The sequence below is a fragment of the Alexandromys fortis genome, unplaced genomic scaffold, assembly GCF_014885135.2.
Source record: "Alexandromys fortis isolate MF-2015 unplaced genomic scaffold, M_Fortis_MF-2015_v1.1 scaffold_5, whole genome shotgun sequence".
NCBI classification, from domain to species: domain Eukaryota; kingdom Metazoa; phylum Chordata; class Mammalia; order Rodentia; family Cricetidae; genus Alexandromys; species Alexandromys fortis.
In genome coordinates, this window is record NW_026067924.1 from 10,865,721 (window position 1) to 10,937,809 (window position 72,089).

A 72,089-nucleotide genomic window follows, 5' to 3' on the forward strand; every position below is an offset into this window, starting at 1 on the left:
ATAATACACCTCTAAACCAGTGGGACTCAACCTTCCGGTCACCATCTCTTTGAGGGTAGAACAACCCCTTCACAGGGGTCGCATGTCAGATATCCTGCCTATCAGATAATTACATTATGATTCATAACAGTAGCAAAATTACCATTACGACGTAGCAAGGAAATAATTTTATGGTTGGGCGTCACCACAACATGAGGAATTGTGCGAAAGGGTTGCAGCATTAGGAAAGCTGAGAACCACTGCTCTAGACCTTCGCCCATCCTCAAAGCCCCGCTGCACCCCGCATCCTTGCCTCCTTCAGCGACGACCTCCTGTATCATTGCAATATGACCATCCTTTTACACTTTAACCCTTCAATGTCTCCCCTTGGACTCACTCTATAAACCAGATGGGCTTGCACATCCCAGAAACCCTCCTGCCTTAGCCTCTAACTGCTAAAGTTACAGATGTGAGCCACCACGCCTGGCTTAGATGGGTCATTGCTAACAAGCGCTAAGGAGATGGCATTCTGAAAACACATCCTGCCTTACCCAAAATGAACGTTTAGGGTCAGTATCACTTCACTCTTGCTTGAATCAGCTCTTCCCATGACTCTGGAAAACCTCGGGAGCCAACAGAAACTTGACTCTTGTGGTCTGTGGTCTAATAGATTAATCTCTTGTAACCAGGTCGTTTATGACATCCAACAATGACAAGAATACGAACGGGGAAGAGGTTTGACTTTGCAAAACTGTCTGAAGCCAAAGAAGAAACAAGAAAGAGGGAAAGAAGAGGGACGGAGAGGAGGGAATGGGGGGGGGGGGAGTTCTCTTGAACGATGCTCTGTGTTTTAATGGATGTTCACGCCCTTCCTAAGCTGAGGTGAGCTGTAGCTAACCCAGGTCACAGTCTGGAGACTGTACAGATAATGACGGTGTTAGAATAAGGTCCCTTCTTCCAAAAGGCCAACCTCTTGTCCCCTTTAAAAGCAAGGTTCCAAGCCAGGCATGGTGGCACACACCTTTAATCCCAGCACTCAGGAAACAGAGGCCGGCAGATCTCTGTGAGTTCAAGGACAACCTGGACTACAAAGCGTGTTCCAGGACAGCCAAAACTACACAGAGAAACCCTATCTCAAAACAAACAAACAAACAAGCATCTTGGGCTGGGAACACCTCCTTGGCAGTTTTCAAGGCCCCGAGTTTAATTCCTGAGGCCAAAAACCACAAAATCAAAAATACTGTTCTTTGCATAGGACTTTAATTAATAATTACCAACAGTGGTATCTACTGCTATAAACAACATACCCTTACTGCACATCAAAAATCCCCCGAGAAGTAGGACAAAATCTGAAACCACGAAAAAACTTGAGTTTGAAATCAAGTTTGCAAACCCAGGAAAGTCACAGTATAAGGTGACTTTCACCCAGGGTCTTGTGTGTATACAGTAAATTGAACAGGAGTCAAATATGTCCTGCACTTCTCTCTCTGCTTCCTGAGGTGCCAGCTACGAACTCCGTAGTATGCACCACCTGTTTACTTGTGTGGGCCTCTCCTCTGCCGCTCGCTGCGCGCACACTTTGACTGTGCAGACCTTGACTTCACATCACCACACAGCCAAGTACCTGGTACTAGCAGGATTAAATAAATATTTAATGTATTTAACAACGGCTGTGGAATGTGAGCCGAGCTTCTAACGCAGGGCAAGATTTAGATAAGAACAGAACCTGGGTTTTCCACGCATAACCAAGGACTTCAGCCAGGTGACCAAAAGCTCAAGGAGACCTAAGGTCACAGATCTCAGCGTCACACCCTTCTGCTCTGTCACCCTTAGCCTGGTGCCAGATCTCCAAGGCTGGCCTTCTTACGTGCACTTTCAAAAGGAATTAAGATCTATTTTTGTGCATGTGAGTGCTTTGTCTGCATGTACATATGTATAGCACATGCATGCCCGGTGCTCTCGGAGGTCAGAAGTCAGGTTCCCCTGGAACTGGAGTTACAGATGGTTGCGGGCCACTGTATGGGTGCTGGAACCAAGCCTAGGTCCCCTGCTAGAGTGGCAGATGCTCTTAACCACTGAGCCACCTCTCCAGCCCCATGAGTTCTCTTTTAAATGGGATCACAGACCTATGTTAAACTCTTAAACTCTGGGTACTTTAACATCAGAATCATCTCCTGGATTCTTATTCTAGTCTGTCTCTTTTTCAGTAGATGATAAATTGAGAGAAAGGGGGAGGGGGAAAGGGAAAGAAGGAAGGAAGAAAGGTAGGTGGGTGGACAAGGCATTATGGCCTAAGGCTGAACTGGCCCTTGATAAAAAACACACAAAGCGTGGGGAAACACTAACCGAATGATAATGTCAGAACTCTGGTTTCCGGGAGGCTGCGTCAGCCTTGCCTTGTAATCGCGGAGGCTGCAGTTCAGTTTAGAATTAATCATGTCGCACTCCAGCCAAAACTCTCTGCAGAGAACATGAGCCCTCAGCCTCCATTCCTTATTCCCTGCAAATGGACAGGGGAATTTCTTGCCTAATTTATCCTGAGTAACTGAAGGTTAGTGTCTAGATAATCCCATGTCCACATAGACAAGTCTCATTTAAAATTGCAGGTTTAGTCTTTTGGGATATATATATATATATATATATATTATGATATATATATATATTATGATATACATATACATACCATATACTGACTCCTGTATAATTTAAATTAGATATACCACATATTTTATATATATATATAAAATTTATGTTATGCACATGCTGAGGTCAGAGGACATCTTACAGAAGTAGGTTTTCTCATCTCACCACATGGGTCCCTAGGACTGAACCCAAGTCAACAGACTTAGACTAGCCTCCAGTGCCTTTTAACCCACTGAGCCATCTCTCTGGACCTCACAGTACAGTTTCAGCAAACCTATCTACGCTGTGGAAGCTCTGAGTCATTCCCATTTCCTATACTTCATTTGAATTGCAGTGCTCTATCTGTCTGTCATTAAGAGTTTACATTTAACAGCTTCAGGAGTCCCTATTAAAAGAAAGAAAGAAAGAAAGAAAGAAAGAAAGAAAGAAAGAAAGAAAGAAAGAAAGAAAGAAAGAAAGCTGTAAGAAAGACTAAAGACGTCTATCATAGACATAACTGGGCACAGCATTCCTATTGCCCCCAAGAACAGGTAAATAGGATCATCGGATGAGCAGCAACAGTTCCTCCCCTAAGCCAGGACACAGAGGATAGCTTTGCAGACAATATACTTTTAAGTCTTACTCTCTTTGGATTTACGTATGTGTGTGTGTTATATGTATATGTGTGTATCTGTGTGTGTGCAAATTCACGCATGGATCCCCGGGGCTGGAATTACAGTGGGAGTGAGCTCCCCGATATGGGTGAAGGAAACCAAATTTAGGTTCTCTGGAAGGGAAGCAAGCACTCTCAACTGCTCGGCCATCCCTCCAACCTCAGTGATAAACTTCTTGAGGCAGGAAAGCCAGGATTGAAGACAATCAAAGGAATGTGACTGATTAGAAAGTATGAACAGGATATGAAATCTTAAGACACTAGGGAAAGGCTTCAAAGACAAACCCGCGGCCACAGCTTGGTCCTGAATTATATTAGTTATGGCGTGGGATTTTTTTTTCCCCCAGGCTGAAAAAAAGTGATTTGAGGTGTCACATGAGGGGCACTTCTTCCACCAAGTTGCTCAGACTGACCCTGCTGGGCAGGCTGACCCAAGATCTCAGAGATGCCAAGTTTTCCTTATGACTTCCCATTCATCCCATGATGATCTGAGTTCTTTTGTGGTTTGAACTAAAATCATTCATATCTGTAATGTTCTTCTCCAGATTAGTTACCAACACCCACATCCACGGCTCACAGTGGCTTTTAACTCCGGCTCCAGGGGATCCAAGACCTCTTGACCTCAGTGGGCACCTGCTCTTGTGTACATATATCCACCAGGGGCTTGCGTGTGCACGCACATACATTTTAAATTAATAAAATAAATATCTTCTAAAAACCAGAATAACTTTTACCAAAACTCTATAGGGCTTGGGGATGCAGGAGGATGCAGCCAAAAGCTTAATAACACACTAGGGCCTGCCCTCTCAATTTGCCTTAGTACTTCACCAGTCCATTTGTTTCTATACAAAAGGGGGAAATAAATAGAAATTATTTTCTATTATTGTAAATAGATTATTGTAAAATAGGAAATGCAACTACAATAGATTCTGGTAGGAACTAGAGCAGTCAATGCAAAATGAACTCATCCTATGGAAATTTCGCAACAATTAAATTTAGTTTCCAAATGAAAGATTTGGGTTTTTTTGTGCCTGCCTAATTGCCCTGCCTTCTCTGCCTGCCTGCCTGCTTGCCTGGATCCCTTACTAAGAGAAATTGACTTAACATCTGAGGCTTCTACCAAGTTCCTGATTTTCAGAGTTTTGCAGATGAACAGAAGGCAGCAGGCAGAACCTGAGGATAAGGGTGGCTCTATAGTAATGCAAAGGCCAGGTCCAACTTCACCATTGCCCAGGGACTGCAAATGGGGGGGGGGGGGGGGCAACAGGTACAGGCAGCTCTAGTGTGAAAACAAAGAAAGGAAACAGCTCTAAGAAAATGGAATTTTTTTTTTCTTTTTGCATTTTTGGGCCAGGGTTTTACTATGTAGCCCAGGCTGACTTGGTGCTCTCCACGCGGCCTAGACTGGTCTTCAACTTGAAGCTGCTAAGTCTCAAAGCCTGATACAAATGGCTGAGGTTCCATTTAAGAGAAGCAATCTTCCTGCCTCAGTCTCCCATGTATGGAAATACAAGCATGCACCACAATATCCAGCAAAGGGGGGGGGGAATAAACTGGGAAATTTTAGCAGAAATAAAATAGTAGGGAAAGCAGGAGTCTTATTCCAACATGCCCTATCCGAGTCCATTTTTATCAATAGGCATTTTACACAAGCCTGAGGCGCCAAAAGGAAGTAAGCAAGACTGCGTGCACCTCAGGAAGATTTTTTCCCCCTGTACTGGAGCAGCATCCAGACCATCCCGGACACCACAAGCTCTACCACTGAGCTGCAGCCCCGGCTGGCTTTGCAAGATTTCTTACCAGGTGACTGTTGCCAATTTTAACTGTAATGTAGCAGACAATTCCTGAACAGTTCAAAATATTTCCCCGCAACCCCTCTCCTCCCAAGAACCCGCCCGACTCATCGGCTTCTCACAGCAGAAATGAATGAAGACTGGGTAACAAAGACCCTCTTGGGCTGAGAGGCATCTCAACAAGAGACAAGAGGATCGCCCCAAGTTCTAGCGCAGCCTGGGCAAAAGATAGAGTTGGCTGCCAGTCTGAACCACAGAGTGTCAAGGAAGTCTGGGCTATAGAGCCAGGTGCTGTCTGAACATACAAGTCACCACCATATGCTATACTAGATACCTACACACCTGGTTAGTCGGGTTTTTTACTTTTTGTCGTTGTTTGGTTTTGTTTTGGGATTGGGGCATCTCACTAGGTCACCTAGAAAGTAGACAGCAACACGCAGCAATTTTCCTGCCCCAGGCTCTGGTGAACATGGATTAGAGGCGTGAGCCACCACGCCCAACTCGACCAGACTTAATTCTGAACATAGATAGGATCGCCTAAATTTAAAATCACGAAGATCTAAGTACACTGATGGGAAAGTGCTGGATTCGTGAATCACACCACTGAAGTTTCGATCACAGACCAAAACTTAACTTCAGTCCAACTTGCCTGTTTAGGTAAAAGGATAGCTTTCACACATAAAAAGCGACCAACTCGAAAAGAAGCCCTCGCACCTGTGGGCTGGGCTGAGCGGAACCCGGGAGCTTTCCTCTCCCCAGCCCGAGGATCGGGGTCGTGGGTGGGACGCTGTTACCTGGTCTAGCGGGATGCCAAGGAGCTGACTGAGCGGGTGCAGGCAGGTGGAGCCCGTGGTGCGGTTGGAGAGGCTGGCGGGCGTTTGCGCAGCCATCCTGCATCTTCGGGTGCGCTATCTGCCGGGCGCTGTACTCTGGCCACACCGAGGGCTCGCAAGGACCGCGCGGGAACCCGGCGCCAACTCCAGGGCGCGGACCTGGCGCTGCGGGCCCCCGCGCCTGGGAGGGCTGGGCCCCCCGCGCTCGGCTTCCCGCTCCGCGCCGCCCGCCGCCCATTGGCCCGCAGCCGGGGACGCCCCGGAGGAGGAGCCGGGCAGAGCAGGGCGCGGATCCCCCGGAGCCCAGCCCTGGGCGGTTGGGAGACGCCCAGCCGGCTCCCCAGCTAGTCGGACTGCGGGAGGGGGGGGGTGCGCCCCCGCCCTAGGTTACTCCAAAGTAGTCTCACCCTCCTACCAGGCAGCAGAGGTGTCCTGTGCTCTCTTTTCACGCCCCGCTCCTGCTGCCTTTACGGAAGCCAGAAGAGAGATCTTCGAGCTAGCCAACACCCACATTCTGCTCACTTCTTAAGATTCATTTATTTGCTATTTATAGGCAGAATCTCCTCTAGCCTTAGCTAGCCCTGAACTCCCAGATACTGGAATTACAGGTGCGCACCAACTATAAAACGCCACTTCAGATTCCTTTTGTTCTTGCCCCCCCTCCCTCCCTCCTTCTCTCTCTCTCTCTCTCTCTCTCTCTCTCTCTCTCTCTCTCTCTCTCTCTCTCTGTCTTCCTCTCTCTGTGTCGTCATTGTTTGTTTTTGTTTTGAACTCCTAGTCTTCCCTGTATGCATCTCCCCAGTGAGGGATAACAGGTTTCACAACACACACACAAACACAAACACACGCACACACAATGTTTATTTTACTTTACACATATGTGTGTGTCCTTCTGGAGGCCAGAAGAGATCATGGAGTTGCAGGTGACTGTAAGCCACCATGTGGGTGCTGGAACCTGAACTCAGGTCCTCTGCAGAAGGGTCTGTCAATGCTCTTAGGTCCTGAGCCATCTCCCCAGCACCCAAGGCTGATCTTTCTTTACCTTCTCTGGTCAGGCCACAGCTTCCAGGACCCTGACCCACAGGCCCTGCTTCTCGCAGGCAGACACTGGAGACTGCTAGCTTCCTAGGCTAGTCTGATCAGAAGCTGCTTCTCTCCTGTAAACTTTGTTTACTGTTTCCTAGGCACATGGTGGCAGCTCTTCACTCGCCACATCTCTGTATTGGGAAATCCTTTTCAACCCTGATACATATTTGAAAACATCAGGGAGACCCTTCTAACACCTGAGTCTCGCTGCATCTAGCCAGATATCAAACTAGCTGTTCAAATTGGAAGTTTGAGAAGCACCCAGGAATCTACTGAACAGAAAGGAAGTCAGAAATCAGAGCCCTCAGTGTGCGTGTGTGTGTGTGTGTGTGTGTGTGTGTGTGTCTTTTTAAAGATTTACTTTATTTTTTAAATTTGTGGTATGTACTCACCTGTGGAGGTCAGAAGAGAGAGAACTGGAGTTACAGGCAGTTGTGAGCAGTTCATCATGGGTGCTGGCAACTGAAGTCCAGTCCTTTAGAAGAGCAGGAAATACTCTTAACCACTGGGCTTTCCTGCCAGCCCCTACGTGCCTTTCCTTAATCCATGAAGTGCCTGGGAAATCAGGGCCTTTCTGTAGCAATGAGAAGTAATTGAACATGAAGTCCACATCATGCCTAAAGCTGTGTACCCCCATCCTCCGTGTACCTCCATCCTCCGTGTACCTCCATCCTCCGTGTACCTCCATCCTCCGTGTACCTCCAACCTCCGTGTACCTCTATCCTCCGTGTACCTCCATCCTCCGTGTACCTCCAGCCTCCGTGTACCTCTATCCTCCGTGTACCTCCATCCTCCGTGTACCTCCAGCCTCCGTGTACCTCCATCCTCCGTGTACCTCTATCCTCCGTGTACCTCCATCCTCCGTGTACCTCCAGCCTCCGTGTACCTCCAGCCTCCTTGTACCTCTATCCTCCGTGTACCTCCATCCTCTGTGTACCAACTTCAGGACTATGGCATCTAGGCTCTATTTAGAAAGTTTCAGTGGCCCCCATAGCTAGTTTTCCATCATCATGAGGATTTTCTAGCACCCTGAAGGGAGCCTTGAGTTTTCCATGGGCTGTCCCCACCTGCTCCTGCCATGGACCCAGGAAAACCCAGTCTCTGAAACAGTGGACTGTGACAATCCAGACTTGCAATGAGACGATGGAAACACGGTTGTTTTCTGAAGAAGCGCAGACTCGTGCAGTTCATTGCTGATATGGCCTTCATCCACCTAATGTGGGAATAAAATGTGAAAATAAAGAAACACCCGCATCGTAAATCTGGTCTGATGCTACACACCTGTAGTCCCAGCTACATGGAAGGCTGAAGTCTTGGGATTATGAAAGCCTGAAGTTGGTGACCAGCCTGAGCAATGTTTGGAGATTCCATTAGTATCTTTTTCAGAAACCTCGAAATGTTCACTTATACAGAGGCTTTTAGAAAAACAGAACTCCGGGCTGATGTCGAGAAAGCCAAAGAAAAAAAGAGCTTTGTGGGTCGGTGTGAAGCATCTGGAAGCTGACAGTCAAGGACCGGCTGGCAGAGAATCCAGTCAGAGAGGTCGTCAATGGCTTTAGGGAGATTTTATGAATGGGGACTCAGATTTCAAACTAAATGGATAGCCTGTCAAACACAGGCAATGACCGAGGTGGGAGGTGATGTATGATGTGAATATGTTTTATTACCATTGATTAATAAAGAAGCTGCTTCAGCCAATGGCTTAACAGAGTAAAGCCAGAAATCCAAACAAAGATGTAGAGAGAGGGTAGGCGGAGTCAGAGAGTGTGCTGCAGGAGACAGATGAATCAGAACCTTGTCAGTAAACCACAAGCCTCATGGTAAAATATAAAATAATGGAAATTGCTTAATTTAAGATATAAGAGCTAGCTAGCAATACACTTTAGCTATTGGCCAAGCAGTGTTTTAAATAATACAGCTTCTGTGTAATTATTTGGGGTCTGGGCGGTCAGGAACAAACGAGCAACTTTCCGATTACAAACGACTTCCTTCCAGAGGCATAGATTATCCTGTTGATGTTTAGCAATGTCATCCCTAGAAAGCTACAACCAACAGTAAACAGGTAGACCACAGTTTTTAGACCCATGCCCCCTGCCAAGGAGCAAAGGGTGGGGGGACGCCTCCACTATTCTACTCCCAAGCAGACTCCAGCACAGGCACATGCCTACACATACACATAGATACATGCACACACATATGTGTACACATGCATACATATAAACATAGGAATATGCATGAGACTAACAAGGCTAGATAGACTCACCAAGCATCAACTCTGGAAGATAACCAAGCCGAAGAAATACTCATCTTAAGTGAGATGAATGCTTAAGTGGGGTATTGAGATCAGATGGGGGCTGCAAGCATTTATTAAAAATGAAAAGGAAGGCATGGTGGTATACGTGCTGTCCTATCTATTGCGAAGGCTGATGCAGAGTCATCGTTGAGCCCAGAAGTTTGGAAGCAGCCTAGGATATGTCTAGAGCTTGTCTAAAGAAAGGAAAGAAACTCTTAGACAGTAATGGACAGGCCAGAAGTAGACTACTGGCTTAGTATTCTCAAGTGAATGTTTTCCATAAGAAGGTTAGGCTCCTTGAACTTCTAGAAATTGTCCTCTGGGGTGAGGGGGGCTGGAGAGGTGGCTCAGTGGTTTGGAGTACTCACACCTCTTTCTGAGGACCTGAGTTCATTGCTCAGCATCCAGGTCAGTGGTTCACAACTGACTGTCACTCCAGCTGCAGAGGATGCGACCCCTCTGGCCTTGAAGGGCACCTGCACACAAAATCATGAACAAACCCACAAGCAAACAAAAAATAAGTAGAGGGGCTATCTCCGTAAAAATGAATGTATTCTAAGGCAGTGTATCGTGATAAAAACTAAAGGCCAGGTACAAAAAGACCTGATGAAGATCATGCCCTGTGGTGAAAAGGGATATGCCCCTGTGACACCAAACTATAAGACCAACACCCAGGGGGCTAAGGCAAAAGATCATGAGTTCTAGGCCAGATGGGGCTACAAGGCAAGATCCTGTCCCACCATATCCCCTCAACCCCCACCCCACAAATAACACCCGTCACATGCTAGTTCTGCCAAGCCTGAGATGGTCAAAGAACAAGTGAATTAAGACCATCTTCTAAGTTTTCAGAGATACAAACCCCTTGTTTGAAGAAAGTGAAAACTGTCTTCATGCTATGTGTCAAGCTGAACTTGCCACTTAACGTTATATCTATACAATGACCGCATAGACTCGTGGAGTACTAGCATTGGTATGGTTTTCTTTGATTCGCCCAACGTTTCTAGGAGGGTGGGGCCCACAGTTTTATTGTTATGTCGTCTTCATTCTTATTCATTTGAATACTGAGTTACTGGAGGCTTGCAGAGGTCCCCAGCTTCATTCAGCTGGTACACAGCAAAGATACAAATAGAATTCACGATTCCATTGGATTATCCAGAGGTCTGTGTATTATACTAGGAGTCCAGCTTCAGGAAAAAGAAGAAACTGTTTGCATGGGATGCTGAGATGGAGGCTCAGCATCTGCAAACTGACCAGAGAAGAATGAGCATTGTCTCTGTGCCTTGAGTCATTTCTACTCACAAAGACATAGGGAACTTACATTTTGCAATCCACGCTCCAGTTTCTTCATGTTCCAGCTCAAATGATAGATGTGTCTTTGGCCGTATATTATTGTCTATTGGCCAAACATGTTTTCCACGCTGGAGATCAAAGATGACCATTATTTTCTATTTCCACATGTTCAGAAAATAAAGAACCTAACAAAACTGAACAGCTATCCAATGTACCACCAGAGTTAGCACATTTTTTTCCTTAAGAATACTTTGTCTGTGAAGACCTTTGAGCTGTATCAGTACCAGTTATCTCAGTGAGCTAGCTCCTCCCATCCAGAGATACTGATAAATCCAAAGACAACAGAATCTGCAATAAGAGAAAATAAACCAGTCACTAGAAATGAAAAGCCGAAAGCCAGATGCAGAGAGAAAGCCTGCTAAAAAACATTCTGTTAATTAGAAAACTCAGAACAATGTTTTAAGATAGGATTTTGTGTCTCTGAGTGGTCATCATTTAAGCCCAAATATACCATGGAAGGCAGGTATAGTGAAACCTCTCCATCCCTGAGTGGGCTGGGGAAGCTAGTGCCCTTTTTTCTGGTGTGATGACTTACAGTCATCCGCATCTCAGGCCTCAGCTTCCTCCATTACAAAGTAGGCATTAGAAATTAGCATTTTGGCCGGGCGGTGGGTGGTGCACATCTCCAATCCCAGCACTTGGGAGGCAGAGGCAGACAGATCTCCGTGAGTTCAAGGCCAGCCCAGTCTACAGAGTTCCAGGACAGGCTCCAAAGCTACATAGAAAAAGCCTGAGAAGAAAAGAAAAGATTTATCATTTTGTCCAGTACAGTAGTATAGACCTGCAATCCCAGCGTTGGGAAGGAACAGCAGCAGAATTGCCAGTGCAAGGCCAGCCTGGGCTGTGTAAGGAGATGCTGTCTAATAAAAAGGGTGTTGGGAGGAGCAGGAAGAGAAAGAAAGGGGAAAGGGGAAGGGAGCTAGGGGAAGGGGGGTGTATGTTGTTAAAGTGATTGCCTTGGAAACCCCAGGACATAAGTTCCACCCCCAGAGTCCACATGAAATAAACTGGGCATTAGGGCCTCCTGTTTGTAATCCCAATGCTGGGGACCCAGAGACAGACAGATCCCTAGAACTCACTGGTCAGCCAGTCAAGCCTAGTTAGTGAGTTCCAGCCAATGAGAGATCCTGTCTCAAAAAAGTAAAGGTAAATAGCACCTGAGAAGCAATACTCAAGGTTGTTCTCTGGTCTCCATATGCATGTATACACACACACACACACACACACACACACACACACACACACAAAATAAGAAGAACCATGATGTTTGGGATGAGAAGTGAAGGAAGTATTATGTAAAATAACAGCAAGTGTTTATTCAATATTAAACCTGCTCAGTTGTCGCTCACCCTTGGTGCACTTTTTACTGTAATTAATGTGTGTCTATGTACCACATGCATACCTGATGCCTACAAGGTCAGAAGAGGGCACTGCATTCCCTGAAACTGGAGTTACAGGTAGCTGTGAGCTACGGCATGGGTACTTGGAATCAAACCCAGGGTCTCTAGAAGAACAGTCAGTGCTCTTAACCACTGAGCCATCTCTTCAACCCTGTGGGCTTCTGTTAGCTTTAGTCTTTGAGGAAAGAGATGTTTCTCAAGTCTTCCCATACTTAAACAGAGCTAGTGACCATCACTGAGTTAGCATTAGCAAGCTAGGTACCGCTGTGAAGAAGAACTCAGCCTTCAGTCCAGGGAGATCTTGGCAACCAATAACATGCTCAGTTTGTCCTTGCACTCACTGGCTCAGGGAGGTCACTATCCTCAACAACACCTCTGATGTCTGCTGTCCTCATCTTTTCTCCCTCCATCTCCAGGTGTCCCTGCCTGCTTTCTCTTTTGGATCTTCTGCCACCTGGAGAAGCCTACAGGTTGTCACAGAGGGGCCAGGATTGGCAGGGCATTGAAGGAAATGGTCCGTTTGAAGATTAGCTCCATCTTGTCCTGTGTCTCCTATTTGGAGGCTTTTCTGCTCTTACTTCCTGTTACTGTGGGTCCCAAATTATTCCTATTTCAAAAAACTTATAAATAATAAAATATGATTACAGGTAATGCTTCGGGGTGTGGAGGTAGAAACCGGCATAGCCAGAACCTGAGGTAGACTGCAGGGTTTGGGGGGCAGGGAGTTGTTGTTGTTGTTTAAAGGAACAGTTGACACAGAGTCTCGCTATATGCCCCAGGCTGACAATGAACTCTTTGCAATCCTCCTGCCTCAGGCTCCTAAGGTATTAGGATTACAAGCGTGAACCACCACCTGTGGCTTGGATTCGGCTTCAAAAATCATCTCCACTAACATCCCTGCAGCCTAAGATGCTTGGATGCGGCATGCCCCATCCTTACTCCCTTCGCATCCCTCCAGGGGTCAGTGGTGAAGTCACTTAAGTTTCCCAGAGTCCTGCAGAATAAGCCCTTCCAACCCAGACTATATTCGTGGAGACTATTCAGAATCACCTTTGAGTCTTATATTTTACCCTATTCTTCATTCCCTACTCAGCAATCTCATTCCCCAGAGCCAGTGTCAGGACCAAGCATAGTGCTGTTGTGTGACAAATAGATGGATGTTTCCTGGCAATCAGCACAGCCAACCAGGCTCATGACTGTCTCTTCTATTGTTCAGTAAAATCCTCATGACCTAACTCTTTGTACTAAGCCTGTGGAGTGATCAGTCAGCACCTTAGACTGGCTAGCACAGGTGCTACATGTTCAGAGCAACTAAAGTTCATACATCCACCAGCTCGCTTTGGGCACCCCTAATGTACAATATCTGAATCTTTGATTTCATTTTGGATTTTTCAATCATTCGAAAATCAATCAATATCCCAACTATCTTGCTTTGTTTGTCATTGCTGTTTTTAATGGATTTTTTGATTTTGTTTTGTGACAGGGTCTATGTGTGACCCAGCCTGGCCTTTAGAACACCATCCTCCTGCCTCAACCTCCCAAAAGTGTTGGGAATACAAGCATGTATCATCCATCATGAGTGATACCAGGGGGTCCTTATTAATCTGTTTTGAAGAAGAGACTTCAAGATTGTCCGACCATAGCCTTATCTGCAAGTCTTGCTTCAGGATGCAGATCCCACAAGTCCCACTTGGAGAACTGTGCCTTCTTTATGAACACTAATGCTATATTCAGCAAACATTTGTTTTAAGAGGCTACAGCTTGATTTTTGTTGTTGTTTGGTTGATTGGTTGGTTTTGGTGGGTTTGTTTGTTTTTGAGACAAGGTCTTAGTATTGTAACCTTATCCAGCCTGGAGCCCACTGTGTAGACCAGACCAGCTTCTAATTCACAGAACTCTGCCTTTCTCTGTGTGTTGAATACTAGGATTAAAGGCTTTACAAGCTTTTGCCACTACTCAGGTCAGGGCTATGATTTGTAAAGCTCTGCTCTCTGTGCTCCAGATACACAGGAAGGAGCTCATCTACAAAATCCCTCCCCTCATGCATCCTCAAACAACCAACAAAACAGTACTAGTTACTAGACAATGATAAGTACATAGAAAACAAAAGCAGAAAGGTTCAGCAGGTAAGAGGGGGTGGTGGGTTCCACACGTCAATACAGAAACAACCCTGATCTCAGGGGAATAAGGGATTCCTCATTCCAGAGCTGAATCGAGTGATCATAGCCCAAGGAAACAGATTAACCCATACACCCCACTCTAAGGTGGTGAGCTTCTCGAAGATTGTTACAGTTTTTACAGTTGAAGAACAAGAGAGTCATTAATCAAGGCATTTTTTTTTAAAAAAAATAACTTATTTGTTTTTATTTTATGTACATTAGTATTTTGCCTGCATGTATCTCTGGGTGAGGGTGTCAGATCTTGGAGTTACAGACAGTTGTTAGCTGCCATATAGGTCCTGGGAATCGAACCTCGGTCCTCTGGAAGAGCAGTCAGTACTCTCAATCACTGAGCTCCCCCTCCAGCCCCCAGAATCAAGGCACTCTTTTTTTTATTTATTTATTTATTATGTATACAATATTCTGTCTGTATGCCTGAAGGCCAGAAGAGGGCGCCAGACCTCTTTACAGATGGTTGTGAGCCACCATGTGGTTGCCGGTAATTGAACTCAGGACCTTTGGAAGAGCAGGCAATGCTCTTAACCACTGAGCCATCTCTCCAGCCCATCAAGGCACTCTTTAATAATGGTGGTAGAACCATCAGGCAAGTAGCTAGCAGAGAAGTGAGGAAACTCTACTCTAGGCCTCAGAGGCCATCAGATGGCATTCTTAGCTTTGGGATTGATGGACGCTAGTGATCGTTAAATTCACCTGCCCCAAAAGGGTTTCACGTGACAATCATGAAGGTGTTAGATCTGATGCAGAGGCGGAGAATGAGTGACTATTAAGGACCCTAAAGTTGGCAAGACAGATTGTTCTGGAACATTTCAAACCAGCCCTTCAACTCTCCACAATGATATTTCTACCCAGCCATCCACCCTGGTAGCACCTGTAACACAGGTGGCACTTTTCTCCTTCGAGTTTCAGCTCACACATACAAGGCACTGTTTGACAGGGTAGTGACAGACAAGATGTGTAGGAAGTAAATGATTGCCCAAGCAGATTTCTCTTCTTTTTCCAGTACATGAGACAGCAGGGGATGTGGTCACATTGGTCCACCGTCAGGAGGCAGAGAAAGAGGGATGTTGTCACTCATCTGGCTTCCTCCTTTGCCCTTTCTGATTGCTGTGACAAAATCCTTGACAACAGCCACTCCAAGAAGGAAGGGTTTCTTTTGGTTTGCAGTTTGAAGTTACAGTCCATGATGGCGGGGAAGGCATGGTGGGAGGAGCTTGAGGTAACTGGTTACAAGGCACCTACAGTCAGAAAAAGAAAGAGGAACACCGGTGCTTAGTTCACTTTCCCATTAGCTTGTTTGGGGGCCCCAACCCATAGTTAGGGAGTGTTCTTCCACCTTAATTACCCAGTCTAGAAATTCCCTCACAGAAATGCCCAGAGGTGTGTCTCCTAGGTGACTCTAGATTCTGTCAGGTTGACAATAATGGTAACTCTTTCAGCTACTAAGTGAAAATACAGAGAGAGAGAGAGAGAGAGAGAGAGAGAGAGAGAGAGAGAGAGAGAGAGAGACTACAAGCTATGTGTATGGAACAGTCTAACTTGATATGACTGCTGCCATCTTGACCAAAATCTTCATCTTGCCTGGCACATGATCCTGGTGCGTGTCACACACTATATAGGTCCATGTTGCTAAGCCCTCAGCCAAGGATATTGTGCTAGCCACTGATGACTGGACTATTTGCTAATGGACCTTGAAAACGTTAAGTTTTTTAGAAAGGCTAAGCACATTCCACCTAGTTTTGGCCACCATCTGTCTCACTCAGCCTACAAACCCCTCCCCCCTGCCTTGGAGCTCTGGGACCCAGGACTTGGTTCTGTCCTTTGTAAAATCAACTTGGATGATTCCGTTTGCTATTTCTGTCTGTGGCCCTGTGACATAGACTGCCTTGGGTGGCAGGTTCTCGTACCCAAGGACCATGTCCTATTTGACTATCATTTCCTTAAATAATGCACACCAATGACGGCGGGGGAGGTAAGTGTGATCATAATGGTTCATTTCCACTGTCAACGTGACTGGGTTTGAACCACGTAGGAGACACACCTCTGGTGTGTATGTGAGTGCACTTCCAGAGAGTCTGAGGACGGCTGGTTCATCCTGAAAGTGGGTAATATCATCCCATGGGTTGGGGTCTGAAACTGAGCAAAATGGTGAAAGTAACCAAGCAGCAACATTTCTCTCTCTCTCTGCTTCCTGATGTTAGATACAGTAGGACCCGCGGCCTCGAGCTCCAGGCCTTCCCCACCGTGATGGACTCTGCCTTCAACCTGGGAGCCACAGTAAACCCTTCCTTCCTCAAGCTGCTTCTGCCAAGCGTTTTGCCACAGAAATCAGAGCAATAACTAGTAACAGACCTAGCGAGACAGCGCAGAGGGTACACATGCTTGCTCCCTAAGCCTGGCCTCCTGAGTTCAGTCCCCAGAAGCTACATAACAGACACAGCTCCATCCACAGCTTCTATGTTTTGAAGATTAGTCAACTGCTATCTTGAATAGTGAATTCTTCTGTGAAGGTACCAATCTCTTGCACTTTCCCATCTGCCCTCTTTCAGCTGACAAGTTGCCTGACATGCTGTCCTAGGTTGGTCTCCGCCATTAAGATAAGAAATTCTGACCAATAGCAACTCTGGGGACAAAAGTGTTTATTTCACCTACCATCCGTCAAGACAGGAATTCGAGCAGGGACTTACAGGAGGGCTTGCTTGCTATTCCACACAGCACTACCTCTGTAAAGGACCAAGGAACTCACTTCACAGCCAAAGAATCACATTGGCAACCAGCTTACCCTCACAGACCGGCTTACCCTCAACTCTCCTACACAGTCCAGGGCCACTTGTCCAGGGAATAGTGCTACACATGCCCACAAGCCAAGCTAACTTAGGCAGGTCCTCTCAGATGACTCTAGACCGTGTCAAGTTGATAGTTTAAGCTAACCAGGACTCGCAAGAATCAGACTCGTTCTGTCCTTACAAATGGAATCCTAGGATAGACTCTCATGGCCATGGGTAGGGTGACCCCTGAACCCCTCTAACTTGTGCCATGTACTCCTCTGTCGGGCTGGAGATGGAATTGGATCCTTTCAGACCCAAATAGGGAGAGGGGCAGTAAAAAAGGGGGCTCTGTAATCAAAAGATGGGGAAATGAATTGTAGGCTTCCAATAAGGACAGACATCTACTCCAGCTCTGAATCTTGTGTGCATTAATCCCTCTTCTGATTCTGCTAATGTCTCCAGCAGCCGCCTCTCTGGTTTCGGCTACATTAGCTCCTCTCTGAGTTAATTTACTCACTGTAGCATGAAGAGGAGGTGAGATAATGACCACAGCTATTTCCACTCCTAACTCCTTCATTCTGTTCTCTACATCTTCAGTGAGTGGAGAAAGGGGGGGGGGCTTGGAAGCATAGCCACCACAGAAAGCAGGGATAGAATTACAATGCCTATGGCTGTAAAGTTTCTCAAACACACCAGCTCCCCCAAGAACCCCTAAGTTAAATTCTAGCAGTCACTCCTGAATAGCTATGATCAATTAGTGGGCAAGGGTCTTTTGAATGGAAGGACTCTCAGAAAGTACCAGAAGGAAAAAAAAAAACCTGATGTAATAATTACAGTTGACCCCACAAGGGTAAAAGAAGATGATGACGTCAGAGATGGATTTAATTATTGGCTCTTTGTAACTCAGTTTTTACACATTTTATTCCATTTCTTTGTGTGTATAAGTTTGTGTGTGTGTGTGTGTTTGCAGGCACATGTGCTACCATGCCCTCATGAAGGAAGGAAGGTAAATTGTGGGACTTAGGTCTCTTGTCCACTGTGTGGATCCTAGGATCGAACCCAGGTCTTCTGGTTTACAGGGAGCCATTACCCGCCAAGCCATCTTACTGGCCCATAATTCAGATTTTTATAAAGATACTCACTGATCAAATAAGACCAAGAAAATCAAGTGCATGTGCGTGTATGTGCATTTATATGCGTGTGTACATGTGTTGTCATGTCAAGTGTGAAATGTACCCCCGTGGGTTAATGTATTTCAACGCTTCGTTTCCAGCTGGTGGGGCCGTTTACAGTGATAGTGGAACTCCTGGCGTGGGAAGTATGGCTGACAGAGGAGAGGTACCAGGGACCTTTAAAGGCGACAGCTGAGCCTGCTTTCAGCCCAAGCCCTCTCTGCTTCCCATCTACCACCATGTGACTCGCTGCTTCATGCCCCCGCTGCCATGAACAGAGTTTCTGCAGCCACCATGCCTTCGCCAGCCCAAGTCAAAACGAATCTCTCTTCTCAAGCTGCTTCTGTTGGACATTTCATCATGATAATGGGAGAAGTAGCTAGCACTGTCTGTACGATACATGAGGAAGTCCTCAACTTAGTTCTCTGAGTCCATACCATGAGACACAACATGGTGGATAAGAAAGGAAAACAGGGCATTGGCCCAGGTGAGGGACATCTCCGCTTTCACTGCTTGCAGACTGCAGAACCGGAGCAAGCTCCCAACCCACGTAATCTCTTTGCTCACTTGCAGAATGAACGAACATACTTGTCTCAAGAGAATGGGATAACAAAAATCAAGTCCTAGGCCTTCAGAAGATTCCTATCTTCCACCAGCAGGGCTGACCTTATAAACGTGCTTATCGACGGCTTGCCTGAAATTAGACATTCGCTGTCACAGGACGTCAGTGTGGGCCACAAACACAAGTCCGTGCTGCCTCTGGTAGCAGCCTGAGGTTTGCTTTTCACAGGCCCCTCCTCGGAAAAAGATCGGGTTCCTGGCTGTACCTCAGAAAAGAATCTGGGCACCTGACTGTGCAAAGCAGACATGGAGCTTATCAGGAAGAGATTTTAACATGGATCTAAGCAAGGGAGTTCAGAAAGAGATGCTCAAAGAAACAACACAGCCCAAGCTTGTGGGTGGGTGTGGCTTCTCAAGAGAGGTTGCTCTTGGTGCCTTGGCTGGAACAGGAATTTTTGGGAGTCTTCACATTTTCAAAGATTTTCTAAAAAACTCCTTCGCTTTAGCTTCTTTTTGTTCCAGTTTTTGATAAAGGAGATGCTAGCATAGCTTGGCCTTAGATAGAATTACAATGTGAAATTGTTGAATCATGAGCCACAAAGGTAGGACTAGGAGATGAAGATGTGTCTTTTACTGTAAATGGGGAGCCTTGGGAAATTCCTAGAAATGACCAGGTCGACATCTTGGGAAGGGAGAGAGCCACACATGCTTAGGCCTTACACATGATACATTGTAATTTTAACAGTTTTACTTGAAAATCCATATAAAAAGAGTATTGTCTACATGTAGCCAGCCTTCATAGCAAGCATTAACTGTGTTGGCCTTCCTGCCCCTGAGCTGGTGGGAATACTCACTCAGACTACTAGGCACCTTTGCCTTCCTGTGTACTACACTATCCCTGTGTTAACAACGGCACAGCATGGCTGAGGGGGCTCAGCAGGCAAAGGTGCTGGCAGCCAAGCCTGGAGACCCACGTTTGATCCCCAGGCCCCACGTAGTAGACAGACAGAATTCTTATACTCTGTGCTCTGACCTCTGCACATAAAGAAAAGCACATAAACATTCACAAATTAGTTAATTAATTTCATTATGTGGTCCGTTGTTTTAGATACCGCCTATTCTTTTAATTTTCTTTCTTTTCTTGAAAGGATTTTAGTTTATTTTTAACGATGTGTGTCTGTGGGGAAGTGAGTATCCATGAGAGCACTGTACCCAAAGGCAAGAAGAGGGCAGTGGACTCCTCTAGAACTGGAGCTTAAAGGTAGTTTTGAACTACCACATGGTGCTAGGTTTTGAACTCAGGACCTCTGAAGGGCAGCCAGTGCTCTTAACCACTGAGCATCTCTCTAGTCCCTCTATCAATTTTTTTCTTCTTTTTTCAAGATTTCTTTATTTACGTATTGATGTGGGAGTGTCATATATCAATCTGTTGATTTCATTGGTTAAGCAATAAAGAAACTCCTTGGCCCTGATAGGTTAAAACATAGGTGGGAGGAGTAAACAGAATAGGATGCTGGGAGGAAGAGGAAGTGAGCTCAGTCTCGACAGCTCTGCTCGCTGGAGCAGAGACACCAGGCTCTGCTCCCCCAGGCAGCTCCGACCCAGGATGGACGTAGGCTAGAATCTTCCCGGTAAGCGCACCTAGCGGTGCTACATACCTTATTAGAAATGGGCTAGTCCAGGTGCGAGAGTTAGCCTAGAAGAGGCTAGATAGAAATGGGCCAAGCAGTGCTTCAATGAATACAGTTTGTGTATTGTTATTTCAGGGCATAAGCTAGCAGGCAGCCGGGGTGCTGGGGATGCAGCCCCACCGCACTTATTACTACAATGTATTTTATGTATTGGGGTGTTGTGTCTGCATATACATCTGCATATCATAAGAGGACACTGAATCCAATGGCACTACAGTTACAGATGGTTGTGAGACCGGTCTGGACCAGTCTGTTCTGGTCGCTACTGCTCTGGTCCTGTTAAGACTGGTCTGGTCTGGTAGAATCCGGTCAACAGCAGTCTGTTCCGGTCTAGACCAGTCGAGTCCAGTCTTGTCCGGTCTTTGTCTGGTCTGGACTGGTCTGGACGAGTATATTCTTGTCTGGTCCAGTCTTTGTCCTGTCTGTTCTGGTTGAGCAGTCTGGTCTAGTCTGTACTTGTCGAGACCAGTCTGGACCAGTCTGGTCTGGTCGAGACCTGTCTGGTTCGGTCTGGACTGGTCATGATAGGTCTGGTCCAGTCGGAACCGGTCCGTATCAGTCAAGACCGTTCTGTTCCAGTCTAGACTGGTCAACACCGGTCTGAACCAGTCTGGACCAGTCTATTCTGGTTTGGACCAGTCAAAACTGGTCTTGACCGGTTTGGTCCTGTCTGGTCTGGTTGAGACCGGTCTGGTCCGGTCTAGAGGGGTCTGGTCTGGTCGAGACAGATCTGGTCCAGTCTGGACCAGTCAAAACTGATCTGGATGGGTTGAAACCGGTCTGGACCAGTTGGGACTGGTCTGTTCCAGTCCAGGCCGGTCGAAACCAGTCTGAACCAGTCGAGACAGGTCTGGTTCAGTCTGGAATGGTCAGAACCAGTCTGGTCCAATAGAAACTGGTTTGGATTGGTCTGGTCCAGTCGAAACCTGTCCAGACCAGTTGGGATGGTCTGTTCCAGTATGGACCTGTTGAAACCAGAATGTTCTGGTCGAACTCCCTTCTGGACTGGTCTGGTCTGGTCAAAATTGGTCTGTTCCGGTCTGGACTGGTCGAAACCAATCTGGACCATTCTGGTCCGGTCTGGTCCACTCGACACCGGTCTTGACCGGTCTGGTCCGTTTGAGACTGGTCTGGTCTGGTCTGCACTGGTCGAAATCGGTCTGGTCCAGTCTGGGCCAGTCTGGGCCGGTCAAAACCAATCTTGATTGCTCTGTTCCGGTCTAGGCCGGTCAGGAGGGGTCTGTTTCAGTCTGTACTGGTAGAAACCAATCTGGACTGGTCTGGTCTGGTTGAAACTGGTTTTTTCCAGTCTGTGCCAGTCGAAACCGGTCTGGACCGGTGGAGACCAGTCTGGTCCAGTATTTTCTCATTATGCTCCATTTGTCCCTTTTGGTATGGTAATGTATATCCTTGCCATTATATGTGATCTACTTTTTTATTTTGACTTTATAGGGGATTGCACTTAAGATATTGTCATGAGTCTCAGAAGAGACTAGAGCTTTAAACAGAATTGAGACTGTTATATACTATGGGGACTTTTGAAGGTGCACTGAATGCATCTGCACATTATGATATGGCTACAAGTTTATGGGGGCCAGGGAGTAGAACATAGTGGTTTGAGTGAAAATGGCCCCTATAGGCTCCTGGGGGTGACACTATTAGGAGCTGTGACTTTATAGGAGTAGGTGTGGTGTTGTTGGAGGAGGTATGTCACTGGATGGGGTCTTTGAGGTGTCAGAAGCTCAAGCCAGGCCCAGGGTGGCATTCTGTCTTCCTGCTATTCATTGTATCTGAATGTAGAACTCTCAGCTACCTCACCAGCACCATAGCTGCCTGCCACCATGCTTCCCACTACAATGGCAACAGATGAAATCTGCAAACTGTAAGCCAGGCCCAATTAAATGCTTTGCTTCATAAGAGTTTCCATGATCATGCTGTCTCTTCATAAAAATAGAAACCCTAACTAAGACACCATAGGAGCCCTTTGGCCAACAATTCAACTATATGTAACCCATTCCTGGCACCGGAAACTTTGTTTGGTGACACGAGATGTCCATCTGACGCTCTGTCTCCCCCTTAGTTTGGTCATTTCATTTAGATTGCCTTCATATATAAATGAAGTTTTAAAAAAAAAGTGCCATTCAGATAAAACACTTATTGTCTTTATATAAAATTGCCTTCACATATGTAGGCCATTGAGTATGCCTACAACATATTTTTGCTGAATGAACGAATGAATGAATAATGCTTTAGTGGACGTTTGCTAAGTGTTCTGAGAATAATAACTCACGTTTCTTTCTAGGTTTGATTTCTAATAGAAACTAGGTTTGGCTTTTGTTTTTCCATCCAAATTTGCTTTGAGTCAGTGATATGATTCATAACATTAAAAAACAGGTTGAACCTGAAATCAGCCTGCAGGAAATGAGCTAGGAAGCAGAGATCAAGTAGAATGGGGGGGCTTGATAGAGAGAGGGGGGAGACACACACACACACACACAGAGAGAGAGAGAGAGAGAGAGAGAGAGAGAGAGAGAGAGAGAGAGAGAGAGAGAGTTGCCTAAATTCCTGGTGCAAAGCGAGGACATGGCAACAGCAGTTTTGTTCTCGTTACTATAATTACATTGTTTGAAATAATTAAATCAAATGCAAACTGCAGAGTAATTCAATCTCCAGGATCCAAAAGGCACATTTCCCAGGTGTGGCTGGCCTCTCTCTCCTCTCCACCCTGAGATGAGTCACTATAGAGATTAGCAGAGAGGGACTGATTCATCTTTGAACCCTCCCACACCCATACACAAAACCATGGCTTCAGGTGGGGAGAGGTGGATGGAAGAATCACCCCTAGAGGGGCGGTAGCTCTGTCTCAGCCAAGCCTGCTGGGATCCTTCAATTGGAAAGAGGAGACAGAGGAGCAAGAGCCATGGGCATCCTGGCAAAGAACTCTGAGTCGGGTGAGGAGGTGATGGAGCATTTGAAAACATCCTTAAAGAAAAGCATGGTCTCAGGACCCTGCGACCCAAGCTTCTGGCAACATCTGGCACCTCCCTAGGGATCCCAAGGCCTTTTCCTGCCCATTTCTCTATGGGTGGTGGCATATCAGGAAGCCCATAAAATTGACCAATCTAGAAAAGCAAACAGCTCACCCTTAAAAAAGATAATAGTTCAACAGGAGGAGCGTAGTTTCAGCCCTCAATGTTAGCTCAAGGAGGCTTCTGGTTTCTGCCCCCATGGTGTGTGCCAGAAGTCCCACCCCCGACCTCGTGCTTTAGAGAATGAACTGTCCCTCCCCTGTGCCCACACACTATGCGTTCTTACTTCTAAATCGTGCTCCAGGTACCCCAGATTCTTCCTCTCAAATGACCGCCAACTCTCTTCCGGTTCAGTCTTATGCTAGCGTCTTCTCTGTGTGTAGCCGATGTACCCACCGCACCCTGTAAAGTAGAGAGGCAACTGTCGGCAGCTGTTGCAGGAGGATAGAGATTTACTTGCAAGGCTAGGGTGTCACTGTAGGTTCTATGTGCCATGGGGCCTCTTGCCTACAGGAGTCCTTGGGGAGAAGCTGAGTGAGTGGCAGGAAATGGGATTGGCAACCAGATCACCTATCCCCAGATGACCATAATCTGTGTGCGGCATTAAGTAATTCCAGAATGTAAAATCAGACTTTGCCTTTTGGGTGTCAAGAAAGTGTTCCTGTTGGTAGAAGAAGATAAACCAGGGTTGGGGGTTCGGGAGAGTGCTCATCTAGTATGCACAAAACCCTGGGTTCCATCCCTCACACTCCATAGACTGGGCATTGTGACTCCTGTCTATACTCCAAACCCTCAGGAGGCTCAAGATTATCCTTGACGACACAGTAAGTTTGAGCACAGCCTGAGCTACACTACAAGACACTCTTGTTAGGATTCAGGCATTATGTGGGCCCCTGTCACCTGGAAGGATGCACTCAGGCAGTACCCTGGCCAGCCCAGGGTCCTGTGGCTGCTACATCGCTACTAATCTAAACGCAGGTGTAAAAGGTCCATTTAACAGACAAGCTCCACCCATTCCTGCTCACTTCCCGCTGTTCTTCTGAAGAGGCAAACAGTTCTCTGTCTCTCTCTTTCTCTCTCTGTTGATCTTTCTCTCTTCCCTCGCCTTCCCTCTTCCCTCAATAATCTCTCTCGTTAAGCTCGGTATGCATGGTGTATTTTTCCCTGACCCCCACCCCGTGGGCTCCCTCCCTCGCAGAACAACAACACCTACCTCACCACAGAAAAAGAAACTGAGGATATCTTAGTCACTATCCTGTTGCTGTAAGGAAACACCGTGATCAAGGCAACTCATAAAAGGAAGCCTTAAATTGGGGGCTTGCTTACAGTTTCCTTTAGTCCGTTTATCATACTGGTGGGGAGAGCATCATAGCATGTGTGGTGCTGGACCGGTAACTGAAAAGTACATCCTGAGAGACAGGGCCTGGTGTGGGCAGTTAAAACCTCAGAGCCCACCCTCAGTGCCCCAACCCCTGAGCCTTCTAAACCTCTCAAGTAATGACACTCCCTGGTGACTTGAGTATTCAAATGTATGAGTCTATGGAGCCATTTTTATTCAAATTACCACAGAACAGGAGCCAGAGACAGGGAGGGCCTTACCTGGGAGGAAGAAGAGAAGGGGAGAGGGGAGAAGGATATTTTATTTAACAATTTGTTCTTTGTATATTTTAGAGATCAGACATTTGTCTGATGCGGGGTTGGTGAAGATCTTCGCCCATTCAGTAGAATGCCTTTTTGTCTTAATGACAATGTCCTTTGCTTTAGAAGCTTCTCAGTTTCAGGAGGTCCCATTTATTCACTGTTGCTCTTGTTGTCTGTGCTACTGGGGTTATACGTAGGAGGTGGTCTCCTGTGCTCATGTGTTGCAGTCTACTTCCCACTCTCTCTTCTATCAGGTTCAGTGTGATTGGATTTACATTGAGGTCTTTAATCCATTTGGATTTGAGTTTTGTGCATGGTGATAGATATGGATCTATTTTAATTCTTCTACAGGTTGACAACCAGTTATGACAGCACCATTTGTTGAAGATGCTTTCTCGAATATCACTATAAAATCTTCGTCCGGCGATGGATGGAGATAGAGACAGAGACCCTCATCAGAGCAACGGACTGAACTCCCAAGGTCCAGTTGAAGAGCAAAAAGAGGGAGAAGATGAGCAAGGAAGTCTGGACTGTGAGGGGTTGGTCCACCCACGGAGACAGTGTGCCTGTTCTAATGGGAGCTCATCAAATCCAGCTGGGCTGGGACTGAATGCGCATGCTATCAAACTGGACTCTCTGAATATGGCTGACAATGGGGGTTTACTGAGAAGCCATTGATAAAGGCACTGGGACTTGTTTCTACTGCGCACTGGCTTTTTGGGACCCAAGTCTATTTGGATGCAAAGCTTCCTAGGCCTGGATGTAGTGGGGGGAGGGCCTTGGACTTCCCACAGGGCAGGATTCCCTGCCCTCTCTTAAGGGGGGAGGGGGAGGTAGGAGGGGGAGGGAGGAAGTGGGAGGGGAATGGGAGGAGGGGAGGAAGTGTAAATTTTTGAATGAAAAAAATAAAAATTAAAAAATAAATAAATAAATAAATAGAAAAAAGCAACAACAACAAAAAACCCAATTGGTTAAGTTGGTTTGCAACCTTGAGACCTATCCCTATTGTGTGTGCCCCTTTGCACTCTTTCTTGAGCACTGAAAACTGCAGAAATGGGTTGATCCACATGTTTCCCGACAACACTATTTGTTGATTTCCTAGTAATTCAAATTTGGTTGATACTGGGGATTGCCTCCTTGCCACATATCAGTTTCTCAGTCTGTCAAAGAGATTGTTACGCTTTTCTTAGCAAAGCCATATCTAACTTGATGTCAATAATTCATGGCGATAGCAGGAAAGGTCTGTAGTTTTTCACAGAAAAGAAAATGGAGGTGTCAGGTAGGATTGCAGCACTGAAAACCTCTAACCTTATCCGGTTTAAATTTCTAGCTGCTCTACCCGTTTCTTTAACAAAGGCCTCTGGGCGGTTCAATATTTAGCAAATTAATGAGTTTCCTCTATTTTGATTTATTTTAGAGAAAGCATTATCAAAATATTTAAACAACTTTGAGTCTATAAATATTCTAATGGAGCTCAAATTTTACACTAGTCATTACTATAGCAACACCTAGGGATGTGAAGGTATCATGCTTACGGCTCTACGAATCCTCAGGGTACCAAATTGATACCAAAATCTTATTAAGTGCACCCTGACACGGTACAGAAACCTGAGGGGTTTCGTTGCCAGGGAACCTCATTATCAAAGCCTTTTCTCTGGAGCTGACAGTGATCTTAGAGCAACAGCGTCACCACAAAATGCCAGTTACCATGGTTGAAAATGCCCTGTAAGTCTCCGTTTAAAAGAGTCAGGCAAGTGCTGGGGATGGAGCTCGGTGGGTAGAATGCCTGCCTAGTATGCAGGAAGCCCAGGAATGGATCCCCTGCACTGCACGAACAGGGCAACTTCTCTATAGCTCCAGTATCATACTTATATTTCCAGTTAACCACTCAGCTGTTATTACCAGGACCACCATTAAACACAGAGCCGTAAGTACAAGGACTGCCAAAAGCCCAGGTGCTTAAGAAACAATAACGAGTTCAGGGACATTCACAGCCCTAGACTCCAAAACAGACTTTAGCGTAACAGGTTCATCACTGACTGCAGCAGTGTCTCCTGCATATTAAGGTAATACAGCGATGCTAAAGAGAACAAGTGCTTTAAGATTTGCTTCAGAGGTCTAATAATTCCCCTTTCCAATAATTTCCCCTTCTTTTCTTCCTTCCTCTCCACCGTCTTCTATTCCAACACTATACTATCGTAGTCATAAGCTTTTAATATATTTAAAATGTATTTCTTTTCAAACATTTTTTATAAGCTCCATGGAGCCAATTGGACGTATTTAAATGGACCAGACTCGCCCAGAATAAGTATCATTTAACTCTTCCCTTATCATTCTTGATCTCGGGAACCCCTGAGAAATTCCCTCCTCCACCCCCAAAAGAACCCTCCATCTTCCATCTTGGGACACTCCTCCCTCAATCACCAGGATCTAAAATTTTTCCAGACATAATTTTCTGCCTTTCCAGCATCTTGTGAGATCCAAGCTGCCAGCCAGCCAGTTCCATAAAGCCCAAAAAGACACAAAAGTAATCAGCCACCCCAGGACATGGTCAAGCACCTCAACTCTCCGACACCCACAAAATCTGCAAAAAGCAGTCTCGAGAGACCTGACAACACCCACAAAATCAGCAGGAAGCAGTCACAAGAGACCTGATGACGCCCCATTCCCACCCATTAAAGACCCCAAACTCCCCAAATTTTTATAATAAACAAAAGGGTAGAATGTTATGATTTTAGCCAACCACCATGGCTGGCACTTCTGGGTTCCAGGGCCACACATGTGTGGACAAGCCCTCAGGCAAAAATACCTAACTGCCCAGAGACCTTAAAAGGCCCTGCATGACCCACATGCCGCATGGTTGCATCACCGATGTATGACCCAGCTACATAAGCCCTTGCATGCATGCACCAGCTCTGCCATCTGCATATGACGTAGCGACATCATCCCCCTGTGCGCTTGCACTAGGCAGCCTTTAAAAGCTGGACGCGCCATCTTCAGCCCACTCTTTCTGCACAGACTTCACCAGGCCTGTGCACGTCTCCTCTAATAAACTCCTGGGCGGGTTTGTTGCATGTTTTGTGTTTCCTTCTCACTCCCACCATGAAGGTAAGAGGACCGGAAGTTCAAGACCATCCTCAAATGCCTAAGGAGTTGGCGGTCAACCTACATTACATGGAACTCTTCAGAAACAACTGGAGGGTGTGTGATCAGGATACAGGATACCTTTTCCTCTCTTTAGCTTTATTAAATATATTACTTGAATGTTTTTCATTCATTTGATGATTCTGAGATAGAAATAAGTTCCGCTGTTGGTATTGCAAGGCATGCTGGCAAAAAAAAAAAAAAATGTCCTTTGAGAAGGAGTTCACTGTAGGGATAAGCCCTCCCCTTGGGGGCGGGCTGCCCTCGGGCGTATGTTTACTGATATATTGGGCGGGCAGAGGCTGCGCGCCCCTTCCCTTCCTCTCCTGTCTCCGCGGCTACTCCGCTGGAACCTTGGTTTCGTGAGTCTGGTTTTGTTATTAAACTTGTTCAAATACCTATTACTTTTGGTGATTATTAATCCGACCGCTGCAGTTCACTCACTTTCTAGATGAGGTACAATGAATCAAAGTCTTTCTTTTTTCCTGACAAATGCCTACAGCCCAACACATAGCCTTCACAATCAGCAAACAAGGCCTCCCCAACGTGCCCCTTCCACAGGTGTCAACACACCTACACCCCTGGCAATTGTGCTCCTCACCCTGGCCCCTGCCTGCAGTCACTGATTTTACCAGCACTGGCTCTTCTTGTTCTTTGCAGCACTAGCTCCTTGGAGAACTTGAGAAAAGAAGGCTGTCTGGGCAGTGGGTATCATGTTGTGATGGGACCTAAGGCAACACTTTGTTTCTACATAGGAGGGCTGCACAGTGCCATTCATTTCCTCTGATTGGCAGGGTGAAGCATCATCTCTTCCAAGACACTCATTCTTAAGACCCCTGTCATAATCATTTCCCATCTCCACCTTCCTGTACTCCTTTGTTCACAAGTACTGTACGAGTAGGAATATCTATCCTGCAGATGTGTGTATCTTTAGAATAAAACCCACACATGTTCTATAAGTGTTCCTTAGCTACATAAAGCTTCAAAAGTTTAGACTGCAGATGTAGCTAAGTATGAGTGTACTAGTCTAGCATGTACAGGGCCATAGGCTCAATTACTGAGGTAAGAGAAAGTTTAGGATGATTGTGTAAGCATCCTATCAGCATAACAGTGGGTAGCCTTCTTTTCAAGACCTTTCTTGTCCTCCCAGCCCCACAGTTTCACTGTGGTCAATGAGAAACCCACTCATCACCTCAAATGACCCAATCAAGACACTCTCTTACTGGCTCATCCAGCTGCTTGGGTTTCAGTTGATTCGAGATGTAGTCAAGGTGACAACCAAGATTAGTCATCATAGAAGGGTAAAACATTTTATCAGCGACAAAAATGTATTTTGTGTGTCTATGTAGTGTAGTCAGATTCAACTGTAAATTTATTGCTGATTCTTCAGCTCAGAACATGGTACATATCAATAGAAGGTGCTGGACTAATGATAAGTGAGCGTGTGCATGATAATTGGGATATAAATGTGGAAACAATATAATTGAGTGTATTTCTACAAACATGCTATCTGTGGCTCCTTGTCTTTCCAGTGAATGTTTATATGATAAATTACTTAATAATCATGACTTTCTTTAGTTACCTAGCAACACAGTTAAAAAGCTTTACCTGCATCTAATTGACCTGCTTCTTTCTGACTGGGGGATTATTATTGCCAATTCAAGAGGCACTGAAATGTACATGTCACATTTGTGCAGGAATGGTTCCTTGTGAGGATTCTGCCTATTCTTGATGGATTTCACCACCTTTGGAAACCAAGTTAGAGACCATAAATGGGATTTCTTTTGTGCAGAGAGGTGATTTCAAGACAGGGCTCCTCTGTGTAACCTTGACTGTCCTGGAACTTACTACATCGATCAGGCTGGCCTCAAACTCAGAGATCCACCTGGGATTAAAGGTGTGTGCCACCACTGTCTAACAATGTTTTTAAAATAGAATATCTTTATTAATTCCTTGAGAATTTGATACATGCATATGTAGTTGGAGGCTGCATGTTCATCCCCAACCTCCCAGACCAGAAATAATCACATAGAAACTGTAATTAAAGCACTGCTTGGCCAACACTTAGGCATATTGCTAGCTAGCTCTTAAATCTTAAACCAGCAAGGTTCCTGGGGGCATCTGTCTCCTTTGGCAGCTACATGGTATCTCCTCAACTCTGCATACTTTCTCCTCCTCAATCTGCTTGGAGTTTCCACCTTGCCCTATTCTGTACTGCAATAAGTCCAAAGCAGCTTCTTTATTAATCCATGGTATTCACAGCATACAGAGGGAAATCCTACATCACCTCCCCATTTCTGTCTAAATAACAAGGAAGGTTTGAACTTTAACATACTAAGATTGCATACAACAAAACAGTTACCAACCAAGAATTACAATTACAATATTTAGTCCATTTACATTTGGCAAATTAAGAAAAATACACTATCATCTACCCTACCTTTGTGAGTCTAAAGTTTTATATATAATTTATCTTTTATCATAACTAAAGAAAGCTATAATTATAACTATTCTTCAACTCCATCAAAACCCCCAGAAGGATATAATATTACCTAAATTAACAGGAAGTGCATTGTAAGCAACTTCCAAAACTCTAGAATTGACAGAGAAATCTCACTGCCTGGACAGTCACTCAAAGTTCTGTATTATTGGGGAATCAATCTTCAGCCTACAGTGAGACTTTTCCATGAAGCAGGAAATTTGAAAGTCAGTATACCTATATTAGTAGTTTGTCAATCACTTTCTTCTGTGTCCTGAAAAATGTCTGGCAGTCTCTTTCATGAAGCAGGAATCCTGAAGGACTGTCTCACTTTCTTTAGGCAACTTCAGCAATCATTTTCCTGTGGGTCCTGCATGTCCAATTCATACAGCATAACATTAAGAAGTCCAGGCAAGAACAGTTTCTTGCCCAAATGGCTAACAAACTCCATAAGGAGCCTTTTCAATGTCCATCATCCTCTTGAAATAGATTGGTGCTGCCAGGAGCAGATGTGTCCCACTGTCATGAAAAGTCCTAAGTTTTTAAACATTTTAAATGACATATTCCGAAAGTCTTTGAAATGTTTGAAGAATAGTTATCCTTCTGAAATATATTTTTGTACATCTAGAAAACCTAACACAATTACAAGCTTGACTATTATAGATGACTATTAGCCTATATTTCTTAATTATTCATTACATTTTTAAATGAGCTGAACAACCACAATACCTTACACATACAACAAAATTGATCTCAAATTTTTATCAATAAATCAAGATCCATACCAATGCAAATTATTCATCTCTATAGTATGTTCCCCTTTACATGTAAACAAACATTTGCAAACAATCATTTAGAGAATTTGGGCATAGTTCTCTCCAAACTGCTTTCTGCTTTTTGTTGGGCAAAGCAATTTTGGGTGTTCACAGTGACCTTTTGAGGGGTCTTGATCCATCAAACTATATTAGCCTAGAAGGAATCCACAGGTTCTCATTTTCCGTGGAAACAAAAGCAGAACCTCTTTTCCAGATCTTTAGACCCAAATTTTGAAGTCAAGATACCTTTAAAATATATATGTTGGTTTAGCTTAGCAGCCCATACAATGAAATGTCTCTCTATAGCTCATTCACAGTCAAAAATTTAAATAAAACACAAAAATTTACATAATCCAACTCTCTGTATATATTCCATCTTTATGTGGCTTATTTTTTTATCCTTTAATCCATGACTATCTACACTCCGTCTCTTTAAAAACTTTGTTTTATTTTTCTATATTCTTTTTCTTCTCTCTCTCAAGCTCACATACATTTATCCAGCACTGTAACCCATTTAAAGGTCTTTTCAATCTAATTTGACTCTATTATATATCTGTAATCTTTTTTCTTACCAGGACCACTTCTTAAAATGCTAAGTGATGTGGCTAGAATGAAGGCTGCTTTGCCTTTTGGTTCTACCCAATCTAACATGGCAGAGGTCCATTCAGCTCCAGCTCTCTGAGCCATGCCCATAGCCTCATTTTCAGGTACATAATGGGTCTATGTTGCCATTAAGCAAGTTGTAGCACTCTGCTCACAAACCCCATTCAAGTGCTTGGTCTCCTGAAAGAGCCAGAGTTGTTTGTGCAACTAGCATAAACCAGGAAGCCTTTTGAAAGGAGCCAAGCAGCCTTTGCTGTCTATGCTATGTCAAGAAGACCTCTCTTAAAGGAGCCATGGAGCCTCTGCTCTCTGCCAGCAAACAGAGCTCATCTGGAGGGGTAAAAATGTGGCTTCAAGGAAGCTGCAATAAACTCTGTTCTTTTGTGTCTATAATTCCTTTCCAAGATCTTTCAGGGTTTATGTGTATGTAGTTGTCCATGTTGTGGCACCAATCTGTAGTTGGAGGCTGCTTGTTCGTTCCCGGCTACCCAGACCTGAAATAATCACATAGAAACTGTATTAATTAAAACACTGCCTGGCCAATCACTTAGGCATATTGCTAGCTAGCTCTTAAATCTTAAATTACACCCATCTCTATTCACCTGTGCATCACCACAAGGTTGTGGCATACCAGCAAAGTTCTGGTGGGCTTCTGTGGGTGTCTTTTTCCTTTGGCACTACATGGCATCTCCTTGACTCTGCCTACTCTCTCCTCCTCTATTTGCTTGGAATTCCCACATTGACCTATTCTGCACTGCAATAGGCCCAAAGCAGCTTCTTTGTTAACCAGTAGTATTCATGGAATACAGAGGGAAATTCCACATCATGCATACAATATATTTTTATTGTATTTAACTCTCATTCTTCCCTCTAGCCCCTTCCATATGCCTTCAATTTCCCACCTCCTCTCCTCTCACCTTCATGTCCTTTTTTTTTTTTTCTTTTTTTGAGATAACCTCTCTCTATGTAGACCAGTCTGGTCTCAAATTCACAGAGATCTGTCTCTGTCCCCTGAGTGCTGGGATTAAAGGTGGGTGCCTGGAACCTCCACTCACCCCTGCTTGGTCTCAGAAAGCCCTATTCCTGTCTCTTTATTTCTCCAAACCCCACTCACTCAGAGAGTCTCTTAACCAAGGAAAGGCACCAAAAAGTCTTAGTGACTATTGCAACTTGCTCCTCTGATGCCCACCTAAGAGCCCGTTTTTGACCATACTTGAGGAACAAGACAGAGAATTCACCCTGGGCAGTCTGACAGAGCATATGTTCAGATGCAGCTCTACATCCTTCAGGATGTGTCTTTGACACTTTTCCTCATGTGTGGAGAATGCCCATATCTATAGTAGAAAAAAGGAAGCAGCAGAGAGATGTGGGGAAGAAATGAGAGAAGTAGGGAGAGAGGAAGAGACACAGAGGGGGAGACAAAGAGAGGCTAGAAGGACAGCAAAAGAAGAGAAAAGGGAAGACAGAAAGAAGCGATAGCTTGGGTGCCTGGGACTCCAGTAGCTCTGACCTCCCTCTCCACTCTTCAAATAAATATCCTTTGGTGGGAATGGGGTGCCAAAGAAATGGCTCAGCAGTTAAGAGCACATTCTGTTCTTCCCAGAAACCCGAGTTCAGTTACCAGGGCCCACACCGAGCAGTTCATGAACTACCTGTAACAGCTCTAGGGGATCCAACACTCTCACTCTCCTCTGGCCTCCATGGGCACTGCACTTGCATATTTGCAGACAGACTCACGTCCACATAAATAAACCCAAAATAAAATCACTCTTTGCACCCCCCCCACACACACACCAAGTTTGGTTTGTCTTCTGTCATTTGCTGCCCTGTCTGAGATCTCTCTCTCCCCATGCTCTTTGCTCCCCTCCTTGGTCTCAGCCATCTACTCTGGTGCTTCTGAAGCCCTTGTAGACCACATAAATGCCAGTCCACACCCTGTGCCCCTGCATCTGCCTAGACCTCACTGTCTGCCTCCTGCCCTGTGTACTGCAGGAGACAGTTTAGTCACTTAGAGCTGTGCTTCTCAAAGTTTAGTGTAGCAGGTACATAGATTCCTATCTTGTCATCTCTTCAGACATCACAATTCCAAATGCTGTTGCACAAAACACAAGGAAATGCAAAATGGGTGCTTTTCTTTCCTCTGATGAAAACCACAAATCTTTGTCTCTCATCAAAAAGGAAGAAAGAGGGGCTGGAGAGATGGCTCAGTGGTTAAGAGCATTGCCTGCTCTTCCAAAGGTCCTGAGTTCAATTCCCAGCAACCACATGGTGGCTCACAGCCATCTGTAAAAGAGGTCTGGCGCCCTCTTCTGGTCTTCGGGCATGCACACAGAATATTGTATACATAATAAATAAATAAATAAATATTAAAAAAAAAAAAAGGAAGAAAGAGAAGAGTAACCTGGGACAAGAGTCTCCTGGAAGGAAAGTTTATCCCTAGAAGAGAACCCCTTGCTGATTGATCTCCTTTGGTTGGGACAACTGAGGTTAAACCTCAGTTCCTTCCTTCTGCTTTGGAATTTCATCTTTTAAATATTTAATCGCTGCCATATGTGAGCCACAGCATGACCAAACATTTTGCTTGAAATAGAACTGACAAAATAATCAGTTCTTCTCTCGCAGTTTATGTTCCGGTCAACAACACAGACTCTTAACAAGTGTACACAAACTGAGGTGTTCGAAGTTATAAAATCGTGAGTCGTGACACTGCGCTAAAGATAGCCACCAAGGGAAGTTGATACAGACTTAAACTGTACTACGGCTTCTCACCCTAGATTCTCACTGTTCCAGCTCCCTGGTTCTGCCTTTATCTCAGGTAGCTTCATCTCTGATCAGCCTGCATTGCCACCTCATCACTGTCTCCTGTGATCTAAATCCAGTCCCCTCACATAGCACAAGAAACCCCTGAACTCTCTTCCCTGGGGAGCCCAGGGAACAAGCTTGTGCAACAAAACTGTCTGGAAAGGGGTTTATTCCCCCCACCCCATCCCCACATAATCAAACAGAAGAAATCCATTTCTAATAATGTAATTAAGCTGTCAGTCAGGAAGTATTTGGTGAGAGTTACTTTGGTGCCTTCAAGAAGGAAGTATGTGCCATGGACAACCGAGGAAGACAGGGCCAAAGGCATCAGAGCCAGCCCAAAGCACCAAGCGAAACCTCACAAGTAGGTGAATATCATCTACTTTCTTCCTTTCCCAGTGGTCCCCTGTCCTCTCTACAGTTGTGTGTTTCCTAATACAACCAGCATTTCCATACTGTCCCAGGCTAGACCACAGACATTCAATTCATACATCCCTGCATAAGCATACTTCTTCGTTCAGTGTATGGACATTGGGAACCCACTGTAGTGTAGGCTGCAATAATGGTGCGCAATCAACAACAGCAGTCGCAGGGACCTTCAAGGACCCCATATCCTAGGAGGTATAGACAGGGAGAAAGAAGTACACAATAAACTCTGAATGTTTAAAACTTGATAACTACAGTGGAGAAGAACAAACTGAATTGAGGGCAATGGAGAGTAGAGAAACATGAGCTGCTCACTTTCCACTGCACTGACAAAACACCCAAGCTAATCAACTCATAAAGCTAAAAGGCCACCCTTGGCCCATAGTTTTGGAGTTTTCAGTCCATGGTTCGTTTGCTTCATTGCTCTTTGGCCTACAGCAATGGGGAAATATGGAAAACAACATGGTAGAAGCATCTATTCAGAGAACGGGTAAGGGAATGTCTCATGATGGCATTCCTGTAACCACCTAAAGTCTCATACTAGGTCCACGTGTTATGGCTTCTGTTTCATTCCAAAATCCACGGGGTGAAAAAAGCCTTAAACGCATGGGCTTTGAAGGACATTTCGGCAGATCCACATTCCAACAAAGCCCTTACTAAAAATATGGTTTGGGATCAAAGACTTAAAGGAAGGGATGTGTCTTACTTAGCGTTCCTATTGCTGTGAAGAGACACCATACACACTGCAATCCATATATTAAAAAAAAAAACCATTTAATTGGAGCCAACTTACAGTTTCAGAGGTTTAGTCCATTATCATCATGACAGGATATACCAACGTGCAGGTGGACACAGTGTTGGAGAAGGAGATAAGAGTTTTGCACCTTGCCAGGTGGTGGTGGCGCATGCCTTTAATCCCAGCACTCGGGAGGCAGAGGCAGGCGGATCTCTGTGAGTTCGAGGCCAGCCTGGACTACAAAAAAAAATTTAAAAAAAAAGAGTTTTACACCTTAATCCATAGGAAGGAGATGGAGTTTGTGATATTGGGAATAGCTTGAGCATATGAGACTTCAAAGCCCAACCCTAGACTGACACACTTCCCCCAACAAGGCTACATACACCTCCTAATAGTGTCACTCCCTCTGAGAACCATTTTCTTTCAAATCACCACAGGAAGTCAACTAGGCATGTGAATATGGGCTCATTGTGGAAGAGGTTTCCACCAGAGATATCAAAATGTTAAGGTCACAAGGCCAGAGAATGTGTGGAACGTGTAGAAACTTGGAGTTCCAGGTGGGGAGGGTATATGCAGGACCATCCAGTTTCTAAGCCCGGAAGCTCAGCTTCCTCTGTCTATGGATGATGCCTGGAGGATGGGGAGCTGCTTTGTTCTGTTACAGTGCTGGGGATTAAACCCAAGGCCTGGGGTACTCTAGACAGGAACAGAAGAGTAATATAAGCTGACCAATATTTTAGGAGAAGCACATTGGTTGTTGTGTCCAGAATAGACACGTTAAGGAACAGGGAGCTAGGTAGAGACCACGGCATGTGTGGGAAGAAGGTAGAGGTACTTCCAAAGATCTTGAGAGATAAATCTGAATTACATATTATGTTTCAAAACCAGATCCAATGGGACTGACTGGAAGAGGGGAAAATACAGGCATGATTCTACAGAGATAATGAGTGTGGGAAAAGCCACGTGTAGGACGGATGATGAATGTGTTGGGAAGGGGAGGGGGAGAGATGGCTCAATAGTTGAGTGCTTACTGCTGCTGCACAGCAACCGAGTTAAGTTCAAAGACCAACACTCGAGTCAGGCAGCTGGATCAGGTCCAGCCCCAGGGGAGCTGATGCCTCTGACCTCCGTGGATATCTGTACGTACTTGCATATACCTGTAGTAGGAGGCCATTAGTTTGTTCCCAGACACCCAGACCTGAAATAAACACACAGAAACTGTATTAATTAAATTACTTTGGCCTATTAGTTCTAGCTTCTTACTGGCTAGCTCTTACACCTTGATTTAAACCATTTCTATTAATCTGTGTATCACCACGTGGCCATGACTTACTGGTATGATTCCAGCTGGCAGCTCGCATCTTTCCCCTCTGGTGGCTACATAGCATCTCCTGACTCCACCTTCTTTCTCTCAGCATTCAGTTTAGTTTTCCCTGCCTAGCTCTACTCTACCCTATCACAGGCCAAGGTAGCTTCTTTGTTCACTAACAAATAAAAGCAACACATATACAGAAGGACTTGGCACACCATATACCCATGCATAAATGTAGTTAAAAAAAACTCAGAAAGACTATAGTATTTGCTTTACAACACATAGGCGAACCACAGACAACACGTGCTTAGATCAAATCAAATCAAAGTTCTTCCTTGAAACACAAACTCTGCCATGACTTGGATGTGATGTGTCCCTGCCCAAACTCATATTTGGTGACTCTTGAGGGGGATTCAGACAACGGAAGTGTCACCATTGATTCCTATAGGTGCTGAGAGTGGAGTTCCAGGACAGGCTCCAAAGCGACAGAGAAACCCTGTCTCGAAAAACAAGAACAAAAACAAATTTAGTTGGGGAAGTTGGTAAGGGGTTCACAGAGGACAGGGTTTTCAGCTGAGACTCCAAGGGTAAAAAGACAGGAGTCTTCCAGGGGACACGTGGTCCATGGTTTAAGCTTATCACCGATCCTGAGACTCCCTCACACACCCGAAGTACAATTATCTTCCCTCGCCTGTGTAACCTGGGCACAGAAAGGAGGGTTTCTATGTTTAATCTATTGTGCTTCATGTTTGACGTGTTTCACACTGAACCCAAGGGCAATAAGCATTCCTGGCACATGATCAGCCATGGCCACCAGGGTGGGGTAGCTTCTTGAAAAGTAGCTAGATTAGGGTTATGTTTTGAAAATAGAGCCAATGGGATTGACTAGTGGAGGAGTTTCAAGATGAGAGAGGTCAGCTGCTAGAGTCTGGTGCCAGTTGGAGTTTGTGTCTAAGGAAGAGATTTCTCTGCTAACTCATAAGACCATCTCTTAGAGTAGATACCAGAGCCCAGATGAAGAGGACCAGCCAGTGACGGCAAGGGCCAGAGCCCAGAGGAGGATGAGGGGTCAGTGGAGGGAAGGACCAGAGCCTAGATGAAGAGGACAGGTATAAAAGATCCAGTAGCATAAAAAGTCAGAAGTATAACATGCATGGCTGTGTTTTAAACCTTTGTAAGTAGAATATGTAAAACAAAATAGGCCAAAGGGAGAGAACACAGGTGAAGGTAAGGAGAGCAATGCTCCTACACCTCCCTAGAGTGGAATTCACAGGAATCCAGGGGTGGTGCTGTATGTTCAAATGTGGGTGCCTTCTAGAAGAATTCCTAAAAGGGAATTAAAAAAAAATGTAGCCAACAACTGTAGAAAGCAAAGGAAGCTCTCAATGGTGGGAGAAGAGTCTTTCCAATAAACATTCCTGAAACAGTTGGAGGATCGTGCACCTACAGGCTGGGAAGAGGACTCGTTAAGAGTACCTGTTGCTCCTGCAGAGGACTGGATTTCTCTCACCAGCACCCTCATCGGGTGGCTCACACCCTCCTTTAACTCTAGCACTGTGGTATCTGTTGCCCTCTGCTGGTCGCCTTGAGTACTGCAAACACATTATTAAAAATAATTTAAATAAATAAATTTTGAATGCAGCTAAGCTCAGACTTCCTACTTTTCAGGAAATTAACTAAATGGTTCCCAGACATAGCTGTAAAATGTGAGATCAGACAACTCTGAAAGAAAATCTAAAGGAAACCTAGGTGACTTCAAGTTTGGTGACGATTTTTTTGGATGCTTCCTGGGAGAAAAATATATCCTCAGCCAAAGGAGAAATTAAATGGCATATTAGATTTGAGATGAATGATATTGAAGACATATTGTGCCATAACTCAGGAATGCTGCTAAATTGGAACTTAAGATAAAAGGTGGTTTTAGAGATGTGTATGTTAAGAGCCAAAGATTATGCATCAATATCCTAACCGTCTAATTCAAGATATCATAATAAGAAAAGCAAACCAAGCCTAAAACAAGAAGATGGGAGGAACTAAGAAAGACAAGGGAGGAAATTAATGATACAGTGGATATAAAAACAACAGAGAAAATTGGTTTGGAGGGACAGTTTAGTGGGTAAGGTACTTGCAAAGCAGGAGGACCTAAGTTCAAATCCCAGGACCCACGTAAAGTAAGGACTAGGAGAAGAGCTCTCTGATCTCAATGCTCAATTCTCTGATGAGTAGCAGAGACAGGAAAATTCTGCTTTCCTGGAAAACCTCCGTGGTGAGCAAGAGACTGCCTCAAACAAGGTGGCAGGTGAAGACCGATGCCCAAGGTTGCCCTCTGACCTTCACACATGCACCTGCGTTCATGCACAGGAACACACACACACACACACGCACACACCACATACATATGTGTATGTGCACACAAAGATTTCAGAAAATAAAATCAAAAACTTAAAAACTTATTACTTGAGAAGATCAAGAAATCTTAAGCTAAGCTGATTTTTTTTAAAAAGTGAGGAGTTAAATTAATAGAATTATAAGTGAAAAAGAGAGTAGCTGCCACATTCATAGCAATGAAAGACTTGTAGAATAAATATGGTAATGTGTGGGAAATCATGCAACTTAAATGAAATGAATAGATTCCTAGGTCACAAACGGCCAAATCTGACTTACAAAGAAATAGGCAATTTGAATAGATATGTTACAAACAAGTAAACTCTGAATTTGTGTTTTAAATCTATACATTTCAAGCCCAGATGTCTCCAATGTTGGAAATATTGATTAAAAAATGGTTCATTCTGAGTTCAATATCAACCTAATGCCATCATAATATCAAACAATCATAACACAAGGGGTAAAACAAGACAAAAGGCTAAAGGACATGTCATAAACATGGGTACAAAAATCCTCAATAAAGTACAAGTAAGTACAAACCAGAAATATGAAAAGAAGTAAGAAATACAGTGTCTTTGGGGTTTGCATGGTCAACATCTCCAAAGGATCCTGTATCTAAACACTTGAGTTCCAAGTGGTGGCACTCTCTGGGGGAGGCTGTGGTATCCTCAGGAGGTGGAGCCTTGCAGGAGGAAGTGGGAACTAAGGAGGGGAGGGGTCCAGCTATGCCTTGCCTGCTGCCATGGAGGTGGGCTGTTCTGTCTGCACACCCTTAAGTTACCTCTGTCACAGGTTTTGTCTCTGCAGCAAGAGCACTAACTAACACAGCAATCATTTGGAATTTTCCTCAAAAATGCAAAGTAGGTTTAACATTTAGTAACCAGTTAGTACATCAATAGATCAAATGCACACCCCACAAGACAGATGCACAGAAGGTATAAGGCCAAACAAATGTAAAATGATTTCATAATAGAAAAATCCTCCACAGAGAATGAAAATAAGCCTTAACCGGATAAAAACCACACTGCTAACATCCCACCTAATGAGGAATACTGAGCGCTCTCTCCTCGGATAGGAAGGGGTCAGATGTCTGTTCTCACCACATCCACTCGAGGGAAAATCATTGCAAGAAAAGTCATTCACACTGGGAAGAAGCAAAACTCTATCTTTTCACTGGTGGCATGGTCTGGCACGCAGAAAACAATCCCAATTTCTCTAAAATACAAACAAACAAAAAACCTGATAAGTCAGCTCAGCAAGTCACAAGATAAAAACTCAATATACAAAGTTGAATGTGTTCCTATACTCTTGCAGTGGAAAGTTTAAAATATAATGAATGAAAATTCCATGTAAAACAACATCAATATGAATAAAACGACAAGTTTTAGTTTAACACAGAGGAAATGCAACCCCGATATGACAGCACACACCTATAACTTCTAGCTGTTTGGAAACGGAACTTAAGTCCAGCCTGGTCTTCAAAGCACGCTCTATGTTAGCAAGGACCTGCATCAAAGAAGACAAAGAGAAGAAGAGGAAGAAGGAGGAGTAAAGGGGGGAGGTAAGGAAGGAAGGGAAGAAGGAAGGGGGAGGAAGAAGAGAGAGGCAGAAGTAGAAAGATCGGTAGCAGTCTTGAACAGTGGTAATGATAGTATGCATCTGTGCCGGTACATTCTGAGTTCAAGGCCAGCTGGGATACAGATAAATAATAGGCTGGGCCCTCCCACATCAATCACGAATTAAGAAGAGGTCCTACAGCCTGATGTTAAGGAGCAGTGGTTCTCAGCCTTCCCAAAACTGTGATCCTTTAATACAGTTCCTTGTGTTGTGGTGACCCCAACCGTAAAATTATTTTGTTGCTACTTCAGAACTGTAATCTTTCTATTGTTTTGACTCACAGTGTAAATGACTGTGTTTTCTGACTGTCTTAGGTATGCGCTGTGAAAGGGTCTTTCAAATCCCAAGGGGTCGCTACCCACAGGCTGAGAATTGCAACTATGTAGGCATTTTCTCAACTGGGACTCCCTTCTCTCAGATAACTATAGCTATGTACTACCCAGCATGCTTATTTAGAGTGTGTATGTGTGTGTCATGTGCCCACATGGAAGGACAACTTTGTGTAGTCATTTAGGTCTGTCTCTTCTGTCATGTATGTTATGGGAACTGCACTCAAATTAGAAGGTTTGGCAGAAAGCCCTTTCTTTACCCATGAGCCATCTTGCTAGCTCTGAACGGCTGTTGAATTAGGAGAGGCGGGGCTGCGTCCCCGGCACCCGGCCGCCCGCATGGCTAGTTTATACCCAGAAATAATTACACGGAAACTGTATTCTTTCAAACACTGCCTGGCCCGGCTAGGTCCAGTTTCTTATTGGTTAGCTCTTACATATTGTTCTAACCCATTTCTAATATTCTGTGTAGCCCACGAGCTGGCTCACCGAAACGGATTTGTTTGGGGTATTGTAAGTCAAATAAATTCAAAAACAGCCATAAGAAGGAGAAAAAGAGCCAGGTTCTTGAGTAATTGAGCAAAGAGTTAGGAAAAGAGAGAGAAATGATGTCTAGCAGTCATTCCACCAGAACCCTGGACGGGGGAAAGGCAGGACGAGGTGGCACAGCCAGAAAGCAAACACACTGAAAGAGATTCAAATCTATTTAATCTTCCATTTTAATGACAGTTTGTTGACATGGGGCATAATGGTTCCACCTGAAATTCCAGGACTCTAGGAGGCTGGGGCAGAAAGGTTTGACGTCAATCTGGGCAAGGAGAATCCTGCCTCAAAAAACAAACAAAAAAATACATGAATAAATAATAGTTGATTATATTACATAAGGAGCAAATCCCGTGAAGTATAACCTGAAGATACATACGTCGTGCGTAAGAAGACAGACAGTATATGCAAAAAGAGCCACGACTCTCAGCTCACACTCTAGTCCCAAATGTGAATAAGGTGGACTCACCTACTTAAAAGTTGGCGCAGCACACACGTGACAGCCAGAATGCGACTAGCCATAGCACTCTGGACTCAAACACAGTAGTACTTCTGGGAAAAGAACCTAAGTAAAAGAACGATTACAGATAGTTCCTCGTGGACACAGATCAGGGTTTGCTGCCAGGAGAATTACAAAAGCAACCTTTTGTTTCCGGAACTTTGGTTTCCAGAATGGCAAACTGGGAATTACAAGCCCGAATCGGGCCACTGATATCAGCCAAGGACAGCTGATGTCCCTAAGACATCAGCAAACAAGACAGACTCTCAGGCAGACATTGCTAGAAGCTATGAAATAACGACATCTTTAAGGACTTCACCTAACCTGGACAATATCACAATTCTAAATCCATGTGCTCTTATTCAGAGAGCCTCCAACCACTCAGACACGCTGGCAGCATGATGGGAAAATCTGGTACACAGAGCAAATGATTTTCAGTGCGTCCTGTCTCACCCGCCTGGAGTTTCAGAGCGGCTTATCTTCCTAGGCACGTTAGGAAGATGGACGAGGAGTGGGTGGTAAAGCGGAGCTTAAATGAAACGCTGCGGACCAGACTCTTCCACTATGACCTCTTCTGAGTCACTGACTCAGGTAGGTGGGGGTGCCATCTGTTTGCAATGAGAGGTGAAACGAGGCGCCCAGAGTCAGACGACTGTGTTAGTCATTGCTCTGTTGCTGTGAAGAGATGCCCTGACCAAGGCAGCTCTTGTAAAAGAAAGCTTTTACCTGAGGCTTGCTGACAGTCTCGGAGGCTTAGTCCATTACCATGGTGGGAGGCAGACAGGCAGAAATGGTGCCGGAGAAGTAGCTGAGAGCTACATTCTGATCCACTGGCCGCGAGAGAGACTCTGGGCTTTAGCATGGGCTTCGGAAACCTCAAAGCCCTCCCCTAGTGACACACTTCCTCCAACAGGATCACACCTCCACGTCCTTTCAAACAGCGCCTCTCCCTAGAGACCAAGCATTTAAACCAATGAGCCCGTGGGAGCCGTTCCCTTTCAAACCACGGCAGCCGTTCTGATCGTAGAGATCCAAGACCCTTTCAATGTGTCACAGAGTACACTTAAGACATTGTCCCTTTGTGCATAACCATAAATGGACGGCTGGGCCACATCCTTCTCCACAAGGCTTCAGGGAGCAGGATGGAAGAAGGGGCAATGAAGGTTGAATCAGCCAGCCCGGGTGCAGGGGCAGGGTGGCTCCTGGACACGGAAGAACCGCTGCTCTTCTGAACTCGGAGCAGCTGTGCTTGCCCAAGACTGAGTCAGCTGATGCTCCGTCGTGACGTAGGGAGGGGCTCCGGAGATCCCACCTCTAGCTGAAGGGTTTTTGATAGTTGAGGGCTGCTTGGGTACGGCCCCTAGCAGGACAGCAAGGCTCCTGTGGATGGTCCCTCATCAATCAGACTCAGTGGGTTAGAAAAAAAAAAAAAAAAAAAAAAGAGGATATGAAATTAGGTGGGGGGGTGGGAAGTAGATGCGGATTAGGCGGAGGAGTGGGAGTGGATATTATTGACTATATTATATGGAGGTATGGAGCTTTCAAGTTATAAAAACAGTTTGGATATAATTAAAGGCACTGTCCCTTGATGAAGTAAAGTATAAATGGTAGCCATTTAAATAAGCTCAGCTGTAGCCAGAACGGCTTGCTTACATTTCTGAGAGACTCTTGACACCATATTTATGCGCAAGAGACCCTGTAGAAGAGCTGATAGGAATGTCAGCGTCTCCCATCAGCCCAAAACCATACCGTTTTCTCCTTGACCTTAAGGTTCTCGACTTTCCTCCGGGGTCGAAGCAGACCTTTAATATGCTTCCTCATGTTGTGGTGACTCCCAACCATAAAATTATTTTTGTTGTTATTTCATAATGGTAATTTTGCTACTGCAATGCACGTATTCGATATATGATCCTGAGGGGGTCTTGACCACAGGTTGAGAATCACTAACTTAAGACACTAAAGGAGAGAACCCTCAGTGGCAAACTTGGTATTTCCTGGGCTTAGATATGTATGTTCCTCTGTCGCTTTGTTTGTTTATACATTTGTTCATTTGTTTGTTTGTTATGTAGCCCTGAATTTGGGATCCTCCTGAAGATTAAGTATAGGCATAAGCTAACCACATTCAACCTCCTGGGTTCTGTTTGGTTTTGCTTTCTATGTTGTTTTGTTAGGGTGGGGGTTGTTTGCTTGTTGTTTTTTGTTTTTCTTGTGTTGTATGAGAGCGGGGGCCCTTTGTTTGGGCCACCCGGCTAGCTTATACCCGAAATAATCATATAGAAACTGTATTCATTTAAATACTGCCTGGCCCATTATCTCCAGCCCCTTATTGGCTAACTCTCACATATTAGTTTAATCCATCTTCATTAATGTGTATCGCCATTTGATTGTGGCTGCCTGACTCTGCTCTTCCTCCCAACATTTAGTTCTGTCTACCCCACCTATCTAAGTTCTGCCCTACTAAAAGGCAATCTCTTTATTCAACCAATAAAAGCAACATATAATAGAAGGACCTCCTACATCATTCTCGAGACAGGGTTTCACTATAACTTTGGAGCCTGTCCTGGAACTAGCTCTTGTAGACCAGGCTGGCCTCAAACTCACAGAGATCCACCTGCCTCTGCCTCCCAAGTGCTGGGATTAAAGGCGTGTGCCACCACCGCCCGGTTTGCCTTGTATTTTTAACAACAACAACAAAATGCAGCCATTTGGAGAATTAGTGCAATTAGAAGCGTGAATGAAAAGAAATCTTTTTTAGCCTATTTGGTTTTCTTCTACTCACAGTTACTTATAACCCTCTGTAAAACAGGAAGAGAAAAATAATTATACGACTAAAATTGCCCACAGTAACAGCAGTTGGAACAAAAATAAACACTCAAAAAATACAATATAGAACAACAGCAATGCATTTGTCCTTTGTTTACAGAACATTACAGACTCCTAGAGAAGGAAAAGGAAGCTGGGGCTTCACCAGGGACATCCCAGAATGCTCTAGACCACGTGGGCCTGGGATCCACACAAAGAACACTGGAGCTAGATCTGCATCCTCACGATCCACCACAAGAGGGCGGTCATCAAAAGCCAGTGAAAGGTCACCCTGCCCTCCTCAGACACCGGAAGAGTCAGTCCTGCCTAAAGGGATTGAGACTATTTTTATAATCCGAAGCTGCTGACAGAGTTAGGGAAACATGATTCAAATGAAGATTTTCTTCAAACTATTTTGGTGTTGTTAATCCTGTCTCAACAATGAATTCTTAGAGACTCATTAGCAATAATAATAAATTGTCCTGTCTGCAGGGTAAAACAGAAACCAAATTAATTACTTACACAAAGCTATTTTAGTATTTTGCGATCATTAGGTGGATTTTATTTTAGGTATATTTTACCCCAAATGGGGAATAAAGGCAGTTCAGCCTGCATTTACTTTTTTTTAAAAAAAAAATGTGAATTTAATCTGAATCTAATTGAGAAATGAAAACCTTGAATTTAATTCCATTTGTATTTCTGTGCAAAAGTCCTCTGTTTTCCCTTGCGAGGTTTTTCATGGAGAATGGACTCCTTGAAATGGCTTGTCACAATCTATCCCAGGACTCAGACCTGCCAACTTAGAACTTTCTGGACTTCCAGCTGCCAGCCAACCCCCAGTGGTGTGCGTGTTCATGCTTCCTGGGATCCGTATTTCCAAGTTTAGACGTGTGTTGGTGTCTGGACACTGGCGCCACTCTTTCTGGTTTTATAGGCAACCCTGGTTCAGACCCTCAACCTTCCTGTGGCCCTGTTTCCTCCTCTGTAACATGGGAACAGGAACAGATCTTACCTCATCAGGGAACGGTAATTGTTTAGCATTGTGAAGTGTGTGGGCCAGGCATCTGCTCTGTAAATGCTAATAGTCACGATCATTATTGTATTCCTGAATATTTATGGAGCGACTACTATTTGTCTATGAACAAACTAGCCAGTGGTCCCTGACACTACATCCTAGCAAGGAGGTGACAGTGAGCAGCTGGCCCTGTAACCAGTCAAGAATGCTTTGAAGCAAGAAGATAAGCATGATGGGAAAGCAAAGTGGAGACAGATACCAAGCTGGAGAGGGCTGATCACAGGCTTTTTTTTTTTCTTTAGGGTACTTGGAGAGATCTCATTTAGAAGGTGGGACTTACATAAAGAAATGGGAGGTATGGGAGCATACCACACAGCTCTGCTGGGAAGGGCATTTCATGTTGAGGGCACAGCTAGGTCACCAGCAGGAGTACTTGACCTGTTCAAGAATAGGAAAGGCAGCCCCAGGGAATTTGGGGCGCGGGGGGGGGGGGACTCTCTCAAACTGGGTGTACATTTGCACATGCAGCCCCAAATAAAACAGGCCATCCCTTCCTGCTTTGGTGTCCCTGGGATTTCCCTCATTGTTATTGTTAAACCCATCAAAGGTAGTAACTCAGAAATCACTGTTTTAAGTTTTTCCCTATCTCGTGGCTTACAGTTTTGGTTGGGGGCTTGTTTTTGCAGTTCTGGGAATGGAACTCAGCCTCGTACATGCTAGGCTCACTCTACTGTTGAGTCATATTTACAGCCTCTTTCCATTTTCCCACCCGAATATGGTGACCCTCCAACTGAGCCTGGTGGTTAGCTGGACTGGCTGTAGCAAAGGCAAACACCCCAGGCCTTCCTAATGTCTCAAAATTTATCAGTTATCAATTTATCCTTTTTCTTTTTTATCTCCACTGTCAAGACACAGAAACAGTTTATAAGGCCTTGCTCTAAGATTTAAAATACTCACCGCCCTTCTTTTACAAGTAGCAAAACTCTGTAAAATCATATGAAAACTGAGTTCTTGCTTCTCATTATCCCCCAGTTTGTCCTAGAGTATGTGTTGAATCTGCCCGCCAGGGATAAAAGCCTCCATTCCCCCATCTCCATTCTAATCAACGTTATTTTCCATAGGCTGGTTTCTTCATCTCTCCCTCTCTGTTAGAGCCCAGCCATAATCTAAAACACACAAAACTGCTCGACCTGGGAAAGATGTGGAATCCTTCCTCGTGGGAAGACTTGCGACCACCAACTGTAATCTGCCAGATAAAGTCCCTACTGCAAAAGGTGTTCTCGTTGTTAGGAACAACTGGAGATCGTCTTAAACTTCTATTACAATCTCCAAAATGCTTAACAGGGTAAATGACACACAGCTGCACTCAATCCTTGTTGAATTGAGGGCAAACGGTAAAACTCACGTCAAGTTCTCCCGACTCTGAAGACCATTGTCTGCATTTTAAAAAAACAACAACAACAAAAAAAAACCTACACAATGTAATTTACATGCAACGAGCTTGTTCTTTACTGTATGCACATCTGTGAAGAGTGACATATATACATATGGTCATGTGACCATTGTCTTGATCAAGACACAGAACAGTTATCATTAAAAGTGTTCCCATGTCCGTTGACGGTCAGCCCCTCCTTGGACCCCCAGTGGTCCCTGGGATTGATTATTTGCTTTCTGTTGCTGGAGCATTCTCCTTTTCTAGAGGCCGTAATGGAATCATCTGGAAGAGGAGTCTGGCTTCTTTCACTTAGCATAATGCAAATGAGAAGTTCATCCTTGGTGCGCACATGAGCAGTTCCTTCCTACCGCCAAGTGGCATGCGAAGATGCATAGATGGATCGCCGAGCTTATCCTTTCAACAGCCAGGCAGCATTTGGAATTTGGGCTGTTTCCAATTTGGGGCAATTATGAATAAAGCTGCTATAATCCTTCATGTCCAGGTTTTTGTATGAACATATGCTTTCATTTTCCTTGGCTAAACATGAAGAAGTGCAGTTATTGGATCATGTGGTGTGCTGAACATTTGAAAAAAATACCACACATGTCTTCCACAGAGGATCAGACCATTTCCCCGACTTCCCGCAATCCTACCAGCTCCAGCCTCGACTCCACTTTGTTCTATGTCACTTTCTTTTATGACTTTATTAATGTTACCAGTTCTAATAAGTTTGCATCATGGCTTTAATTTGCATTTTCCCAGTGATATTTTGCTGCAAGGAAGGGAACCCAGGGCCTCACTGGTGCTGGACAAGCTTTCTACCATGGAACCATCAAGCTGTGGTGGCCCCTTCTTTTAATCCGGGTGCTCAGGGAGCAGGGGTAGGCAGATCTCTGAGTTCACGGCCAGCCTGGTCTACACGGTGAGCCACAACCCCTGTCCCTGGATATGGTCTCTGATGAATGTTTGTTCAAATCATTCGCCACTTTTAAATGGATCATTTGCCTTCTTATTCTTACATTCATATTTTTTTTCAAATAATATGTATATAAATATGAAGGCATATCCTATATCAAATATGTGTGCGTTGTAAATATTTTTTTCTTACACTATGGCTTATCCTTCTTTAAAGTCTACACAGAATAGTGTACAATCCACACTAGTGTACAATCTATGAGTTTAAGCCTAGGCCCAGATTCTACTACATGTACAAGACTCCTATACAAACACAATACAGAAGTCGGGTGCAATGGTTCACACCTATAACCTTGGCACTCAAGGAGTGGAGGTAGAGGGATTAGGAGTTCAAAACAAGCCCAGCTACAACAGTGAGTTTGAGACCAGTTTGAGCTATATTAGACCCTATCTCAAAAACAGGAAGAGGAGGAAGGAGAGGAGGAAAGAACCACTGTGGATTAGATTCCAATGGTCACTAATGATCCAGTCATACTTCCCTTTTTTTAATCCCTTCCCCTCATCCCACCTTCTGTCAACCTTTTCTTCTACGCTATAGTTTTCTGTAACACACACACACACACACACACTCTAAATAAACAGACTGCTGAGACCTCTCAGTCAGGAAAGTGCTTGTCAGGATGTGTGGGTGTGGGGTTCGTTGGCAGAGGCCATGATTTAGCCTGCCACCGTAGGAAAATCAATTTTGATCATGACCGAGGAAGAGAAATTTGGTCGCGTGTTTGCCTTAGAAGTATGGTTGGGATTGGGAAACGTGACTGAGATGTGGTGCCTGTCTTACAAGGAACCATTGTGAGCAAGGGCCCAGAGGCACTGTGAGGACACAGAAAGGGTAACGGTGTCTAGACTTGTAATAATAAGTGCGGCGGGGCTGCGTCCCCAGCACCCCGGCCGCCTGCTAGCTTATGCCCCAAAATAACAACACACAAACTGTATTCATTTAAGCACCACTTGGCTCATTTCTATCTAGCCTCTTCTAGGCTAATTCTTGCACCTGGACTAGCCCATTTCTAATAATGTGTGTAAGCACCCCAAGGTGCACTTACCGGGAAGATTCTAGCCTACATCCATCCTGGGTCAGAGCTGCCTGGGAGAGCGGAGCCTGGCGTCTCTGCTCCAGAGAGCAGAGCTGTCAAGTCTGAGCTCACTTCCTCTTCCTCCCAGCATCCTATTCTGTTTACTCCACCCAGCTATGTTCTAAGCTATGAGGCCAAGCAGTGTGTTTATTACTTAACCAATGAAATCAACAGATTGATATATGACACTCCCACATCACAGACTGGCCTGGGAAAGCCTATGTGGTGTTCTGTTATAGTGAGGGACCAGGCTGGCAACATAATTGAAGAAAGGTCAAATAACAGGGGCCCTTGAGCACTGACATACTAGTTATGCTGGGGAGACAACGATATTGTTTCTTGACTAGGAGATGACATCTTAAAACTGTGTTGTAGGAGGATCAGTCTGTAGCTACCTTGTGGTGACTGCCGTTTTTCTAGGTAGGAAATGATGCAGCACGCTGAGCTTCTGGTGCTCCTGCTCCTGTTCCCCCTACCCTGCCCCAGGCTTCCTGCATGCCAGGCAAGCACTCTACCCACTGAGTTCCACCCCAAGTCCCCGCTGGTTTCTTTGTTGAGTGTCTATGGTTTAAACCTTGGGCATTATTGACCCAACCTTGATCATTCAAATACTTTAAAGTGCTGCTGCTTGCCTCTTTTCAACATTTCAATCAGCCGGTTCCTAAAGAAAATAAGAGGATTCGTATTTCCGGGTGTCTTTGCACAAGCTGCCTCCAGCATGTTCGCATCCTGTGCGTGTCTTCACCATCCATCACAAATGAGACATAAACACAGACCAGGATCCCCTGACATGAAAACACCTTGTCTGCAGCTTTAGTTTATGAATGTGCCAGAAAGTAATAAACTTCAGTTCTTCAAAAAAAATTCTCTGTTTTAGATCGTGTTCCCACTGTTAGCTGAGGTTACTGAAGTGTTACCACGAATGTCTCATGAATTTCCTTGCCCTCACTTCAAGGAACCACGAGAGGATTGGGCAATTTTCTCCTTAAAAGCAGGATAAAAAGATGAGGCCAACTGGTGAGAAATAAAGGGGGAGCTTCAAGTCCACAAAATATATTGCATTTATATTGCAGGCCCGTTTGCACTCGGATCTACCAAATGTTGACAGATCTTGATAGATGCACACGTCCTAGGAGAAGACGTCAGCCTGCCTAACACGTCCACGGCCATTATCTATGTCTGGCATCACGCAGCATCTGCTAAGCCCCGCCGGAGCTGTGGGAGATGCTGGAGAAGTTATGGGCATCTTTAGAGTTTATCTCTTAGAGGGGAAAGCATGCCACATAAATATTGAAACATATATTGCCATAAATTGTACCACAACATAAAAAGACTGCTGCTGGAAATAATAATGCAAGCTGAACTCTATATTTCTAAAAAAAAAAAATTAAAACATCATCTCGCCTATCAGAATGTGCAAGGAAAATCAATGGCCACCATTGTTTGTTTTGGAAGAGTGAAAAAAGCAAAATATGCAGATGTTATCTTTGACTTGCTACTCAGAGTTCGCAGGCTCTGCCATTTAACCAATCCTCGAAATGCCCTGTGTATATATTTTCAATCTGGTTAGGGACCACTTCTTCCTCCCCCCAAGTGCGTCCTGCAGTTCTCAAGGAATAAACTCCCCAGAGAAACCTTGAGGCAAACATGTTCAATTTCTTCGTAGCATATGCTCTATTATATACATATGAAAATATGTGCTTTAAGTTTTTTTGTCCTTAAAGGAACTTTGGTTTGGCTGGATACCTGAACACTTGATTTTTTTCACTCCATCATGTCATTGACAATAGCTGGAAGCTCTCCTGCGCATCCTTGATTTTTAAACATTAAATATTTCAGACTCATTCCAGCCCATTTCCTTTTCTGGTCCTTGACTCTTTCTTGAAATGACCCCTTTTAGTCCAGCCAAATGTAAACAAAAACGAATGTTCACTCTGCTCTCACAAGGGCTGTGTTTAGACTACAATTTGCTCTGGGCCAATGGTTTTCAAAGGGAGGTTTGGATCCCCCAGGAATCCTTGAAGGTGAAAGATACCAGGGACAGGAAATCAGGACTTCAAAACATATTTGTTCATCAGAACTTATAGTAGAAGGGGAAAAAATAGCACTTCAATGCAAGGAAAATGCATCTAAGCACAGTGGGCTACTTACATAATTCTAAAAGGCCAAATTACCCTGCAACTCATTGAGCTGCCATCTTATTTCCTGTGGACTTTATTGTATGATTCCGTTTATGAGAAGTGTCTGAAATAAACAAATCTATCAGCTTTTTCTGTCCTGCCTGGTTCCCGCAGTCATTAAGTCCCAAAGAAATCACACAGAGGTCTACACTAATTATAAACTGTTTGGCATAGTATGTCAGGCTTCTTATTAACTCTTATAACTTATATTAGCCCATAATACTTGTCTGTGTTAGCCACATGGCTTGGTACCTTGTCCAGCGAGGTAGTCATATCTTGCTTGCTCTGTGTCTGGGTAATGGCTGCAGACTGAAACTTCTCTTTTCCCAGAATTCTCATTGCTCCACCTCTACTTCCTACCTGGTCTCCCTGCCTATACTTCCTGCCTGGCTACTGGCCAATCAACATTTTATTAAAAATAATACAAGCCACAGGATAAAAGACCATTGTCCCACAGGAGACATTAGATTGGTGATTGCCTAGGGCTAGTAGGTGAGGGAGGAAGGAAATGAATTAATGAATATAAACTTTATTTGGAAAGTCACAAAGATGATGGCATAAAATTAAATAGTTGGGGCCGGTGAGATGGCTTAGTGGATGAGGGTGTTGGCTGTCAAGCCTGGTGACCTGAGTTCAAAACTTGGAACTCACATGGTAGGAGAAGACTGATAATTGCAAGTTATCCTGCGACCTGCACATGAGCATTGTGGCACACACACACACACGAAGAAAAAAAAAGAAAACAAAGAAAATTTAAATCAGTGTAAAGAGTGGTGTTGGATGCACACCTCTGTGGATGTATAGAATAAGCATTTCTTTTTATATATGAAAGGGTGAGCTTTTTGGCACAGGTCTTGTATTTAATAAAATAGTATTTAGAAAATGGAGCTGGGAAGATGGTTCAACTGCTAAAGAGTAGGCTCACAGCCAAAACACCAAGAAAGTAGATTTGCCTCAATATCACCCATGAGGACATAATAACCAATACGATAGGAAATGAGCGAGGATATGTATTAGAAGTTCACCAAAGAGAGCCCACAGCTGGCCAAATGGGGATGAAGAGAGAGAGCATCACCCTGGGATGGAGAATGAGACCACTTAAACCCACACTACTGGGGGAAATGAGGACCATTTCAAACGATGGCGGAATGTGAGGCTCAGAATCCCCCACACACCCAGTGCGAAGGTTGATGAGACAGTTTTGGATCATGGTTCAACAGCACCCTCAAGCTCTGGGTGTCTCTGCAGCACCGGAAAAACACAAATGGATAGCAAGTGTCAGCTGCCTGGGCTTGTAACACAGTGTGCGGTGCTGCTATAAACACGGAGTGCAGAACTGGGCATGCTTAGACCCTGGTTCAAACCCTACTGTTACAAGAGATTAAATTAACACAACAAAGTTGAAAATTAGGGTGACTTACAACCCAGGAGTCCTGTTTCTGGGTGTGAGTATCCATTAATGTGAACATTATTTCTAATAGAGGAAAATGGTAACAACCCAAATACCTGGTAATAAAGGGAAAAGAATTAAGGTCTAGTATTAACATGAGGTGTTATATAACACCCAAATATGTCCATTAAAAAAGCAGTCCATCCCTATAAAACATATCACATGACTTTTTAAATTTGTTATTTTTTAATTATGTGTGTGTGTGTGTGTGTGTGTGTGTGTGCAGGAGTGCAGGTGTCCTCAGAGATATCAGATCCTATGTTCCTGGAGCTGGAGTTAAGGGTGGTTAGGAGCCTCCAGACTAACGTGGGACTGACTGGGAACCCCACTTGAGAACTTGGGCCCTCTGAAGTGGACTATGCATTCTTAACCTCTGAACCATCTCTCCAGCCCCTGAGGGTATTTCTAAAGGGGAGGTAGAACATCTGCTAGAGTTGGGTCATAACATGACTCTGACTATTTGCCTCACTGCAAAAGGAAATGTGACAGACGAGAGGATCACACTGTGATATAACCACATGAGCCCTGCTGCTAGTACTAAGGTCTGGGAGATTCTTTTCCTCCAGGGATTTTACAGTATCTATCATAGGTGTGGAGTGGTGGCATACACCTTTAATCCTAGCACTCTGGAGGCAAAGGCAGGCGGACCTCTGTGAGCTCAAGGCAAGCCTGATCTATGTAGTAAGTTCCAGGCCAGCCAGGTTCACAGTGGGACCCTGCCTCAAAAAATATATATCAGTTCTACCATGGACTATAGGTAATAAGTACCAGGCTTACAGCATTCTCTCCACTGCAAGGGTGGGTCTTGGATCTACAGAGATTCGTCTAGTTCTGTGATCTCCAAAGACATTTGGCTTCATTTGGAGATTTGCTCGAAAGAGCAAGACTTAGAATCTGGGATACTCTAAATATTCTGCTTGCATCAGGTGTGACAAGCTCTTCTCAGCAGAGCTGTCACTCAGGGGTATCTGCGATGATGGACTGTCCTACATTTGTGACACTGAGAACGGTGGCAGGAGCTCCTTCCTGCAGAGCACCCGACTCGTGACTAGGGAATTTGAGAAACAGAATATACATAGTAACTGATTTTTACTTTTTGTTTGTTTGTGGGTGTAAATGTATATGCATGGGTGTGCGTGCATATGGAGGCTAGGGTTATAGGTCTTCCTTGATTCCACTCCACCTGATTTTTGGGTCAGGGTCTGGAACTCGTGGATTCTTCTAGATTGGCTGACCAATGAGCTCTCCCTAGAGAGCCTTCCTGTCTTCACCTCCCCAGCACTGGGGCTCCAGATGCACACACTACACCCAGCCTTATACACAGGGCTGAGGGTGGGGCTCGAGTTCCCATGTTTGAGTAGCAGGCACTTTGCCTCCCCAGCCCTAATTTATTCTTTTGAGACAGAGTCCCATGTCTCCCAGGCTGGCCTCAAATCTACTATGTAGTCAGGGATAATTTTGATCTTTTGATCTCCCTGACCCCATTTTCTGAGTGTTGGGATTATATGCACCTCTATGTTTCCTTTATGCAGTGCTGGAAAACAAAGCCAGCACTTGGTGCAAGCTGGGCAAGCACTCTACTGACAGAGAGAGCCACAGTCACTAACATGTAGTTAGTGACAAAGATAATATTCAACATCACTCTGGCAGGCTCTGGGTGCCACAATTTCATCAGCCCTAGACCTCCACACCACACATTCAGGTGATCTGTCTGCCCTCAGAAAAATAATTTTTGCCTTGACTTACATTTTATAATACTCTATCACAAGCGATGGGCAAAATTTTCAGCCTTCTTCGCCTTCTTTGTTCACTTATTCAATATTGTTTTACCTAAGATGCATCAAGCCCCTGTCAGACTTGTGGCTCTGGAAGAAACATGGACCAGTGAACTACAGTCCTTCAGGAAATGCATGAGACAGCAGAAGGACAGATACGTTAGAAAACCTAACCCAAACCAGGCCAAATGATCTCCACCTGGAACCCATCACTTGGGAGGCTGAAGCAGGGAGGCTGCCATGAATTCAGGGCTAGCCTAGACTCCTGAGTGCTGCCTCCCCACCCCCCCACACACACACACAAAAAATAAGTAAAGGGGGATTGGGAGAAGGGGATAAAGACAGGGAACAAGAATGAGGAGGAAGAGGAAGAAGGTGGAGGGAGGGGAGAAAGGAAGAAAGAGGAGGGTGGGATGCAGAGGAAGAGGAAGAAAGCAGGAGAAGAGGAAGAAGGCAGCAGAAGAAAAGGAAAAGAAGGAAACATGGCCTGTTCTAGGGATTCAAAGACATTCGCTAGAGATTCAGGCTGGGGATGGGGAGATTGTTCAGGATGCTAATGATGAAATCAGTGCAGGGTGTTTTTTAGTTGACACAATAATTGCGCATTTATGGAGTGCAGTGTGGTACACAGATGCCTGCGTGTGTTGTGTAGCGGTCGCATCAGGCTATTTCACTCATCTATCAACCCAAATATTTGCCACATTTTTGGAATAAAATATTCATACCATCTCTTCGAGGTATTTTGAACTATGTGGCAGAATATTGCTAACTGTAATTACCCTTCTATGAAGCAGTACACAAAACATTTTTACTGTATAATGGGACTCTGTGTCCTTTAGTCACCAGTGGTCAGAGTCCAGACTCGGTGTCTCCAGGTTCTTGACCTCTTATTCAAGGAACTGAAATGAAGTCTCACACAAATTGCAGAAGTAGCAAGGAAATGCTATTAAAGGAAAGAGCTAGTAAAAATCAGAAAGAAATGCATTTTCAAGATTGACAGCAGGCCACGTGAGTGAGGGCATTCAAAGGCCCCGAGTATTGTTTGTGGCTTCCTTTTGGAGGGGGGCCAAGAGAAGAAGGAGTTTGATTTTTAAGGAATGTGGTTTGGGTAGTTCCGTTTTGATTGGTAGATTAAGTTCCACAAACATTTTTTTTTCTACTGCACGAGTTTCTTCCCATGATGCATTTGATTTTAATCATATGCACACCTAATTCTGCACGGACGTAAGATGGTAAAAAAGGATTCTCCTTAAAGTTCACTTAGGGGGGCACAGTTTGCCTTTTTTCATGCACCCCAAACCAGTTCAGGCCAGAGTGGGCAATCAAAGTGGTTCCCTGATGTTTCCAGGCTGTCATTGGATGGAAATGGGGCACTATCATGGGTTTAATAAGAGGGAGTGACTTATTTCCACTGCGTAAAGGGAACAGACATATCCCATGTGGGTGCACAGAGGGAGGTCCCAGGTTGCCAACAAGTTATTGGACGCATTGCTAGGAAAAGGTAGTGTGTATATTCCAAGCCAGGCAGAGTCCCCGACTGCCAGGTTATTCCCTATGCTTGCCTGCTTTACCTTACCGTATTTCCCCACCCTGTAACCCTCTGCTACTCTCTCCAGTGTCTGGCAAACACTACACTATTCTAGATCTGTTTTTAGGATACCAACGTTTTTGACATTCAGCTCACGGGTGGAATCGTGCCGGGTTTGTTTGTGTCTCGTTTATTTCACCCCCATGTCCTCCAGGTCCACTCAAGTTGCTACAGATGACAAGATTTCGTTCTTTTGGCTATAGAATAATATTCTAGGGTGTGTACATGTTGCATTTCCTTTATTGTAATGGCTAAATTTTGGTTTCGACTTGACGACATCTGGAATCAACTGAAAGCCAAGCAGTTGGGTAAGTCTATGAGGGATTATTTTTTGATTAGATCATTTAAGATGGGAAAGTTAACCCTAAATCTGGATACTCTTAGTGGAAGCCCACATAAAATAACATGGAAGAAGAATTTTTTTTTCCTTTTTGCCTGCTTGCCCTCACACTGACTGGCAAGTTCATCTGTCCTGCTGCCGAGCCATTCCTTTACTGGGATTAGAACCTACTTCTTTGAGATTTCAGTGTAATTTGAACATCAGCTGTTCCCTCAGGAATCTTCTGGGACTCCAGCCCCAGAATGGGTCTGCTGAGACTGCAGCCTCATGAACTGAACATCACTGTATTCCTGGCCTTTCCAATGGGGGGTAGTCATTGTTGGACTAGCTGGACCACAGCCTGTAAGCCACTTTGATAAATACCCTTTTAATATACATGCTCACTGCATCACTTCTGCTCCTCTAGTGAGCATCACCTGATACACGTGTGTGCTCATCCCTTGGTAGACATTTGGGTTGTGCCCAGCTTTTGGCTACAACTCATGATGCTGAAGCAGTAGACATTGCCTCCCTCTACCGTTCTTCTTTGGATATCCACCTATCAGTGGCATTGATGGATCACATGATTGTTCTGTTTTTCATCACCCAAAGGCCTTTGTGCCATTTTCCATAGTGACAGCTACCATTTGCAGTCCCACCAACGACGTGTATGAGTTTCCACTTCTCCATCTCCTTCCTGGCGTTTTTCTTTTATCCTTTGGTTAATAGCTATTCTAACTGGAAGGAGGAGGTCGCCTTCCTGAGCGGATGCGATGCTAGGTGCTTTGTACCCTCTTTTGTCTTGTGGCTTTGAGTTTTTTGCCTCCTGTTGTCCAGGCTGGCCTAGGTCCTAGCTTCAAGCTGTTCCCCTTCTTCAGCCTTCCAAGGAACTGGGAATTTAGACAATGCCAAGGCAGCTGGCTTTTTGCCTATATTTTAATTTTGTTATTTGGGGATTTGCTGTTGAATTTCAGGAGTTGCTTCTCTATTCTGGCATTAACCCCTTCTCAGGTACAGACTGTTGTGGGTGTTTTCTGCCAATCTACAGTCATCTTCTCATTGGCTTCTTTTGCCCAGTAGAAACTTTTACTTTGCTTCAGTCCCGCTTGTCTGTTTCTATTCTGTCGCCTGCGATAAAGAAAGCTTAAGTCACATTAAACTGACGTAGGCCTTTACCTAGGGGCAAAAGGAAGCCACAGAAAATCCCTAGCCTCTGTTGTCTCTTTCTTCAAAAGGAATGCACCAGAATTGCCTGTTGGTCCAGCAAACTCACCACTGGGCATGCACTGAATATAATGGAAAGCAGAGGGCCAGATGTCTGTAATGTCAGCATCTATGAGACAAAAGCAGGAGGTTCAGGAGTTCAAGGACAGCCTGGGCTATTTACGACCTCTCTCCACACTCCAGCAAAAACAAAGCAACAACAACGAAAAGACTGAAATGAGGATCTCAAAGAAATATTTATATGTTCATATTTACATGTTCATACTTATACTAGTATTATTGACAATAACAAAAGGGAAAAATGACCCAAACGTCCACCAGTGTATGAAAGGACAAGCCATGTGACATGGGAGTCAACAGCAATATAATGAAACACATTTCTGCATTAGCAAGAAATGAAATTCTAATTCATGCTACAATACAAACATCTCGGGCATTATGCTAAGTGATAAGCCAGTGTCCAGCTCAGCAGCACACATGCTAAAAGTGGAATGCACAGAGATTAGGATGGCATCTGGATGAGGATGGCACACACAAACTCACGAAGCTTTCCCGATGAAAGAAAGAAAAGCAAGGAGGGAAGGAAGGAAATGTGGACCATCTAGATGGCTACACACACACACACACACACACACACACACACACACACACACAAATAATCAGTACAATATGATGTATTTTTTTAAAAACAAAAAAAAGGCAATCAGCGACCAGGGCAAATGAGGCTCTACTTTATGGGACATGGATGTCAATTTTCCAGAGAGAAAGTAGATTGGTGATAGCCAGGGCCCAAAGGGGTGGGGGATGGGAACTGTTGGTCAGTGGCTACAGAACATCAGTTTGAAAATCTGGGAACACTTTTCAAATGGATGTCAGTCATGATCACAGCCCCAAATCAGAGCCCACAGTACTGCTTAGCTGCACTCCAGATTGAGGTGGTAAAGCTCATGTTGTTGGCATTCAGTGATGTTAATAACACACCAAATAAATCCATTGCTATCTCATGTTAAAGCTGCAGAAGTCTCCCAGTACATAGTCTTCAAACCGTTCTTTTTAAATAACGTTTTTAAAGTTACTTTTTTATTTACGTGTGTGTGTGTGTGTGTATACACATGTATGTTGTGTCCACATACTTTGTAATGCCATCATTTGGGAGGTTGAGGCAGAAAAATCATGAGTTCAAAGTCAGCCTGAACTGTGTAGCAAAACTTCATGTCAAAAAAAAGGGGGGGGTCAGGGGCAGGGAATCTCAAGCCAGTGGTAGGACCTGTGCAGTAAATAAGCAAGTTCTCCTAGTCCAGCATCAGTCTTTCACACACGGAGAAGCTAAAATCCCAGAGACATTAACCTCCTGCCTATGGTCACATGGGAGAGAAGCAAAGTCACACAGGAATGCAGGTCCCTGACTCAGACTCTTAGCAGTTCGTAAACTGTTGATTGCTTTGCCGTTCCTTCTTCCAAAGGACTCCTTTAGAGACGTGCATTGCTGGTCCGCTGTGGTGCACCGAGGCTACCTTGATATCCTGCAGTTTCCCATATGTCCTGCCCAGGGAGGCTGTCGTCAGCGCTTGAGCTCCTTATTTCATTTCAGCAAAATTTAATGCATTGTTGAAGGTGTAGTGGAACTGTTAGAGAATAAAGATAGGACCCCCGGGGCGTGTTCAGACTGAACGTCGCTAAAATACCTCGTCCGAGTCCAGGCCGTGCCACCACTCACAGGCTAATCTTCGTGATGGAGTGTCCTGATTCTTAGATAAACATTATTAGAAGCTATCTCAAAGAGCCAAACGGTAGTGACTGCTTTCAACAGAAGCCTAAGAAAACACCGTCCCAATCGTGATAGTCAGGCAGCGGGAGCCGGGACTTTCTTCTCCATTCCAGAATGAATTGTAGCAGATCCACTGGAAGCTCTCAGTGCCTGCAGAGCGTCTCCGCCTTGCCTGCTGGAGATGCGGCCCAGCAGGTGGATGCGCCATATGACCCAGTTCAAGGCCCTGAGAAGCAGATAAATGGGTGAAATGGGCATTATTCCTGTCTGCATTTCAACTTCCTTTGTCTAGACAAGATGGCTGGAGCAGTCATCGTGTGTGTGTGTGTGTGTGTGTGTGTGTGTGTGTGTGTATGTGTGTGTGCACGTGCCCGTCATATACACACCTGTATGCCAGTGCGCTTGCCTATTCATCCATACAGATTGGCGACAAGGGTCTTTCTCTTTCACTTTTTACCTTTCCTTTCTAAACTGGACTGGAGCTCACCATTCCAACCAGGCTAGGTTAGGTGCTGAGACCCACTTGTCTCTCCCTTTCACCGCCACCCTCAGGGATAGAGTTACAGATCCGTACCACCGGGCCTGGCTTTTAAATGAATGCTGGAAAGCTGGACTCTAAGCTTATGCTTCGAGCATTTTACCCAGAGCCATCTCCCAGCCTGCATGGAAAAAACTTGTTTCTTTTTTCTTTTTTTATGCTCCCTTAGATGAGTTTTATCCCTCTAGGTGAATATTATCCTAATAAAAATACTAATAAGCTACCTCCCTGGAAAAGTTAGTGATTGGAATGGTGTTGTGGAATATTAGTTAAGGTGTGTTACATTTGTTTATGCTGTGGAACATTTGTTTAGTGATGCAAAGATATGTTGCATTTGTTTAATTCTGTGAAGCTGTACTACTTTGCCTGTCTAAAACATCTGATTGTTCTAATAAAGAGCTGAACAGCCAATAGCAAAGCAGGAGAAAGGATGGAAGGGGCTGGCAGGCAGAGAGAATAAAAGAGGAGGAGAAATCTGGGAGGAAAGATAGAGGAACAAGAGAAAAAAAAAGACTCAAGGGACTAGTCTCCCAGCTACACAGCAAGGAGTAAGAAGAAAAGGAAAGATATACAGAAATACAGAAAGGTAAGCGCCCAGAGGCAAAAGATAAATTTAAGAAAAACTATCTCGAAATAAGCCAAGCTAAGGCCAAGTTTTCATAAAAAAGAATAAGACTCCGTGTGTTTCATTTGGAAGTTGGGTGACAGGCCCCCCAAAGAGCAAAGAACAAAGAGTTAAAAAAAAATCAATAGAGTGAAGCCTATAAGAATATTTGTGGTTGGGGCCCAGGAATATAGTCACAGGTTGAACATCCTTAATCAAAATATCTGCAACCCAAAATGCTCCAAAGTCTGAGACTTCTGGAGCACTGACGTGTAGAAAATTCCACACCTCCTCTGGCATGGTAGGTTGGGGTCAAGGTGCAGGAACAGTAAACACATTGTACAGAATCACCTTCAAGCTATGTATATGAGTGACACAGGAAGTGGAAATGAGTTTACTGTTTCCTCTTGGCTCCCGTCCTAAGCTATCGCGTGAGTTCTCTGTGAGTAGCCAAATAGTCCCAGTTCAAAATCTGAAACACTTGGTCTCAGGGACTTTAAATAAAGGATATTCAGTTTGGAGGCGGGGAGTGTGTGCGTGTGTGTGCGTGTGTGTGTGTGTGTGTGTGTGTATACATGAGAATGTGGTACCCAATATTTCCCATCCTGATTGGAAACTGCCTGTATCAGGTTTTCCTTAATTAGATCCAGTTTTATTTTATATACACAGCTAAAACGATTGATTTTATTAAAAAAAAAAAGGGGGGGGGCTTAGAAAAAGTTGGTATCCGAATCCAACTTCCACATATGTAGACTTTCCAAATTTGGTAAGCTCCAGATGCCACCCAAAACTGAGATATAAGACCTCAGGAGCATGAAGTTGCCCACATGAACGGAGTCATCCCTAGAGAACTCGCGCTGCTCAGTAGGGCTGGGCGCTGGGGACAAGCGCTTAGGAGATTAGGTGAAATCTGCTTTGCCCAGTTGGGACTTGCATTGCGGCTGTCCTTACACAACCTTGGAACCACCCACCCCCCTCGTCTGTGCAGTGTGTGGGGCTTCAGCTGACTCAGCAATTGCAAGTGCTGGCTCCGCTGCTATTAGTGCCTTGGCCAGATCCCTGTAAACCATCTGCTGGCTTCCTCGCATCCATCACTCTTCAAAGATCACTGTTCAATCTGTCCTACCGTGCGGAGGCCAACGCTCTGCAATCGACTGCGTGAGTCGATGCAAAAGTCAAGGTCTTGCCAACAATGGGTTGCCTCCTAGATCCTTGGTGTCCCTTCCTTACGTTGACGTAGAGCACGGATGTTAGGCCTTGGAAACTGGGATGCATTTCCTTAGTCTTCTAACTGCAGGAAACAGGCAGGCAGATGTCTGAACAAAACATCTCATTCTCTTCGATGAAACATTAGCCCACTGCACAGTGGGAAATCCACCTTTCCAGGCTACAGGAGGACACCATGACATGCCCTTAAAGCTCCCTCTCCAAACAGCTGCCACCATATAATTCCTGAACTGTCTAGAGCTACCTGAAGAACTTTGGTATACATGTCTCTCCAGTGTTACCTGCTCACCCTGGGGACAGTGGCCTCTCATCATCAAGCCACTTGTCTAAACTTCATTTCACACAGTATCAGCACTGAGCACCCTAAATCAAAAACACCCTAAATCAAAAACGCCGGGATGGGGAACTAGTTCTGGCCTTAGGGGCAGGTGACCTGGAGAGAGTTGATAAATATGATTCAGACCCAGGAGCCTTCCAGAGGGCGCCTCTGCATTCTTATGCCCGTGGATAGACTGGTTTGATTACTCTGGGACTTAAAAACAAAGTAAAAACAAAGACACCCTGCATGTGTTCTGTTTGTCCTCATCCTGCTATTGATTATTCTCTATGTCAAGGCATCCTCGTATTGTTGTTTGTGAGTCATGTGTGGCGGTTTGCAGGTCCCCACCTCATGTTGAAATACAGTTGTCATGGCAGCCTTCGAGGTGGCGACTCTCACGACTCTGCTTCTGTGAATGGACTGCTGTCCTTGCCTGTGAGGGTGTTAGCTGTTCCTTCTGAGAGAGCGCGCTCTGTTCCCCCACTTCTCACATTTCCACATGAGGCTTTCTGCCACATTGTGATTCAGCAGGGAGGCCCTTACCAGATACTCCCCCCACACACCCGTGGCACCCTCCCTAGCCTGTAGAACTATGCGACAGCAGCACATAGCCAGTCTGTGGGACCCTGTGATACTAGCAGAAAAGGGACTCTGACAGTGGCCATGTTTGTGATGGTGGAAATTGTAAGTTTACCAAGTCAGCCAACCACACCACCTTCCTGTAACCACACAGGCACAACGTTATTCTAAATGAGCCAAAAAAAAAAAAAAAAAAAAAAAAAAAAAAAAAAAAAAAAAAAAAAAAAAGCAGTATTCAGCCATGAAACTCAGGATCAAATGGCTCTCCTCCATGGTCACTCAATGTCATTCAGTTGGTCACACAGACCATAAACTCTCTCGACTCTAACCAGTCTATAGCTTTGTTTCTTGAATGAATGTCTTTGTTTATTCTGCTTAATGCAATCTGTTTGGCACAAATGAAACATCACCTGATTATTCTCTCATTAAATGCATCATTAGACACTCTTACTAATTCTGCAATTATTATTCCTTTCAGAGGTATGATGAAGCTAGCAGAACAAAAATAAAGGTAATTAATAAAAGTGTTAGTGTGTTTGTCCTGTTGCAGGGCTTTGAAACAACAACAACAAAAAGAAACCCATGGTGATTATGATAGAAGTGCTTTGGGCTCTTAAGGTTGATGTCATAACTAATTTAAAAGGACTATATAATAATCGCAGTATCAGGGTGAAGGACAAAACTCATTTAGTAGAATGTTCTTTTAACACCCATGAAGCCCTGGATTCCATCCCTAGCACTTCAGACACCAGATCTGGTGGTGTACACATGCATTTCCAGTACTGAGGAGGCAGAGACTGGAGGATTAGAAGTATAAGTCACTCCTACTACATAGCAAGTTCAAAGCCAGCCTGAGATACATGAAAGCCAGTCTCAAAAAGGGGTGCGGGGAGGGCTAAAGATATGGCTCAGTCAGTAAGGTGCCTTCTGTGCAAATATGAGTACTTAATGCCAATTCTTAGACTCCAGGGGGAAAAGCTGAACATGGTGGCACATGGCACCAGGTGGTGCGTAGCACTGGGAAGACACAGATAAGAGGATCTCTGGGGCTCTCTGGTTAGCCAGCCTAGCTCAATGGCAAACCCCAGAGCCCAGTGACAGACCCTGGCTCAAAAAACCAGGTGAATGGCCCCTGAGGAACAACATCCAACATTGACCTCCGACCTCTATATGTATATTCGTGTACCGCAGTGCAGCACCCTACACACACAAACATATAAATCTTTTAAAAAATCGTATGTGCTAAGATGAGTGGGAGCACACACCTATAATTCCACCATTTAAGAGGCTGAGGCTGGAGGATTGCCATGAGTTTGAGGCCTGCCAGAGCTACCTAGTAGGACCCTATTTCAAGAAACAAAAATATGCAGAAAGAAAAAAAGAGAAAGATCATTTTTCTCTACTATCTTCTACAGCGATTTTTAAAAAAAAATTTTTTTACTTCTTTGAGATTTCATACAATACATTCAGATCATATTTATTCCCCTTCTTCTACTCCTCCCAGATCCTCCTCCATTTCTCGACCTACCCAACTTTATGTTCTCATCTCTCTCTTTTTGTCTTAAACAAACAGACAAACATGAAGCCAAATTTGTTAGCTGGCTTTTAGGCCCTATTAAAGGGTCTCCAAAATCATGGGAAATATGTTCAAAGTCATTTGGCAAAACAAATGTTGCACCTTTACAGAAATAGCCTTCTGGGAACCTTCGCAACAGTGCCTAACTCTGACAGACTGCCGGGTGTGAATTTCACCTGTCACTTGCTAGGACACAAGGACCTGACTCGGAGCAACCCGGAAGGAAAAGGGAGACTTGCAGAAATGTAATTATAAGGGGACCTCTCGGCCCACAAGGCTTTCAATATGTCCTCCTGCATTCTGTAAGACAGAAGCTGTCAATTAACAGCCTCACAAGCCAGGAACCGCGCATCCCTGTTGGATGCACAGCAAACACAGATTGCTCAAACCTACCCAGAGGAAAACAAACCAACCTGTAAATAAACCGCACCCCAGCTATGAGGCCCTTGGATGAACAACTTCACCTCTGAAGCTGTTTGGCTTCGTGTTGGTATCTGAATAACATGTCTGACCTCTTTGAAGCTCCGCTGTGTGTGTGTGTGTGTCTCTCTCTCTCTGCTTATTTCCCTGGTGGATCCTCAGAAGTGGGATGCATCCTCCAGGTATGAAACAGCCACAGTGATGATCTCAAATGTGAGGTGTCAACAAGGATTGGCTTCACCGCCATGTCACCCTCTACCTCCATGTCATACATCCTGACTGGGCCTGAAAGGCTCATGGGGGCACCTGCAGGAAGATTTGTGCTTCTTTTTTCTTGTTTTGACTTTGTGTGCACATGCACTCGTGAGTGCGGTGATGTGTGTGGTGTGTACACATATGTGTGGGTACACTCATCCATGTGTCCTCAGAAGCCAGAGGAGGATGTCACATGTCCTGCTCTATTGCTCTTTGGGTTACTTCTTTGAGACAGAGTCTCTCACTGAAACTGAAGCTAGGCTTGTAGCCAGCAAGTCCCAGGCATCCTCCTATCTCTGATCTCCCAGCCCCACACCCAAAGTAATGGGGTCACAACTTAGCCCTTTTTTATTTTAACCCAAGCTAGAGTCAACTGGGAAGAGGAAGCTTTATTGAGAAAAAAAAATGTTTCCATCAGATTGGCTGTAGGCAAATACGTGGAGTGTTTTCCTGATTGCTAGCTGAAAGAGGAGGACCTGCCCCACCGGGAGTGGTACGTCCTCTGCACATGTTGTCCTAGGTGATGTAGGAAAGCAGACTGAGTAAGCCCTGGGAAACAAACCAGAAAGTGGCACCCTCCAGAGCTTCTGCTTTGAACCATGCCTGGAGTTCCTGTCCTGACTTCCTTCACTGATAGACTGTTACCTGGACGTGTGCCTTTCCCTCCAAGCTGTTTTTGGTCATGATGTCTGTCATCGCAATTGAAACCTAAGATACATGGTCACCCCCAAATTGTCATCAAAACTATGGGGATTTGAACTCGGGTCCTTGTGTTTTCTCACTCAGTGTTCTTACCCACCTAGCCATCTGTCTCACCCCCTTTCTGTTTTATCATCACCTCTCTTCCTACTCTCTGTGCCTCTGTCTTTCTAGTTCCTCTAAGTCTCATCTGGCTGTCAGTTCCTTCCTGCAAAACCAGGCGGGGCTACCACCCCACACCGCAGTCTGAGTGTGGGTAGCCTACCTGTTTGACACAGGCTACCTGCACTTAAAAAAATAAGTCTTTGGACATCATAAAATGATGATTGCTGTGTTAGCGTTTATATGTTCAAAGGTAAAGAAGAAATACACTAGGGAAAGTCTGCCCACTTTCTCTTTTCAGCTGCATGCTTCTGATCAACCCAATGGAGTTATATAATGGTCTTGTAAAAGAAGTAATTCTGCATCGCTTGCCTGTTCCTCTGCACAAAGAATAAAGGACAGATTGCATCAAATCACTGAGGCCTAGAGAATCCCTGCTAGGCCTGCTGTATTAGGCCAATGATGTCGTCACATGTTGTAAGGATTAGAAGGGCCAAAAACAAGTCTGTCCGATGCCAGATGTGCCTAGTGTTTTCCTTTTTATTAATATAGGGAAACGGGCTTTAGTATTTTCATGCTTCCAGTTTCAAAGCAAGGATCAAATCAGTGCTCCTCAGAAAATCCTTGAGGAGAAATAGGCTTAGTAATGTAATACTCAAGGTTTGGGGGGCAAAGCTCAGTGGTAGGACACTTGCCTAATATTCAAGAGGTCCTGGGTTCAATTACCATCACCACCACCACAAAAAAAATTGAAAAAATGTAAGGAGCTTAACAGTGCAATACTCAGGGGCAGAGATGCATGGGAAGAGTTGGTTTTAGACTGAATTGTTCAAGTCTCATTTTGATTCCCCACCCTCCAGCCTCAGATAGGATATGGAACCTCAGTTTCCTCACCTGCAAAGAGCAACCAAAGGATCGTTGTGGGGATTAAGTGGTCCTATGTGTGTAAGAGGCATACGTATTGACACAGACTCCGAGATGCGGCCGGATCCTGGCAGAGCTCACTGGTAGCACATTATGTAAATCCTGGGCTGCATAGAATTCGTTAGCTTCTAGCCAGAGCATGGGTCAGAAAACGTTCCCTTTAATGCTAAGATGACACATATGTCAAGCATTGGCAGCCATGTGCCATGTCACAATTACTCAGCTCTGTCCTTAGCTCTAGAATGGTGAGTCGGAACAACTGTAGTGTGCTGCGGGGGCCGCATTTGATCTGTGGGCTGTCATTTGCTGATTCTTGCTCTGCTAGATGACCAATAGATTCTAAAATATCTGGCAAGAAATACCGACTCTTAAATGAGGACAATCAATAAAGAGGGGGGAATTAAGTGAAAGCATGGAAGAGTTCAACCTTTCCCTGGACCTCCCCAAGAGGCCTACTTCCTGTTAGGTTCCCATATGGATTCTACAAACAACAGTGCTAATCCTGCCTTCTGGAAAAATCCTTCTCAAAAGTTGCAATTTCTGACACACAGAAACAAAACAAAATAAAACAACAACAAAAAATAAATTAAAAAAAGACAAACCCACAAGCTGTGGCTAGAGTTGGCTCATCAACTGAGGTCACTTGGCTGCTTTTGCATAGGACCTAAGTGTAGACGGAGACTAAGCCTTCGTTTCCCGGCCACCCAGACCCGAATAATCACAGAGAAACTATATTAATTACAACACTGTTTGGCCAATGACTGGGGCACATTTCTAGCTAACTCTTACATCTTAAATTAACCTGTTTTCTATTCATCTGTGTATTGTCACAAGTCTGTGACTTACCGGAAAGGTTCAGGGCGTTTTCTTTCTTTGGCAACAGGATGGCTCCCTGACTCTACCTACTCTCTCTCCATATCTCTTCTAGTCTGGCTATATTCTGCCCTGTCATAGGCCAAAGAATATTTATTTGTTCACCAATAAGAGCAACACATATACAGAAGGGCATCTCATGTCACCTAAGTTCACTTCTTAGCACTTGCATTGGACAGCTCACAATTGCCTGCAACTCCATCTCCAGGAAATCTAACACTCTCTTCTGGCCTTGATGGACACAAGCACAGGAGTGGCAGAGCCAAAGAGATCTCTGAGGGTTCAAGGCCAGCCTTGTCTGCATAGAGAGTTCCAAGTCAACCAGGGCTACACAATTAGACTTAGTCTTTAAAAAAAACAAAGTAGAAAAATTGAAGGGACTGTGGTGATCAGGAACAATCATGACTTGATGTCATCACAGAACTGCTGTCTCCCTACTTCCTGGAGCATGAAGGAAAAAAAAAAAACTATTAGATGATGTAACGTTAGTTCAGGTTCTCTGACGTGGTTGAATATCATCCATAAGTGGCCTTTATAAAGAATAGGGTCAAAGGTAGGATACTGTAGAACACAGATATCCTGACATTTTATACACCACTTTTAAAGAAAAATATTATCAAGTATACTATAACATAGCACAACGATGCTCCCCTTAGACATACACTATTAGATTCTGTCTTGTTTTGAAATTTCTATTCCAAAGGCCTTTTCCATTTCTGTGGCTGCCCGTGTCATTGCTGAGGATGATATGGAGTTCTACAGACTCTGGGACTAAATCCAATCCACCCGTAGGTGCCTTGTTTTTCAGTTTCCACAAAGTAAAGGTTTCTGTTCGGCAAGGTCACTGCGAAAAGCTATCTATAAGATCTCTAATTTGCACAAAGGCACGTGGTCACAGAAGCAAACAAGGCTACAGTCCAGCCCAGCACAAATGCACTGGCAACTGGCAAGAAGGAAGAGGAAAGCCCTCGCACGTGCCTGAAGAGGCACTTTTTTCCCCCCATCATTTTCAATAAGGTTCTTTACATACTGCCCTGGAAGCAAGAATGTGATAAAGAAAATGAAAGATGGTTCCTAGTGTCTTAGGAGGAAGAATATTAGCAAATAAGAAAGTGTGTTGATGGGGCCCTGTGTAAGCGACTCACACAGGACACATACCAGGAGGAGGGAGGGAAGGAAGCAGGAGAGGGCAGGGGGTGGGGGGAAGCTGGACAGGACAGTGAAGCCCTGCTGCAGCCAGACCCTCATAGGCCATTGCATCTGCTGTGTAGACAAAGGCCCATCATCCTATACTCTCTCAGCTGGTCCTTGGCTGAGGACTACTGCGCTTGTAAGTTCTGAGGGAGACAGCCTCATAGTATGGGCAATACTCTGGTTATGGGGGCCACTATAAGCAGTTAAGCTACAAGGGAAGGTAAACTAGAGTGGGTATTCCAGGCTTTGTGAAGGAACCTGAACAGGAAATACACACACACACACACACACACACACACACACACACACACAATGCTGTTAGTTGGCTCTGACTGTACCTTTACCTGTCCCAAAGCAACTTTATTTTTTAAAAGCAAAAAATAATTTTTTTCCAGGCAATAGTGATACACACTTTTAATCCCAGTGCTTGGGAGGCTGAGGCAGGCAGATCTCTGAGTTTGAAGCCAGCCTGGTCTACAGAAAAAGTTCCAGGACAGCCAGCACTGCACAGAGAAACTCTGTCTCAAAAAAGCCAATAAATAGAGTCCTGGTCACCATCTCAGGAAATGTTTATCTCATCTCATTGTGGCTTGAAACACCGCAAAGTTTTGATATTTTAGCAGCGGAGACACTCATTGGCTCTCTCTCAGCTGACAGCTGTGGTGGCAAGTTATTGGTGCTCCCACCGGAGCATCCTCCCATGCTCACCCTCCCAGAGGCTGCAGCCATGTCTCGAGGGCCAGAAGAGGTGAACCAGCTCACAGAGAACACTTACCCTGACCTCCAGTGAAGCAGGCCTGAGGGAGCAAACTCCAATGGAGCAGGTACAAGGACCACTGAGGGAGTAGGCTGGAGCCTGAGACCTCTGTGGGTCCAGGACGTGAGTCCGGGACAAAGCAAACTTCAACAGATACAAAACAGAATTAAAAAAAACCCATGTGTTTTATCAGATTACTATGACTTAAAATTAGAATGCAACAGCAACACTAATTCAAGAAAGCACACAAACACATGAAAATTAAACAATACTCACCTGAATCATCAATGGGTCAAGGAAGAAAGAGGGGAAGAAATTAAAAACTTTTTCAAATTCAATGAAAATGACCACACAACATACCCAAATTTATGGGACACAATGAAGCAATAAAAGGAAAGTCCATAGTACTAAATGCCTACATAAAGAACCTGGAAAAAATTCCACACCAGTGAGTTAACAGAATATTTGCTAGAACAAAAAGAAGCAAACTCACCCAGGAGAACTAGACGGCAAAAAATAATGAAATTGAGAGCTGAAATCAACAAAATAGAAACAAAGAGAACAATACAAAGAATCAATGAGACAAAGAGTTGGTTCTTCCAGAAAATCAACAAAATAGACAAACATTTATCCAAACTAACCAAAAGGCAGAGGGAGAATAGTCAAATCAAAAACATCAGAAATGAAAAAGAAGACATAACAACATACAAGGAGGAAATTCAGAGAATCATTAGGTCACATTTCAAAACCCTGTACTCCACAAAATTGGAGAACTTAAAGGAAATGGATATTTTTCTGGATAAATATCACTTAACCAAAATTAAATCAAGTCCAAATAAGCAAATTAAATAGACCCATAACAGCTAAAGAATTAAAGACAGTCATCAAAAGTCTGCCAACCAAAAAAATCCTAGGACCAGATGGCTTCAGTGCAGAATTCTACGGGATTTTCAAAGAAGAACCAATACCAATACTCCTCAGATTATTCCACACAATTTAAGTAGAAGGGAAGGGGAGAGGAGGGAGCAGAGCAGAGAAAAATAAATAAATAAACAGACAGACAGACAGATAGATGCCAATAAATAAATAAAATAAAAATTAAATTTAAAATGAAAACAAAAGTATGCTTTTTATTGTGAATTCTCCCTATAAGGGAGAAAGTTCACCAGTTTGTATAAGAAACCATAAAGAGTAAACATTGTTTAAATATCAGCATTCAAAAATATTATAAAAGTAGCTAGATGTAGTAGGGTATGCCACTTATCCAGGTAACTGGGAGGCAGAGGTAAGAGGGTCTGTATAAGGTCAACCTTACCAGAGGCTAGCCTGAGTTGCTAGGGACACTGTCTCAAAAAAAATTTTTAAAAAAGCAAAACCAAAAACAGCCAAAAGTTCCACATATATTGACAATTAAAGATGTTACTTAAGTTCAACAATAAAAATTAAACTTAAAAAAGTTAAAATAACAGAAAAGTAATAAAAATAGATAAAATCATATTTTCAAAGGAAATCAAAAGTAAAGCACATTTTTAAATTCCATGAAAGAAAGAAGAAAGAGGAACAGGAATAAAGGTACATTTTATGAGGAAATGCTAACGACAAGCACTAGTTCCTTCTCTGAGTGCAAGGATAAGGAATTCTTAACAAAGACCTGCAT

At 44.4% G+C, this 72,089-nt stretch overlaps 1 protein-coding gene and 1 long non-coding RNA gene across 19 annotated transcripts in view; both read right to left on the bottom strand.

Annotated features, from left to right (window-relative positions):
* The window catches only part of Mboat1 (membrane bound O-acyltransferase domain containing 1), a 101,961-nt gene extending 95,833 nt beyond the window's left edge, over positions 1-6,128 (bottom strand). The window contains exon 1 of the mRNA XM_050142384.1: positions 5,862-6,128. Within this exon, the coding sequence (XP_049998341.1) occupies positions 5,862-5,957 (96 nt within the window). The 5' untranslated portion in view covers positions 5,958-6,128. The remainder of the gene's footprint in view (positions 1-5,861) is intronic.
* Positions 6,129-14,422: 8,294 nt separating this feature from the next.
* On the bottom strand, positions 14,423-43,957 carry LOC126501629 (uncharacterized). 18 transcript variants are annotated; one of them, XR_007591760.1, is made up of 9 exons: positions 43,485-43,957; positions 43,083-43,366; positions 42,729-42,824; positions 42,475-42,540; positions 41,201-41,276; positions 37,407-40,985; positions 30,929-37,271; positions 23,714-23,829; positions 14,423-15,444 (listed from the first exon to the last, which is right to left on the bottom strand). It is a non-coding gene; the product is annotated as an uncharacterized lncRNA (long non-coding RNA). The 18 variants fall into 18 exon arrangements; XR_007591756.1 differs by having other exon boundaries at positions 42,475-42,824; positions 43,212-43,366; XR_007591750.1 differs by having other exon boundaries at positions 42,475-42,824.
* Between the last annotated feature and the right edge of the window lie 28,132 nt (positions 43,958-72,089).